This window comes from Hevea brasiliensis, unplaced genomic scaffold (genome assembly GCF_030052815.1).
Source record: "Hevea brasiliensis isolate MT/VB/25A 57/8 unplaced genomic scaffold, ASM3005281v1 Scaf87, whole genome shotgun sequence".
In the NCBI taxonomy this organism is placed as follows: domain Eukaryota; kingdom Viridiplantae; phylum Streptophyta; class Magnoliopsida; order Malpighiales; family Euphorbiaceae; genus Hevea; species Hevea brasiliensis.
The window spans coordinates 125,391-197,479 of record NW_026615307.1 but is presented as its reverse complement, the minus strand read 5'-3'; the positions used below and the strand labels follow the sequence as shown (position 1 = coordinate 197,479).

The 72,089-nt window shown below is 32.4% G+C and overlaps 3 protein-coding genes and 1 long non-coding RNA gene across 4 annotated transcripts; 1 reads left to right on the top strand and 3 right to left on the bottom strand.

Annotated features, from left to right (window-relative positions):
- Positions 1 to 26,292: 26,292 nt before the first annotated feature.
- On the bottom strand, positions 26,293 to 28,940 carry LOC110671534 (MYB-like transcription factor ETC3). Its single transcript, XM_058142873.1, has 3 exons — positions 28,617 to 28,940; positions 28,313 to 28,400; positions 26,293 to 26,568 (listed from the first exon to the last, which is right to left on the bottom strand). The coding sequence occupies exons 1-3, from the start codon at positions 28,666 to 28,668 to the stop codon at positions 26,439 to 26,441; spliced, it is 270 nt and encodes an 89-aa protein (XP_057998856.1). The 5' UTR covers positions 28,669 to 28,940; the 3' UTR covers positions 26,293 to 26,438.
- Positions 28,941 to 39,870: 10,930 nt separating this feature from the next.
- LOC131177780 (uncharacterized) lies at positions 39,871 to 40,674 on the top strand. The gene is made up of 2 exons (XM_058142874.1): positions 39,871 to 40,338; positions 40,489 to 40,674. Exons 1-2 carry the CDS (start codon positions 39,931 to 39,933, stop codon positions 40,492 to 40,494), a joined length of 414 nt encoding a protein of 137 aa, XP_057998857.1. The 5' UTR covers positions 39,871 to 39,930; the 3' UTR covers positions 40,495 to 40,674.
- A 2,476-nt stretch (positions 40,675 to 43,150) lies between these two features.
- LOC131177779 (uncharacterized) lies at positions 43,151 to 43,617 on the bottom strand. The gene is made up of 2 exons (XR_009147078.1): positions 43,391 to 43,617; positions 43,151 to 43,267 (listed from the first exon to the last, which is right to left on the bottom strand). It is a non-coding gene; the product is annotated as an uncharacterized LOC131177779 (long non-coding RNA).
- A 750-nt stretch (positions 43,618 to 44,367) lies between these two features.
- LOC131177778 (uncharacterized) lies at positions 44,368 to 46,749 on the bottom strand. Its single transcript, XM_058142872.1, has 6 exons — positions 46,455 to 46,749; positions 46,270 to 46,331; positions 46,000 to 46,135; positions 45,560 to 45,632; positions 45,125 to 45,190; positions 44,368 to 44,790 (listed from the first exon to the last, which is right to left on the bottom strand). The coding sequence occupies exons 1-6, from the start codon at positions 46,592 to 46,594 to the stop codon at positions 44,575 to 44,577; spliced, it is 693 nt and encodes a 230-aa protein (XP_057998855.1). The 5' UTR covers positions 46,595 to 46,749; the 3' UTR covers positions 44,368 to 44,574.
- Positions 46,750 to 72,089: the final 25,340 nt, after the last annotated feature.

Genomic DNA, 72,089 nt, shown 5'->3' with positions numbered 1-72,089 from the left:
CTTGAGGCAGAGGAGATGGTTAGAACTGATTAAACACTATGATTGTTTAATAAACTATCAGCCAGGGAAAGCAAATGTGGTGGCTAATGCCTTAAGTCGCAAGACTATGGCAAGTCTCAGAGTTTCTCCTTTATCCATAGTATATGAGTTGAAAGCACAGCATGCTAGTTTGGAGATTGATGATGAGGGACAGACAGTAGTTGCATGGCATGTACAGCCAGTGTTGATTGATCAGATGATGGTTTATTGCTACATCAGGGCAGAATGTGCATTCCTAGTGATGTGGAATTGAGACAGATCATTATGAAGGAAGCACATGAGTCTCCTTTTGTTATGTATCCTGGTGGAACTAAAATGAATGAGAGAAATTTGAAGAGCATTACTGGTAGATGGGTATGAAAAAGGATGTAGCTGATTTTATCTCCAAATGCCTAACTTATCAGAAAGTAAAGACAGAACATCAAGTTTTAGCTGGCTTGTTACATCCATTACTTATACCAGAGTGGAAGTGGGAACGGATAACTATGGATTTTGTGATGGGACTTCCAAGGACACAGAATAGTCATGATGTAGTATGGGTTATAGTTGTGATCGACTAAGTGCGCTCACTTTGCCGATTCGGATGGACTATAGCCTAGAAAGATTGGCTAGATTGTACATAAATGAGATTGTAAGGCGCATGGAGTGCGATCGATTGTATCGGCGAGAGATCCTAGGTTCACTTTTAAATTAGGATAGTCTTGAGAGAGCCCTAGGAACTAGATTGAACTTCACCTGACATTCCACCCAGACGGATGGCGATGCGAGAGGGTAATTCAGATATTGGAGGATATGCTAAGGGCTTGTGTGATTGAGTTTAAAGGTAGTTGGGATATACACTTGCCTTTGATTGAGTTTGCTTATAACAACAGCTACCAATCAAGCATTGGGATGCCTCCATATGAAGCTTTATATGGCAGAAAGTGCAGAACTCCCCTATGTTGGGATGAAGTTGGTGAAAGAAAGATAATTGGGCCAGAAATTGTTCAGTAAACAGAGGAAAAGATCAGATTGATCAGAGATCGACTCAAGGCTACATCAAACCGTCAGAAGTCCTATGTTGATTTGAAGAGAAGAGACATTGAATATGCAGTGGGTGATAAGGTATTCCTCAAAGTTTTTCCTTGGAAGAGGATTATGAGATTTGATAGAAAGGGGAAACTGAGTCCTCGTTTCATCGGACCATATGAGATTCTGGAGAAAGTGGGTCCTTTGGCATGTCGGTTGGCATTACCTCCAAAGCTAGAAAGGATACACAGTGTCTTTCATGTGTCCATGTTAAGGAGGTACAGATCTGACCTATCTCATGTACTATCAGTTAAAGAGATTGAGGTAAATCCAGACCTCTCATATGAAGAAGAACCCATAAAAATTCTGACATATGAGGTGAAGCAGCTGAGGAATAAATAGATACACCTGGTTAAAGTGCTGTGGAACCATCATTCAGGCTAGGAAGCTACTTGGGAACGTGAAGAAGATATGAGGAGACAGCACCCATAGCTGTTCAGAAACTGATGCCAGGTAAAATTTCGAGATGAAATTTATTTTAAGGGGGGGGAGAATTGTAACACCCCTATGTTCGGTAGTGCGTTCTACTGTTCCGGTGATCAGTGTCTGCCCGGACAACTAGAATGCCTATAACTACATTTAAAAGTTAGTGAGGAGACATAGAATAATAAAATACAAGAAAAGAAAATACAAGAAGAACAAAGGAAAAATAATAGCAATGAAATGTAACCAAGTTAAACGAGCCGAGAACCATAGCGATGGGTAACCGCACCGAGAAGTTGCGGTGTGAACCGTTGACTAGCCCTGGACCGCGGGGAACCCTGAAAATATTTTTAAGACTTAAATAAACATATATTAAAGTATAAATTTCATTAGAAATGTCAAAGAAAAATTAATTAATTAGTACAAAGAAAAACGAGAAATCGAGAAAACGATAAAACTCGGTGTTACCGAAAAATTGGGAATGCAACCCGAATAGGGGCATTGTGGTCATTTGACATCCCGAGTTGCCTTTTGACCTAAATTTCCATTAAAAATACATGATATTACACTAGGAAAATTTCATGAAAAATTAAAATGGTGGTACATAATCTAAAAAGCAAATGATAGGTGAAAAATATGGGAAATTGGAAACTTTGGAATAAACAAACCTTATAATTGATTTTAGTGCTCCACTAACATCTTCAAAGTGGACCATTAAGCAGATTTGAGCAAGAATATTCCTTCATCTTCTCCATTTATCAAACCAGCCGAAACCTTTAGGAGAGAAACCTCCATGGCCATTGAGTGAAGCTCCATATAACACACTTGGAGCCCTCCTTTCCACTAAGTCTCTTCTTTAAAGTTAATCCTTACCTTGCAAGGAAGAGTTTGATATCAATTTTAAGAATTTTAGTGAGGTTTTGATCAAGCTTCAAAAGTGGCAAGTGAGTGTTTTCAATTCTTGTTTCATTAAAAGTGTAACTAAGGTTATGGGTAGTTGATTTATGGAAGAATTTTTGAAGTTTGATGTTTTAATGGAGATGTACATTTTGGCAGCCATGGAAATTCGATATATGTAGCTTGTTTTTACTTGTTTATAGTTGTTTAAGATGTTGTTATTGATGGCAGCATGGATATGTGTATAATGGCTTGGAATTGGGTATGTAAATGGCGTATGTTCATGTGGTTAAATGGTGTAAATGGACTTTGAAAAATTCTATTTTATAGTGTGCTTATTGAGAATGGTTGTAAGCTTTCCTAAATGACCAAAATGTGTTGTTAAATGTGTTAATGGTAAGGTACAAACCAGAATTGGCATGAATGAAATAGTTTGGTAAGTGTTGAATATGTAATTGGTAAGTGATGAGAAGTGTGTAGTAGGGCAGTGTGTGTTTTGGCTTAGAACCTTAAGTGTGTGACTCCAATTGATATGAAATCAATCGAAGGTGAAACTAGGCACAAAATGTGCCAACTTTCATGAAGGAAGATTACCAAAATTTTGCCTAGAAGGTGACTTGAAAAATGACCAAATCCGGATTAGTGACTTGAAAGCCTGAAAATTGACCATTTGAGCAGCAGTTAGTGTTTTGACCATAACTTACTCAAAACAGGTCCAATTGACCTGAAATTTTTCCCATGAATATTTTAGAGATATATCTACAATTCTTATGAAGACACCAAAGCCCAAAAATGACCAGAACCAAGCCAAATAGCTTGCACAAGTTTAGGTACCAAAACTGGCCAAACCAAAAGTGACCTAAAAATGACCTAAGCCTATCATTTTAGTGCATTCTGTCCAGCATTGGTAAATTGACCATAACTTGGTCTACACAACTCAGAATGACCTGAAATTTTGCCCCACGTGCAATAAGAAATAGACCTACAAGTTTGTAGTTTGGACTAAAACCCAAAAACCGAGGAAACTAGGTCATCTGACTAGGTCAAATTAGTATACCGAAATCCGGTAAATTGCAATAAAATACAATATACTTGAAAATGAATTTGGCAACATATACCAACACTAAAAGGCTATAAAATGTAACATATTGGTAACATTAAACCTAATTTACCTAGAGTGCATCGAGGGTCAGCATTTTAGGTTGACAAAGGAAAATAATAGAATTCAATAAATTAATTATTGAACCTTATTGTTAGAGACAGTTTAAATGAGTACTGAAATACTTCAAATTGTGTGTTTTAGTTAGCAAAGACCCAAGGAAGGGGAAGAAAACACTGAGTCAGGACCAAGAGACATTTATCAGAGGTTTGTGCACAACAGTTATTTCTTTTGACTTTCAATTGAAATAAATTATGAGAATTTTTTATGTTATTATTTTGAATTATGAAAAATTGTTTGAATGGAAATTTGATGGATACTTATGGTTTGAAAATATTGTAAATAGTTTGAAATCACAACTATCATGTATATTGATTGAATTCCTCGCTAGCTTGTCTAGTGGGACGAATTGACTTTGAATTCCCTCTCTAGCTGAAGTGTTGAGGTGTGTGCCTGTTGAAAACGAATAGAATGAGTACTCATATTATTGCTAGCTAGCTATGTTATTCCTCACTAGCCATCGGCTTTTGGGACGAATTGGACTTTGGAACATGATTAAGCTGTGTGTATGATTTATTGATATTCATTGTGATATTGTGAAATGGAGTTTAAATTCTTTATGGCATTCACTGTCTTTTGAATTTAACTATGGTTTTAAGTATCCACTATTTATATGACTTATGATTTATGATTTAAAGTTGCATTTTGTTAATATTGTGCACCACTGAGACATTGGCTCGATAGCTTTCATTCTTAGCGGTAGACAATTGTAGCGAGCGGACTAGTTGCTAGTGCTACATTGAGAGTTCATCGGGTATATTGAGTATACCATATTTTGCATTTTATATTGTAATATATGTTCACTGTATGTATATATTGTTCATGGTTTTGAGCAGTTGTAAATTAAAATTATACATTAAAATTGTACATTAAAGTTGTAAACTAAATTTGTAAATTATTTTGGCTTGTAAATATTGTGATATATTTCTTTTATCTCAGCTTTTGAAAATACTGAAAAATTATTGTGGATTTGAGTTGGCAAATGTTGAGAAACTTATTGAGTTGATTGGATATTGGAGTTTGGGGATTGAATAAAATATTGGAAGTGTTTTTTATAGGTTTTTGAAGAGCTGTTTTATTCAAAATATAGATGGCACTTTGTTAAAATTTTTACAGAAATTGTTAATACTTCAAATGTGTTATTTAGTTTCATTTCAGTTAAAAAAATTTTTTTTAACACCTGTAAATAATGCTCACCACTGTAAAAAGAAGTAAGAAAAGGTTTAAAATCCCTTGTAGTGTATTTAATGGGTTATCAGTAGAGGAAGTTTGGTAATTCATTAGGTATACTACGGGATCGTGTTATGCCTTTGACAATTCTAACTTGGTTTGTAGGAGTGTAGGGCTCAGTAATACACTGGTGAGTGTTAGTTATAACTACACCATTATTTAGATCCCTAAATGCTTGGCTAAAATCGCAGGAGTGAGGGAGACACTAGTTTGGTTAACAAAGTTGACTACATGATTGGGTTTATTTGACCATTGGACAATGTACAGGTTAGCATAAAAGTCCCTAAGTAGGTTCTCTCTGGTGGGACTAGGAGTAGTAATCAGTGAATCCCACCCTTGGGCAATAAAGGGAGAAAGAAACCCATGGGTAGTAAAATGAACAATAAAATCAGGGTTAATTGGTCCACCTGGGTGTACGAATCTCCTAGAAAAGGGATCATACTTCTTAAAGTTCCTAAAGACTATATCAAACTCAAAGACTGGAGGTGTTTGGGTAGGTAGACCTCTACTAGACTCTCCCCTAGGCCGTTTACCACACGTCCTCTTTTGATCCATAGAGAAAGCAAAAAGGATAGAGAGATAGTAACACTACAAAAACCAAACATAAAGGACCATATTTTAAAGTTAAAAATAGCATAACACAAGTCAACCACAAAAGAGATATACTTAATCCCAACTTTAATAAGCATTTAGTATCTTAACTCTATATCTCATGGCTCATAAAAGTATAAATTGCAAGTACAAACACAAACAGCAAAACATTTGCAAAAGTAAGTTCATTGAACCACTAAAATCACAGAGAGCATATGAAATTTAAGCAATGTGGTTATATACCAATCTTAATATGATAAGCAACTCCTAATAAAAGCAATTATAGATAACATACATTAGTTCTAAGATCAAGCAAGAAGAAAGAATAGAGTAAAAAAAAAATGTGATAAGAGATACCAAATCTAGTTCAAGTATATCTTATTTGTAAAAGGAGCTTAACAAGAGTAGCTCAATATGGATATCAAATGCATAAGCTTCCCAAAGTATCCATCTCTAAAACATAATTGAAAAGGATAAGTTAGGCAAGAAGTTTCTTGTTGTGCAAGAGTTGGTTGAAAAGACTCAAGAAAAATAATGAGAATGAGTTTTGCAAAAGGAAAGCTTTGCTCATCATAAAGCTATAAAGGTATTACAATGATCCTTAAGACAAACTAGCATGTGTAGCACAAGTGTATGTATAGAATGCTAACAAGTGTAGGTCAACATAAAGAACGATGTAAGGTTTTTTTAAATTAACAGCTATTATCATTAGTGACTCATCTAACCTTAGCAATTTGTAAAAGCAATTTGAACAGTTAACAAAGCATATTAGTCATAAGAGCACTGCATATGAGTCTTGCTTTGACATATAAAGCATAGTGCACATAAGGCATACTAAGAGGAAACCACAAGAGCCAAGGCTCATTTTGGCAACCTAAGATGGAACTCTTATGGCAGCATAGATGCAGCATGTCACACCCACTGTAGGTAGTCCGTACATTCTACCGTTCCAGCGATATCTGTCCGGACAAACTGGGATATCTGAAACTACCAGTAAATTTAAGTAAGGACTCATAAATCAAATTAATAAAGATCAAGTAAGATTGAAGAATAAATAAAAGAAGTGGAGTATAATTAGTTAAATGAGCACAAGACACATCGATGGGTAACTCCACTGGGAAAAGATGAATCGAAAATCCGGTAAGAGAAAAATTTGGTCAATTAAATTTAAAGGTCTAACATTGACTAAAAGTGAGAGTTATTAAGTTAATAAATTATAATTAATTTAATTAACTAAGATTATGAAAATTAAACATAATTATATAAATAGTCAAAATCTAATGATTATAGGTTTCAAAGTATTTACAATTTTGCCATTCCCCTTAATTATAATTTTGCCATTATACAATTAAATTAATATAAATATCAATAAAAGAGATCAATATTAATTAAATGGTCTTCTTCCCCATCCAAACTAACTAGCCACTCTCTCTCTTCATCTCTTTCTCTCATTTTCCTCCATTAAAACTCCATACAAGCTTGAAACCCTAAGTTCCCTCCATAAAAATTATAGAAAATTGCGAGAAAAACCAACATCAAGCCTTAATTTGAAGAGAGTAAGCAAAAATATAAGGAAACTTGGAAGATTAGGGAAGGAAGGAATTTTGGTGTGGGGAGACTAAGAAGATAAATCAAAGTTTTGGTGAATTAAAGGTGATTAGAGCATGAAAACAATGTTAGTGCTATAATTCTTCCTTAAATTTAAAAGTTATTACAACTTTAGTTCAGGGTTTCTATACAATTTAGGACTTTCTTTATATGAAGTCTATGTGATGTTATTATGTATGTTTTATGATTATTTGATGAGTATTTACTGAGGAACATTAGTGATTTGATGAGAATATTGAGCAGTTAGATGTTGTACATTTATTACTGAATCTAGACAACTTGAGTCCAATGAGCTTAGATTCTTATAACTTGAGTTATATAACTCCAATTGATGTGAAACCAAATGAAAATTAAATCTAAGACAATATACTACAACTTTCATGAAGACTAGTTACCCAAATTCTGTGTGTAGATACTTGAAACAATTGCAAGAATTTGAGTCACTAAACTTGAAACCTAGATGTAGGGCACCCTAAGTAGTCTAGATTAAATGGGTATAACTTACCCTAGAAAACTCCAAATGATATGATTCTTGATTTGTTAAAAAGGTAAGACATAAAGGAATAACTTTCTTGAAGAACAAAATGGCAAATTCAAAGTGTAACTTATTCAAATTTGGGCATCAAAAACTGCCCAGAACCTGTCCTACAACTAGTTTAGTAATGCCCCTGAACCTGTCCTGTTTATTTCAACATAACTCACTGCATATAAGTCCAAATGAGGTAAATTTTACCTTGTTGGAAAGCTAAGATATAGAAAAACAATTTTTATGGAGAACACTTAACCTGAAACTGACTAGAAGATAGTTGAATTAGGGGTGAAATCCGAAAATGCAAATTCTGGAACCTTGAAATTTGACCAAATGAACAGTACACACTTAATTGAGTATAACTCACTCTACAAAACTCCAAATTGAGTGATTCTTGAACCTGTGTAATCCTGAGACATAGGGGAACAATTCATATGAAGACCATGATGCTAAACTATGACTACAATCTATCCAAATTGACTTGAAAAAGTGAATCGAGAAATCTACACTGATTCTGGAAGTAACCTGAAAATTTAAGACTTGGTCACCTAAATAGTTTTGGCAAAATGGCCATAACTCAACCTACACAAATCCAAATTTAATGATTCCAAAGCCAAAATAAACATAAGACATGGATCTATAATTCTCATGAAGGAGGTATAGCCTAATTCCTGTTGTAACTTAGTCAAATTAATTAAGGAAATTAAGGTACCAAATTTAGAATGTATGAAAGATAAACTGAATGAGCTTAGACAATGGTATAGGATTGGATAAGTGGGCAAGCTACCAACTACAGCCACCGAGTGGTTAGTGCCGATAATAAAAATCAATGTTACACTAACCAGAGCCACCGAGTGATCAGTGCCAAGAATGAAAATTAGTGTTACGCCAGTCAGAGCCACCGAGTGGTCAGTACCAAGAATGTAAGCTTATGCTTACCTGACCAGAGCCATCAAGTGGCCAGTGTCATGGGGCCCATTATCCAACCTGTATACCATCTGTCATCAATTACTATGAGTACTAAAAGAAAATTTTCAATTGTGATCATAATGAAAATGGTTTCAATTAAGATATGATGAGGTGAAATTAACCTCATTCGGTGGTAGGATTAGCAAGTATGAGGTTATTAATTTATTTTCATGTCATGATGTTATAAAGTCTATATTCCTTTAAAATGATTAATGAATAGTTAAAGTACAATTTTTCCTCATTATTTACAAGCATGAAATTACTTTTATTTGTATATGGTACTTTTATTATATAGTGCAACACTAAGCAGAAATGCTTAGCACGATGGTTTCCTCTAGCACAGGTTCAGAAGATAAGAATCAGTAGGCTTGGACAAAAATTTTTGTACAGATCTGTGATAAAGTTCCTTGTCACCTCAATACATAATCTGGTAGATACGGTTACTCCACAAAAATGCATGCTCATGATGTATTGTAATTAAATACAAAGTTTGTAATTTTAAATATTTTGATGTACAGTGAATATGTATAAATTGTAAATGGTTGTAATGAAGGAAATTTATGTATGGAAATGGATGAGAATTTATAATATGAATTGAGATACTGAAATTATTGTGAATATGAGGTTATATGATATGAATATTGTAGTAGGTAAAATCTTTAACAGGTCAAATGTTAAAAATACAAAGAAACTCTTGCAGTTTCCGTTTAAAATTTCTCTAATTAAAATTATGATAAAATAAAATTGACCATAGATGCAAATAAGATAAGATTAGGTGTTTTGGCACCGGATGTGACATTCTCTTACCCAACTATATTATAGATCGAGTAAGGGGGTATTACATAGCAACACAGATGTACACTTTTGCAAACACATATATAGCTTAATTATTAGTTACAAACAATGAGATAGAAAAAGGTCGCTTATAACAACTCATTTAGCATATGGAGTAGCCAAAGTGATAGCAAAATAGAAAGGCAATGAGCAATGACAGTAATTTAATTCTTATGAAATCTCAATACAGTAGCAGATTTTGCACTTGAGGACTTACCAAAAGAAAAACTTACTAAAATGAAAAGAGTTATGTATAGAGCATAACACAAAGCAAGTTAAAGATATCAAGAGCAACGTAAATATATATTAAACTTAGCTAAGGTATTTGCATCAATATAGTAACATGTAAAAAAGAAAAAGCCTAAAAAATAAATTCCAAAAGGATTCAATGTTGTATATACTACTGCTCAATACCCATAGCAAGAAAGTAATAACTAGTAACAATAACTATTCCAAAAGGCATAGCAAGTCCAATTCGCAACCAAAAGAAATTAGGAAATCAACCAATTATAGTTAACTAATGGAAACACAAAAAAAAAGGTATATATACTTACCTGAAAGGAAGAAATTGGAGAAAGGCTTAAAAAGTGAGCAATCCACTCCCAAAAAGGCGAAACACTAACAATTAACAAAATGAAACACAAGCAATAACCATAAAAACAAGCATTAAAGCAGTAATTTCAAATGAAATCAACAAAACTTGTGAAAATACCTAAAAATTTTGAAAAAAAGAATATGGTAGAAAGCCTAAGACTATAGTAGAAAGCTTTGAGAGTCGATGAAACGACTGAGATTGAGGAAGGGAAAAAAGAAATTAGATGGTTTTTAAGAGATTTTAGGTCGGATAGGGAAAAGTGGAAGAGAGATGTGAAAAAAGGGAAAATGCGCAAGAAAAAAGGTTGAAATGTTGAAGAGAGAGGGAGTTTGGGGTTTTCAATCCCGAGTTTGGCTATCGGAACCTAAAGTTTTGTTTGCAATTTGGTTCTACTTGATTTTCAAAAAATAGGATATTTAAGGTTTCAGCTACCGAAGCTTTGCTTATTGTCCATTTAAAAAAAAAAAGGTTTCGGCTGTCGCTTTTAGTTTTGCCTGAAAGTGAAAAATGCCAGAAAAGCTTTGGCTACTGAAATTGCTACTGCTAGAAAATTTTAGAGGCACCTTTTCAAGACCAAAGTAACTTCAAAAACCTTTTCTTTTTGAATAATTAAAACATATTACACATAAAAATTTTAAAAGCCATTAAAATAAAACTTAAATCCCAAAAAAAAATTCAACATTCTAAAGAATAAGATATTTAACACATATAACAATAAAAGCACTAAGCATTCAAGTATCATGACCATCAACCATTCCCAACTCTCTTTTAATGAAATTAAATGTCTCCTCACACAGAGGTTTTGTAAAGATATCAGCAAGTTGGTTGCTTGTATCAACAAACTCAAGAACTACATCACCATTCAACATATGATCACGAATGAAATGATGTCTAATCTCTATGTGCTTGGTTCTAGAATGTTGTATGGGGTTTTTCATCAAGTTGATTGTACTTGTATCATCACATTTAATAGGAATGTGATCAAGAAACACTTTGAAGTCTCTTAATTATTACTTAATCTAAAGAATTTGGCTACAACAAAGACTTGCAGCCACATATTCTACTTTGGTGGTAGAAAGTGCAACCAAGTTTTATTTCTTACTACACCAAATAAACTAAAGAATGTCCTAGAAGTTGACAAGTACCTAAGATACTCTTCCTATCAAGGATACTTTTAGCAAAGTCAGCATTCAAGTAGGAACACAAATTAAAAGATGCATTTCTAGGATACTATAAACCTAAATGCAATGTACTATTCAAGTATTTAAGAATGAGTTTAATAACGTACAAATGAGACTCTTTAGGACAAGATTTAAAACGTGCACATAAATATATGAAAAATATAATGTCCATTCTACTAGTCATAAGGTATAAGAGAGTACCGATCATACCTCTATACAGCTTTTCATCAATTGATTTTCCTTTTTCATCCTTGTCAAGCTTAGTGTTTGTGCTCATTAGAATTCTACTTAGCTTGCTGCTCTCCATCCCAAACCTCTTGATTAATTCTTTGGTGTACTTTGCTTAGTTGATAAAGATACTATCCTTAGCTTACTTGATTTAAAGCCCAAGGAAGAACTTGAGTTCACCCATCATGCTCATCTCAAACTCGCTCTTCATGGTATTAGCAAACTCTTCACACAAAAACTTATTAGTAGCACTAAATATAATATCATCAACATATATTTACACTATAAGGATGTCATTTTCATAATTTTTAACAAAAAGTGTTTTATCAACTATTGTATCAACTTTTCCTTTTGAAAAACCATTTTGTACAAGAAAGTTACCAAGCCTTTTATACCAAGCTCTAGGAGCTTGTTTTAGACATAGAAGACTTTAGTTAATTTAAAAACATAATTTGGAAACTCATGATTTTCAAAACCAAGAGGTTGCTCAACATACACCTCCTTATCAATAAAACCATTTAGAAAAGGATTTTTAACATCCATTTAAAAAAAGTAAAAAATTCATATATGATGCATATGTAAGCAAAATTCTTATGGCTTCTAATCTAGCTACAGGGGGCAAAGGTTTCATAATAGTCAATGCCCTCCTCTTGGTTATAGTCTTTGGCTACTAACCTAGCCTTATTCCTAGTTATGTTCCCATCTTCATCTAACTTGTTTCTAAACACCCATTAGGTGTCTATGGATGGATGGTTCTTAGAACTAGGGACTAAGGTCCAAACCTTATTCTTTTCAAATTAGTTGAGTTCTTCTTGCATGGTAAGTACCCAACCTTCATCATTAATGGCCTCATCTATGGTCTTAGGCTCTATTTGAGATATGAATGCAAGTTTATCAAAAAATATTTCTAAAAGAGGGTCTAGTTGTTACCCCTTTTGATGTATCACTAATGATTTTATCTTTGGGACGATCCTTCTTTAAGGTTCAATCTTTAGGTAGGTCTTGTTGAACTTGTTGATATGGAACTAATTGACCTTCTTGCCCTTGAAGCTCAACTTCATCATCTCCTAAATCCTTTAAGGGATCATTCTTGAGTTGATCTTGATTTCCACTAGATTGAGGACTTTCAAGGGTCAACTGATCAAGGTTACCTATAATATCATCATCACAAGAAAGGGGTTAGCTTCATCAAATACAATATGCATTGACTCCTCAACAACTAAGGTTCTCTTATTGAAGACTTTATATGCTTTACTAAATGTAGAGTACCCCAAGAAGATACCTTCAGTGGTTTTGGAGCCAAATTTATCTAAATTATGCTCGATATTCAAAATGAAGCACTTGTAATAAAAAAAAACTCTAAAATAACCTACTTTAGGTTTCTTGCCATTCCATAGCTCATAAAGGGTTTTCTTCAAAATAGGTCTAATCAAAACTCTATTTAAAACATAATAAGTTGTACTAATAGCTTTCACCCAAAAATAAGTAGACAAGTTATATTCATTTAACATAATCCTCCCCATATCTAAAAGAGTTTTGTTTTTTCTTTCAACAATACTATTTTGTTAGGGAGTCCTAGGAGAAGAAAAATTGTGAGTGATCCCTAGTGAGTCACAAAATTTTTCAGATCTTTCATTTTCAAATTCTCTATCATGATCACTCCTAGTAGAAGAAATTTGAAAACCTTTTTCATTTTGAACCTTTTTTGAAAAGCTTTCAAAAAAATCAAAACATTCATCCTCATGAGCAAGGAATGCAACCCAAGTATACCTAGAGTAGTCATCAACAATCACAAAGGCATAATATGCACCACCTAAGCTAGCTACTCTAGTAAGACTAAACAAATCCATATGTAATAATTAAAGGGGTCCAAAAGTAGATACCTTATGAATTGATTTAAAAGAACTCTTAACTTTTTTACCCATCTAGCATGCATCACAAACCTTGTCCTTTTGAAACTTGATCTTTGGAAGCCCTTCAACTAGCTCATCCTTGTTCAAGTTTGCAAGAAGATCCATGCTAGCATGTGCAAGTCTTTTATGCCAAGTCCAAGAGTCATCACTAATAGATACAAAATACTTGACATCTTTGTTAGACAAGGCATGCAAATCAATAACATCAATATTTTTAACCCTTTCACCAATAAATAACATTTTAGTATCACATATCCTAGAAACAAAGTAAAATTTTGACTTAAAAATAACTCTACAACCCTTATCACATAATTGATAAACACTTAGTAAGTTATGTTTTAAACCATCAACTAAAATTACTTTGTCAAGAATAAGGGATTTTTCCTAACTAATCTTACCTATCCCTATAATTTTACCTTTATTATTGTCACCAAAAGTCACTTGCCCACCTCTATCCTTCTTTTCAAATGAAAAGAAGAGGTTGGCATTTTTGGTCATGTGTCTTGAACATCCACTATCCAAATGCCACTTACTTTCAAGCTTTGAGAATTTTAAACAGACTTACACAAAATAATTCAATTTATTTTATGTACCCAAATGTACTTGGGTCCTTGGGGGTTAGTAGTTCCGTCATTATTAATGTCAAACATTTTACCATATCCAAGATGAACTTTCCTAATAGCACACCTATAATTGGTGTGACCAAACTTGCCACAATAGTGAAAATGACCATTAAACCTTCTTGTTCTTGGTCTATAAGCATAAGAGTGTGCATATGGCCTCATGTGACCACTTTTTTTATATCCATTATGTGCATGTGAGCATGAGGCATGGCGAGTGTGATGATGGTTGTGAGGCGTAATAGCATGTCCCCCATTAGAGTTTGGCCTAGGTGCAAATCTCCTAGATATATATATCTTATTAACATTTTGTCTGAGGACATGTTGATGATATAAAGTCTTTCTAGGTTCATTGCCACTAGGTGTCTTTGGCTCTTATCTTTTAGGATTAGACATTTTGGGCTAGACTCTTGGGGACTAGGCTCACTAAAACTAGTTGTTTTTACTAATATGGTCTTGCAAGGAGGTGCCTAGGCAAATTTGTTGTAGCCAAGTCCATACTTGATGCTAGGAGACCTTTAAGATTCTAAAATTACATCAAGTTTATCCTTTCCTTTAGCAAATTTAGAAAGAAAAGTTTTTAACTTAACAATTTTATTTCTTAACTTCTCATTTTTTAAAGAGAGCTCATCTAAGGATTTTTGCATATTATTATTTAAAGGCCTATCATTTTTAGATGAGGTCTCATTCTCCTTCCTTAAACTAACTAGTTCCTTTTTCAAAAGTTTGTTTTTCTTATGACTCAACTTGTAACACTCCTCGCCCGTCTACAGTATAGTCGAGCAAGGCGTGCTACACGACGTGCCGGAGCACCTAATCTTATCTGATTTCATTATAGCTCTTGATTTACTTGTTCAAAAACTTTATCTGAGATTTAGGCTATTTTTACTTTTATCATATAACTAATTTGGAAATTTCAAACATTTTAACAACAATCCGGCAAAGTGCCGGCTGTAATTTGGACTAACAGTTCTTCTGAACTTGCTAAAAACAATTTCAATATATGCTCAAATTTATAACTCAGATTATCTCAAAGCATTCTCATCAGTTTCTCAAACTCAGATTCAGTCTCAAAATGCCTCAAATTCAATCTCATTCAGAATCATTATGATTAGATAATCAATTCAAATATCAGAATTCTTATATTTCATTAACTTATATAATTTGCCATTTAAGTACATAAATTTATCAAGTACTAGATATACAAATGAAATTGCAGTTACTAATTCACATTACAATATAAGCAGTAATTATAATGTACAGATTAGAAAACATGCTTAAAATGAGCCCTATCTACATGCATTGCTGAGGATGTGACAATCTTGAACTCTTACGACATACGTAGATCTGGACTCCAAAAATCTCGAACGATCTCTTGGTTTTACCTTGAAGACTGCGAGGAAGCAATTCCATCGCGTTAAGCATTTCTGCTTAGTGTTGCAATAGTATAACAAGAAATAATATATACAAATAAAGAAAGGATAGAGCATAATTTAAATATTGAATAATCAATTTGATTTACTGGAATGTTTCTAATATTAACCATATTATATACAAGTTTGTTCCTTTTTGGAAGTGCTAAATTTATAACCTTTCAGTAATACTACCTAGTATAAAAATTATTCTAACTGTGTTGTCTTTTAAGTCTCTACGGTTCTGCAAATTGTATTTTTGTTATGTTTCTATTGCTAATCTCTTTTACTTATTTCATTCAATACTAAATTTTATTGCACAGAAACTTTATTATACTTAACTTAACTCAACTTAACTGCCTGAATTGAATAATGTTTTAATTGACTGCCCGTGTAGCCTATACACTGACCAGACTGGATAAACGGATATACTAGCACTGGGTACCTAGTACCTCAAGTCGTCACATCATCGGTCACAAAGTATCTCCCGATGTGCAAACAGTGTGGCTAAAAGCCATATAATCAATCAGGCATTAGGTCGAGTATAATAACACAATCTGTATAGCCATAGGCTATTAAAATCATAGTATGGCATAATAAGCCATAAAACACAATATGACGTAAAGCCATTTATAGAACGGCTGTCAGAATTCTATTGGCATGCCAACCTATCCAAACTAGTTAACAAGGTAAACTAGGGCATATTACAAGATTAAATATTTATTTCTTTATTTTTAGGGTTTACTGATCATTATACAATTCACTGATCATTATACAATTCACTGGTTAATGAAAATATTGACCTTTTCAGATATCATGGATAAGTTGATTCTAGTATCAACAGGTCACAATTTACAATTCAATATGCTGTCAATATAATGCAATTTACCCTTTTTCACAAGTTGGCATTCATTGCCAAATTACTTCAAGCATCATTTTATGTAATTACCAAATTCTCAATTTTTGTGTGCTAGATTGGTCTAGCTTAAAGTCCTATTTCTCTTGGTTTTTAGCTTCTGGTCAAAGAAGCAAAATTGTAGCTCTAAGTCTTATTGCACTCTGAGCAAAATTTCAGGTCATTCTGAGTTGGATAGACCAATATATGGTCAATTTACTAAAACTGGACAGATTGCACCTTTAGTACAAAATTTAGTCAATTTTAGGTCACTTTTAGTTCTTGCAGTTTTGATACCCAAACTTGTACAAGCTATTTGACTTGGTTCTGACCATTTCTGGGCTTTGGTTTCTTCATAAGAATTGTAGCTATATGTCTTATTGCACGTTGGGCAAAATTTCAGTTCATTCTGAGTTGTATAGACCAAGATATGGTCAATTTACTAAAACTGGACAGATTGCACCTTTAGTGCAAAATTTGGTCAATTTTAGGTCACTTTTAGTTCTGGCAGTTTTGGTACCCGAAATTTTACAAGCTATTTGACTTGGTTCTGGCCATTTATGGGCTTTGGTGTCTTCATAAGAATTGTAGCTCTATGTCTAAGCTATCCATGGTAAAAATTTCAGGTCAATTGGACCCGTTTTGAGTGAGTTATAGTCATCCCAATGACTACTGTTCATATGGTCAAAAATCTGGGTTTGAAAGGTTGTCATTCCGGATTTAGTCATTTTTAAGGTCAGTTTCTAGGCAAAATTTTGGCAACATTTCTGCATGAAAGTTGGCCTATTTGGTGTCTAGTTTTACCCCTCATTGGCCTCATACCAATTGGGATCATAATTTTGCACTTATGACCTAATTTAGGTACTGCCAACATACACAACCTGCATTTGAACATCACACTTCCAATTTTGACAATCCTCCTCCTCCCAATACTTCAACATTTAATCATGGAACTTCTATATATATTATACACAATTCCAGCAAGCATTTTGGGTAGAACACTCAAGTGCTCAATACACATATTACTACCCTAATTCTCAAAATTAAATTCAACACAATATATACATGTATTCACTTAATTTTTACTGCATACAATTCTACCACTACTTCACATATACTGCCCTTAAACCATAATTACCATAATTCATCAATTTAATTCATGATATCAAGCATCAATTCATGTACTTCAAGGCTGCCAAAAATGGTAGTTTGCTAAGGTCTCCAAATTTCTTTCCAAAATCCCTAAATTCAATACTTACTTACACATACATGGGAATTAATTGGCTAGCACTTCAATTTAACTCTATCAACACTAATTTCCATCAATTTAATGTAAGAAAAATTCAAAGAACATGAGCTCCCATGGCTGCCAAAAATTGAACACATCAATAACTCATCAAAACCTTCAAATTTCTTCACCATTCAACTCATCTCAACCTTAAAACAAACTTTAATGAAGCAAGGAATGAAAAACTAGCACTAACCTCAACTTGAGCTTCACAAATCCATGGAATTTCCTCTCCTTTTTGCTGTCTATATGTTGCCCATGGTGTGTAGGCAAACTTTAGTGAAGAAATATTGAAAGATGGAGGCTTGAATCAAGAGAGAGAGAGCTTGGTTGGGACGTCCATGGAGGTTCTTCATGGAGTTTGTTTCGGCTGCATTTTGGAGATGTTGAAGATGACTTCATTTGCTGTCCAAAGGCCTTTTATATGTCCACTTCATGTGTAGTTAGGGCTCCACTAAGTGTAGTTTATAATTAATAAATTTCCAAGTTCCATAAGTTGCCAATTTGCCACCAACTTCCACTATTTATATTATGTACTACAATTCTTATTTTTCATGATATTTTCAAAGTTTAATATCACTTATTTTTAATGGACATTGAGGTCAAAAGTCAAGTCTAAGTGTCAATTGACCAAAATGCCCCTCTTCGGGTCAAATTCGGACTTTTTCGGTAACACCGGTTTACTCCTTGTACCGTCGATTTCTTAAATTTTCATTTTTCATTTATACTAACTTATTAATTTTTCTTTGACATTTCCAATGTCAATTACACCTCAGTAGACCTTTAATTAGGTCCCGAAAATATTTTCCCGAGTTCCCTGCAGTCCAAGGCTAGTCAACGGTCCTCGCCGTAACTTTCCGGTGCGGTCACCCATCGCTACGGGTTTGGCTCATTTAACTTAGTCACATTTTATCTCTTTTATTTTTCCTTAATTTTTCTCATTACATATTTCATTATTTTATGCTTCCTCACTGTCAATTAAGTGTAGTTCCAGACATTCTGACTTTCCGGGGTAGGCATTAGTTGTCAGAACAGTGGAATATACGAACTAGGTAAAGTGAGGATGTTACACAACTCAAGTTCATCATTTATGACTTTAAGAGCATTAAAAAATTCATCATAAGAAAATTCAATAATATCATCACTTAAAGTTACCTCATTAGAGCTTTCCTCCATTTCCATGAAGCACATTTTGGCAACTTCATCATCAATCTCCTCATCTTCGGAGTCACTTGATTCATCCCATGTTGCTTTGAATGTCTTCTTCTTCAATTTCTTTGAGGGCTTCTTTAACTTGGGAAAATCCATTCTATTGTGACCTGGCTTATTGCATTCATAGCATATGGGAGGATCCCTCTTGCTACTCTCACCCTTATCCTTCTTAAAGTTCCTCTTTGGAATGAACTTCTTATTTTGGAAAAGCATCTTCCTTATTCTCCTTGTTACTAGAGCCAACTCTTTCTCATTAAACTCTTCATCTTCATTGCTTGAGTATTCAAAAGACACCTTAAAAAGCAATGTTCTTCTTAGCCTTATTAGGTTCCTCCGCTTACTCTCTTTTGAAAGTCATCTCATAGTCAATGAGATTTCCTAAAAGTTCATCAAGTTATACCTTGCTCTAAAGTCTTTGGAATATTAAGTGAGATTCTTTTAGGTAGCCACTCCTTAGGAAGACTTCTTAGAATCTTTTTTACTAGCTCTTCATTTGTGAATGTCTTCCCAAGGGATTTGATTCCTCCAATGATCTCAATAAATCTATCATACATTTGACTTATAGTCTCATTCAATTTCATCTTGAACAACTCATTAATATATCATGGAATCCATCTTATTCTCCTTTACTTGACTAGTACCCTCATGAGTAATTACCAAAGCATCCCAAATCTCCTTTGCAGTAGACTTTATACACACTTTGTTATGCTCACTTCTACTTAGAGCATAAAACAAAACATGAATAGCTTTGTCATTTAGAGCTACTCTTATTTTCTCTTGCTCTCTCCATTCACCTTTTAGTTTTGCTACATGTACACCTTTTACTATTTTGGTTGGGGTGAATGGCTCAGTCTCAATAACATCCCATAAATCTACTCCTTCTTATTGAAGGAAGGAATACATCCTATTTTTCTAATAAAGGAAGTCATTACAGTCAAAGAAGGGAGGTCTTAACACCGATTGGCCTACTTGGGCACTGAGGGTTACCATTGATTTTTGCTCTAAGATGATTAAATCTTTGTTGAATGGAGACTAGCTCTAATACCACTTGTTGTCTCTTATAGCAACCAAAGAGGGGAGGGGGCGGGGGGTGGAGGGTGAATGGGGTACTAATTAAAAATTTTAAAGGCTAAGAGGGATTTTTTAGAATAAGTACAAGGAAGAGAGAAAAGAAAATGAACACATGAAATTTATAGAGATTCGACTATCTCAAGCCTAGGTCCTCTTCTCAGGGCCCTCCTTGAGAGTTAATTTCACTATAATTCTTCTTTGGGTGAAGAATGAACCCTTTTATAACCACAGCAGCAAACCCTTGCTCTTTTACAATTCTCTTTTCTCACAAGAGCAATTTAATGCTCTATCACACTCAAGTTATAATGAATACAACAACTTTAAAATCACTTTTTGAACTAAAAAATTACAGCTCAACAAATAAGCTTTCAAGAATTAATTATAGATGATCAAGTTCTAGAGAGAGAAAGAAGGAAATGCTTTACAAACACAATAAATTCTTAAAAAGTCAATTATTGTAACTTGCCTTCAATTATAAATAATATCTATTTATAGTTTTGGCAAGAAAATGATTGTTAGGGGTGCATTACATGCAAATATAGCCATTCAACTACCAAAAATCCCATTTTATAGAGTTGCAGAAACCCAGGTTCAGTAGCTGAAGTCCCTTACTTCGGCTGTCGAAGGTAGAGGCACCAAAAATTTACTTTTGAAAACTTGACTTCGGCTACCAAAGTTCCCTACTTTGGTTGTCGAAGTACCTACTAGACAGAAAAACACAAAAGCTTAGAAAATGCATAACTCTATCTCAAAATCAGATTTTCAATCCGTTTGAACCGTCAGAAAGCTAATTCAATAAATTTTCACTAAAAGCATTTTCAAAAACTAATTTTACATTTCTCAAAAGTAAAAATTTCATTTTACTCCCCCTTGGTCAAGAAATAGGTAAAAACATGAACACTAAGAATTTTGGAAATACCTAGACTTGAGCCAACACAATTAATTAATTGAAATTAACAAAATTAAAAAAAAAATGTGTTATAGTGTTTCCTTAATCTTTGCTTCAATTTTTTACTCTCTTTCAATCTTGATTTGAAGTAATTTAACAATTTTTAACTTGAGACCTATAATCTTAACACAAACACTAGATTAGTAGCACACTAATTGTTTATTATCATCAAAATATGGATTAGGACCCCTAGGTCCAACAACAGGAATAACTGATGCAATTGATTTGATAAGCATTTCCTTACCACCTTGGGGCAGAAATTTTTCTTTCCAACCAGCAATCCTATTATGAATCTTTAATTTGATAGCTTCGAAAGTTTGAGATTTGGAACAAGATACAATGGCAGAAGACTTAAAAATTTATCTTGACCACATTGTCGACCCGAAGCAATGAAGAGATTTGATTCCTTAACACCTTGGGGGTATTGGAGTTGGAAAAGGGAGTTGATTTCTCAAAGTTCACACATTGCACACTTACTGTTGAATACTCATGAAGAATCATCTGAATTTTACGATCTTCTACTATTGTAGCCTTAGAGAAGATTATGGAATCATCTATAAATTAAAGGTGTTTAACAAATGGATCTCTTCTAGAAATGGAGATGCTAGTCAAAGAAAAAGTCTTCAATTGAAAAGATAACCCTTCTACAAAAAAAAGAAAAAGATAGGGAAAGAGAGGATTTCCCTATCTTAAACCCCTCAAAGGTTGGATCATTCCTAGGCAATGTCTATTAATTTGGAGGGAGTAAGAAACTGAGGTCACACATTCCATGGTCCAACTGATCTATGTTTCATGAAAACTAAAACTACAAAGCATGTGTTTAAGAATAGCCCATTCCACACATTCATGATCTTTACTAACATCAAGCTTGAGGGCTAAACCATAATTCTTTCCTCTCTTCTTGTTTTTAATATGATGTATAATCTAATGGTTAATCAAAATGTTGTCAGAAATAAATTTGCCCTTACTGAAAGCATTATGTTTGTCACTAAATGAGAGAGTTCATGAAAGTTTGCAATTTATGAGTTATCACCTTAGAAATAATTTTATAGAAAACATTACAAAGCCTAATTGGTTTAAGATCTCTTATGGTGCATACTTGCTTGACTTTGGGAATAAGAGAAATAACCGTATGGTTGAAGCTTTTTAACATCCTCCCTCCATTAAAGAAGCTAAGAATAACAACACTCACTTCTTCACTGATAATGCTCTAGTATTTATAGAAGAAGTGCCTAGTCAGACCTTCATCTCTAGGAGCTTTATCAAGGTGAATGGAGAACGCACCTTTTTAATCTCATTTCTTGTGCCTATTTAATAAGTTGCTTATTAATGTTGTCAATCACCCAAGGAGCAAAAGCATTAGTAAACTAGTTAAAATTTAATGGATTGTAAGAGGAAGAAATCTGTTGAAAGTAAGAGATGGCTATGTCTGAAATAACTTTGTGAGAATAACGCTAATGATTGAGAATCCTGCAATCTGAGGATACAATTTCAACATCTGCATTGTAGCACCTTGGCATGAAAGAATGTTGTGTTTTTGTCTCCATGTTGGAGCTAAGATTAATGAGATTTCTGAGCCCAAAATCATTCCTCTCTAACCAACTCATACTTAAGATTTGCTTCAGTTCATTTAACCTCTATATCATCCCAAACTGGTCGATTTTTAATCGATTACATTTAATGTTGAAGGATTTTAATACAGCTGCCTGAATTTAGGTTCAAGGGTGGTTTCCTCCAATTCACTAGATTGTTGCGGCAAGGAATCAATTTGGAGAAAACCTAAAGCATGTTAGAACCTGAAAACTGTTATTTCTAGCCAGAAAAGATTATTCTGGCCACCTCTTGATTTCCCATCCAACGAGCATAAAAAATAAACCTAGTTTTAGGCTTAGGACATTGACTATTTTCAGATAAGAGCAAAGGCTTATGATCAGATCCAACATCATCTAGATGAGAAATAATAGAATTCAGATACAAGTAAGCCAAGTTGGATTACTCAAACCTGGTCAAAACCTGGTCCTAGCCATAATTATTCCATGTGAACTTTGGTCCCTATAAACCTAAATTTAGCACACCCTTATTGTTGATAAAATCATGGAAGCTTTGAATTTTGGCATCGAAGTTCTTATCACCACACTTCTTTTCATCCAAGTTCAAAAAGGAATTGAAATCTCCCATCATCAAAATTTGAAAGCCCATTGATTACTTATAATTAAGAAGAAAATCAAATTGTCCCTATCTCAAGGGGTCATACGAATTTAAATGCAGCATAAAGAAATCCTAATGAACATCTAATTGTAAATCATGAAAGGAGCAATGAATATAAAAGGAATCATAACTGATTATATTGATATCACAAGTATCTTTCCACGCTAAGCACATTCCTCCAGGAAGACCTAGGGTCTACAAAAAAGAAATTAGAAAAGCCACATCCCTAACAAACTTCTATACTACATTTTTATTGTTCTTAATTTCAAGAAGAAAAACTAATTAAGTCAAGGGAATGGAATCTATCGATTCCTTTTAGATGATGGATTGTTAAGGGATTCCCTATACCCTGACAATTTCATAGCAAAAGCCTCATTGGGAGATTGAGGCCATTTGTGGCTAGCTTACTCTACCATTTCAGCATAAGTATGATTGAAATGTGTCTTCTTGTTGCTTTGTTCCTCTTGAGTTTCACTCTTTCTTTTTGCTTTCCTTGGTTTCCTTCATTTGATTGACCTATCTCCTGTATGACTACACCTTTAGATGGTTTGAACTTCCTCCTAGCTAATCACTTCCAGCTATGTTTAATGTTGCTTTCATTTAGGATTTTCATAACATTAATATTCTGCACTAGTATATTTTCTTGTCCCTCGACCGTGACATTTTAAATAGTGGAATTAGTCTCAATAGTGGCATTTGTCTATTGAACCTTAGCTTTGGGCTTATATATTGCTTAGCCATATGGACTAGGTCATCGAAGGGTATAAGATTAATAGGATCCAAAGAATTGATGGGATTTTAATTGGTTTGCATTTGGGTCTTTGTGCTTCATTTTTTTTTTCTTTAGGCCTAGGAATTAAAGAAGCTTAATTGGGCTTTCTGTTTGAGCTTGATAGAGGTTAGGTTAGTGTGATGGGCCTAATGGGTTATAAGAAAGGCATTTTTAAAAGAGTAGGGGGATGAATCTTCAAATAGGATAAAAAGGTCTACAAGCTGCTGGGAATCAGTATTGTTTTTGTCTAGAATATGTGTGATTAGGATGAGAGAAGCTAGTTTCTCTATTATAGCCGAATGAAGGAAAAAGATGAGATAACAAAAGTTTTTGAAAAGGTTTTTTGTGTCAACACCCTCTTTACTTATAGAAGGAAGATATGTTACAAAAGGTGATTGTGCTAAAAAAGCTGCACGAGCTTGACTTTCTCTAGGCTTGATGTAACACACTCTTCAAAGTTTCCTCAAAAGGTTTAGTTTTGCAAGAACCCATATCTATAAGTTTTGTTGATCCAAAAGATGTAAGTGGTTTTTTATGAGTGGTAACTAGATTTGGAGGAATGGTAAGTGGGTTTTGTGGAGAGATTAAGAGTGGTGAAGTATGGCAGTGTGAAAGGAAAAGGTAATCGGTGGCGTTGGAGCATGGGTGTGATACAGTATAGGTAAGGTTAGGTTTTTGGGTAAGATGGAGCAATTTTCAATAACTATGGCCGAATCAGTTATAACATCAGTTCTAATTTCTCTAGAAAGGGACAACTGCCTTAGATCTAGAAGGCTCTGGATGCTTTAGGATAGAAAACATAAATTATTTAGGTTGATGTAGATTTGTTTATGGAATGGTTTTTGAGATTGCTAGTAACAAGGGAAAAGAAAGAGAAAAATCAGAAGTGGCTAATGTTGCTGACCTCATAGAATTGTTGGTTAGATTAGTTTTTAGCTAAGGACCAAAGGATGGCTTTAAGTTGACTTTTCCTCGCTCAACACTTTCTATCTCTGTAGTACGTTCTTTGTTCATATGGCCTATGATTCCACACCAATAGCAAAAGTTTAGGAGTTTTTCATATTTGAGAGCAATCCAGTGTATAGAGCCATCCAGTTTCCTACTCTGAAATCACAAAGCGATGGGTTTGTCAATAGGTATTAAGGCTCTCACCCGAAGATAGGTTGGACATCCAATGATTCATTCTCATTCTAGGGCGAGATCTGATTCCAGAAATGTTCCAACCAAATTTTCGTTCATTTTACTATTTCCTGATTGAGCTGTTTAGGAGATAAACCATGTGTTTGAAGCCAAATTGGTGTGAACTTGAAATCCAAATCATCAAATGGAACATTAGGAGGCCATTCCCGAATTAGGAGAAGCTAATTGTGAATGCACCATGGTGTGTTGCATTAAAGATATTGACTATCAATTTCATGTTGAAAGATAAAGAAGAAGGTGTTTTTCTTTTTACGCATAATTTGGAATTCTCTTTTGGTACAACCAAAATTCGTAAGAGCAGTCTTAGTGGTTCCCATACCAAAATTCATGTGTGTACTCAATTTAATAGCCACATTCTCCCATGCAGGTCTGAGTTATGGTCATTCATGGGGGTTAATTGGAGAAGTTTGTCTGAATAGTTGAGGTCGATAGCTTTTGCTATGAGGTCAGCTACATTTGCTTCAACGTAAGACATGATTAATGGGTAGGTGTTTGAGTAAATGCCCAAGGAAAAAAGGAGTTGCAGTAGTTAAAAAGGAAAGGTGGTAAGTAAGGCTATTTAAAGGTAGGTGGGAATGAAGAAGGAAAAAGAGCAAGCAGTAATGTTGAGCAGCTCAAGTGATCGAGCAAGGAAAATGAGGGGAGAGGCTATATAGAGCAATGAAAAAGATTTTCTTTTGATCAGTTCTCATATTTGCAGTGAAATAATTTAATTCCTTTTAATTTAAAAAAATTATTTAAAAAAATAAAAATCAAGTATAATTACTTAAGAATTTAATTGAAATTTTTTTATTACAAATGAAAGCCTTTATAAATCTTAGTATTACCAATTTCTTTTTTTCCTACATCGTGAATAGAATATTTTTAGATTAATATCAAAATTAAGTTTTTTTTGGAGTGATTTTAAAAATGCGCTCACATTAAATCTATTGAGTGCAATTTCATTCTCTTTAAATTAATAACTAAATGCTAAATGTAATAATTCATAAATAAATGGAAAAAACAAAAAATCGTATCAATTCCAAAATTTATACTATCTCAATTATTTTTGCTTCACATATCATCATCTTGTTCATCAAAATTCATTTTGGACTTTGAATTTTTAATATATATATATATATATATATATATATATATATATATATATATATATATATATATATATATATATATATATATATATATATATATATTATCAACGTTAGGAAAAGCGAAATGATATATATATATATTATCAACGTTAGGAAAAGCGAAATGACTACGAAATATAGATGAAACGTTTATCATTCTAATTAAACAATAATTGCAGCCTAATTCCATGAGGAATTGAGGATGCGTCCATTATTAAAGAGGCCATCATGTCCATTTACGAGGGATTAAGTGAAAATTAACAGACGAATTCCATACAAGAATTTCAAGCAAAGCAAGAAGAAAGAGAAGGAATAAAATTAAACTGAAGATGTCAAAACGACAATGAACAAAACCGTTTAGGAAGTTTCAGCTAGTTTGATGCTGATTTCTTCTCTTTGCAAATTCTTGATTATGTCTCGCATTGTCCAAAACCTCTCTATTTCTTCTGCTTTACGCCCTGGAATCCTCCCTGCTATCAAATCCCACCTGTTCAAAATTTTAATTAGCTGCCTTTTGGATTAAAAATAAATAATTAATTGAAAAGTATTTGTGGGAGTTTATCTATATATAGCTTGGATTTAATATAATATTAATTATTTAATTAAAAGATTATTTGTAGAAAGTGCAGACGTTAACTTTCCTATATGCTTAATTAAGTCTAATAATTAATTTTGAAGACCTTTGAATTCAAAAATTAAATTATCAACATTGCAAAAACGTGATATCAATATGAAAACAATAAGTGTTATTTATTTATTATTTTCTCAAAGTATTAGTTTAATTAATTTAAAGAAGATGCATCCACGCACCCAACGACAAAAAGCATCTTCTTACTATAATCTAAAATATTCTACATGCATGATCCATCACTGGCTAGCCAACGCATTCATTGATTTATTTGCTGGACACGTCTGACTCTAGCTTAAGAAATAAAAAACTACCCCAAGTTTACTTGCAGCTATATAAATTTGCATTAAGCATTCGATGTCTTCGCCATAATTATTCAATCTGAACTCATAAAACTGTAATTATTAAATTTTATAAAATTTAATTAAAAAAAAAAAGTTAAAGTCCGTTCACGTTACGTTTATGTGTTTACTAGTTGCAGATTAAATAATAATATTTTTATAATATTCAGTATCAAATGAGATAAAACTAAAGCTGAGCGTCCTAGGAATGATTTTTTCATATAAAATTCAAAAGCTAATAATTTAAGGAAGTGAGATATGAATGAATTCAAGCCACCCAAATATTACTAATCAAATTATAATATAAAACCAATATTTGTGTCAGTCCCTTCAGGAATTGATGAGACAGATAGATGCATAAGTATAAGAGAGTTGGTGGTTATGCTTATTAATGACCTGAGTAGCTAGATGCGGTAATGGCAATACTCAGTGTGAACCCTGATGTGTCGTTTTAAAATAAATAAATGTGTGGGTACATCGGACAACTGCTACATACACATTCAAGAAAAAAGAGAGAGAGAAATTTATATGGGTTAGGTAAGAACACTTGGTTGGTATGCATTTAAGCTTTATATATATCCACAATAATTATAATAAATTGAATTAAAAAATAAAAATTATGAATGCTTGAGTTGTTTTCAAAACGGTGAGGTTTTGAATTTAAATTTTATTTAAAGTTAATTATAAATGAAAAAAATTAGCAAGAGTATGGTAAGTCATGTTAATTTCTACCTATCAGAAGAATTTTCACCTACATCAAAGAATCCAAATTGGGCATATATGTATGTATGACACTGCCTGAATTGTGTCCTAAGATGCTAAGACCTTAACTACTTGCTTTCCTTTTGGAGGTGATGTTTCCCATTGAGAATTGTCTTTCACATTTTAGGTTATATAAAGTTGTGTTATAGACATCCATAGACAGGATCCATGCTATGTTTATCTATGCGTATAAGAATGTAGCTAGCTAGCAAATTACTCCTCATTCTCCTCTCTCAGATTTGTGTAGGACTCAGTTTTCACCAACAAAGTACAACGTATTTACTCCAGCTAGCTCCTTGATTGATTTGTAATAAGAATCACTTCTAATAGAGCTGAACAGCAAAAAAGCATTCATTTAACCGACTCCAATTAGTTTGAGATGAATGGTTAGTTAATGTTGTACTACTTGGCTTATTTTTGTTTTTATAAGGCAGGTGAATTCTGAAATCGGTAAAAAATAAAACGAGGTAAATTAATCTTGCAAGATTTGAAGTCTTCACCTGTTCCCAACCAGCCTATACATTCTGTGGATGAGATCTTCTTCTTGTTCAGTCATCTTGATTGATTCCCACTCGATACTGCTCACCTCTGCAGAGCATGCACAAGCGCAAGAAAGAAATTTATAAGAAAACATGTACATGAATGTGGATGTACGCCATCTATCCATGAGAAGGAAAAAGTTTTATCCACTTAATTATTTTCTGGGCAGCCAAACACATTGACAAAGAACCTAGAAGATATATAGGTTACAAAAATTTGGGAGAAGTGAAGTCGATAACTAAGGAAGATAAAAAGAACAAAAACCTTCAGAACTGCAACTCGCAGTCTTGTTTTGCATCTGACTACAATCATCCATCTTTAATCTCTATGACCACCCACACAGACAGACGAGAAAGAAGATTGATTAAACAGTTGCTTCAAAAAAAATAAAGGGACTGTTTGGAATGATAGAAAAGTAAGGGACTCGGTGGAAATGAGAGAAAGAAAAAGGGAGGAAATGGCTAAATGCCTATATCCAAAATATTCTTATGGATAAGCAGCAGCTGTTTTGTTTGATCAGAATAAGAATATAATGTAAATCTTAAATTTTCTTTTTGTATAGCTGGAGACATGTAGAGAAGTTTTGAAGCCCTCTCTATGTATATGGAATGTCAGGTGCAACAAATTAGGTTGGACAATAATAACATATGTTGACTTATGGCTAGGGTACCCGCTGCCCCTTTCTATTACAATTTATTTCATCGACTTCCGTACTCTTTAACCTTGGAGCTCTAGATAAGATCTACCCTTCAGTGAGCTATGGACTTTTACCCATCATAATTTAGTAAGATTTTCAATGAAATATTTATACGGCAATACCATGTGTCAAAAAATAAAATTAAAAAAGAAAAATACTTATACGTAGAAATTGGCCAGTGAAAGGTATTATAGCTGGACGAAGATAAGTAAGAATAAATGAAAGAAAGTCTGATTTATAAGAAAAAATTGTGGTGCAGGAGTTATGATGGTATTTCTTTTTTTTTTTTCTTTTTTTTTTTTGATAGTGTAAAACTACCACATAAGCTTCTTGTTGGAAAATTGACCGAATTCTAGCATGACAGACTTTAATATAGCGTTTTCAAAATTTAGAGATTTTGTGATAATAAAATAAAAATAAGAAAGAAAAGTGAAACACTTTCAAAGTTAAAGGATGATTGACAAAAATTACCTTTACATGACCGGTAGTTGCTGGTCTGTTTACTTATTATATTAAATTTTTATTTTTTATTTTTGATTTCATGTTTACACAATGTTATTGTCTTTATTCAAGAAAAATAAAATTGAAATAGATAAACAGATATCAATAGCGAATTATAGATATTTCCAAATGTAAAAATGCATTCAAACTTTTATCATCATCCTTGCCAATTTCACAATAAAAATTAAATAAATCAATTTCAAAAATAAATAAAATTAATTATATGAATATATCATACGTATAAATAATCCTACGATTTTATTTAATTAAAATTTATTATATATACAAAAGCTAAAGTTTTAATTCTATAAATATTAATTATATTCATATTTATTAACCCAATAATGCCTAAATTCATATAGTTTTATATTTTTTTAATTATTTTATATTTTAAAATTTTATAATTCTATAAAATATTTAAATTTATTTATGTAAAATATAATATATAAAAAATTTATAAATCTTATAATAAAATATATATTTTATATTTAATTAATTATTTATATAAAAGGATACGAATATTAATACATAAAACTCAAATCGATCCAACACAAATATTATTTACTAAATTTAAATTTAATAATATATTTTATTTAAATTCTTTTCTGTAAAATTCGATTAAATGAAATACCCAAATATCCAATAAGTAAAAATTCACTATATATGGAATTGGGAGATGAAATATCATACTACCGTAAATGATAGAAGGGAAAAGCCAAAACAAAAGGTATAAAACTTGAGCCGGTGGGCTTAAAATATGTGTAGTCTATTATATAATGTAACACCCCAAAATTTTAAATTTTATTATTTTATTAGTATTATTAATATTTTAATTTTAATTAAATTTTAAGAAATTATTTGAGATTTTTCGGATTTTAAAAATCGGGTTCGATTTTCCGAAAATATAAACTTTAATGATTTTTAAAAATTAATTTAAAGACCACGTGGCAAAACTAAAAATATATTTGGAGTCTACGAATTTTTCTGAGTTTTCTTAAATTTTTTTCGGAATTTTTGGACCTCGTTTTCGGTCCCGAGGCAGAGTAAAAATTCAAAATTTTCTATCCTGAATCGGACCGACCGAATCGAACCGGACCGGATCGGACCGATCGAATCGGACCGACCTTTTCTTTTTCTTCCTTCTTCCTCCCGCGCGCGTCTGACCTCCTCCCCTTCTCTCTCTCTTTTCTCTCTCCTCCCTCCTCCCCTTGCCGCGCCGCCACCTCCCCTGCCTCCCCACCTCGCCGGCGCCCCACCTCAGCCCTCCCCCACGGCCGGCCGCCGCCTGGAACGCCGGAAAATGGCTCCAGAAACGACGCGCAGCGCGCGCGCAACTCCTCGACTTCCTGCCCAAAATCCAGCCGATCCGGCTACCAATCGGATCGGGTCTTGTGTCTAAACTCATCTACTCGTCGAGAGCTTTCCATAGACACCAAGAACACTGAAATCCATCGAGCGGTTTGTCCAATTTTTGCCCGGGAAGTCTTAGCCCATTTCGATTTTTGGGCTAGATTTCTCACAAACCGTAAACCCCACGAGAAAACCAAGAGTACCAGAGGGCTCCACTCGTCGAGAGCTTCGTGGCGACATAAATTTCGAATTTTTCCGACACCGTTTTTCGGTGGGTCCCACGGAACTTCGCAGTGTTTTTCCGAGCATTAAATGAGCTTAGAAAATTCTGAAAAATTTATGTACTAACCCCCGTGTTATGGGCTTCGTGTAGGTATCTTCAATTCGCGGAAATTCGATAATTGTCCGGATCTGTGAATTTCCGGCCAGACAGACCCGTTACCGGAAAAGTCTCCGAATTGGATCGAGGTTTTGGCTACCCCATCATTGTCAAACATCCCGAGCGCGTTCCCGAAGTCGGAATCGGCAAAGGTAAACCCGAACCTTGCTTTTTCGTAATTTTCTAGTGCTTAAATAGGATTAAAAATTCATAAAATATTTGTGGTAGCTCAGAAAATTTTGATTCTTTTTGCAATAGCCTAGTAATATTGCTAAAGACCGCGGGGCAAAGTTTTAGAATTTTTAGAGCTTATTTGGGCAGTTTTTGCAAAAATGATCAATTATAAGGATTAAATTGAAATTTTACATATTGTGATGGATGACTGATTTGATGGGCCCAGGAGGGGCTGTGTGATGTGATTGAGTTGTGGATATATGGATTGTGTATATAGAAGTGTGTTTTGAGCCATTTTACAGGTTGGGTAGGTCCTAGGTATAGGGGAGACTCTGCCGGATTTTCGGCACGACTTAGGACGTATTTGGTATTTTCTTGATTTGTATTGAGTCACTTGTATTAAATAAATGTAATGTAATTGTCAGGTGCGCCGGGACAGCCTTCTTCCTTCGCCCAGCCGCCACAGTGACCATTATCAAGTCTGTGAGTAAAATATTAATTTTAATTGTAATTTCGATATTATTATATGTTCAAGCATGCCCATGCATCACTTATATGCATATATTTATATAGTTAAACTCTATGCACGATTTATGTTGCATTCATAACTGTTAACGTGCCATGGATGTTGTTGTGGTAATTTGGAGCAGTGTGCGTGCGTTGGTGTGCGTGATATGGTGTGGACTATGGACAGGACGGGTAGTCACGGCTTGAGTTCTTCGCTGGGACCCGATCCTTCGGAGGGTAGTCACAGCTTGAGTTCTTCATTTGGGACCCCGATTTGGTTTATTAAGCGAAAGTCGGCTTGAGTTCTTCACGGCACCAAAGTTGGATTTAAGAGAGTCAGATAGGATCGGCTCCCATATAGTATGATTGATACTACTGGGTGTGTGAGTGCTCCAAATTACCTTTTTGATGTTATGATGTGAAAATGTTGTTGATGTTGCATTTCACTCTACAGGGTGCATTAGTTTTAGATAGCTATAGATATTATGGTTAAAATTGATATTTTACTCTCTGAGTCGAACGCTCACTCCTGTTCAATATTTTTTCAGGCTACAGGAGGATTTTATTGTGGTTAACCTGCTTTTCTCCTTCGCAGGTTGTTTATCCATATTTGTGTAATTTTATTTACTCATAGAATTTCCGCATGTGTTAGAAGTATTTAATTAATTTGGGTCTGTAATATAAATTGTTATGTGGACCTGTAAAATTTTTATATGCATGTTTGATGGATTGGATGAGGGAGCTGAGCTCCCATTTATCTTTATGTTGATATGAGTATGTGGAGGGTGAGCTGAGCTCCCCAATTGATGATATATTTTGTTTACAGGTCGGGTGAGTCAAAAACTCCCCGTTGAAAGGTCCACTTTATGGCCGGACTCCGTCCGGTTGATTTCTTGATATTGGGCCCAAATGGGCCTTAGAGTTGGATTAATGAATAGTTAGGCTTACTACAGGCCTCGGGGGCTTTAGGCTAGCCCAGGTCCTAATGTCGGTCCGGCCCATAGGTTGGGTCGTGACATATAATGCTTGGTTCATGACATGCAAATTTTATATTTAAGCTGGTCCAAGATAGTCCATTAAATATAACCATGCATGCTGGGGTCGAGGAATAATCAGTGTAAGAGAAATAGTAAAGTAGGCATAAAATGCCAAAAGCAAAGTCAATTAATTGGGTTTGTTTTTAACGAAAGCAACACAAACAAAACTCTACTCTTAAAGGATTTTTAACAAGTTTTAAAGTTTTTCCTTTCTATATTAGTTGGCTGAAGACAGTAACGAATATATTCTTAAGGGATAAATATAATATTTAGGAGTGTTTAGTTCGATTGTTAAACATAATTGATAGCTGATAGAATATAATCGATGAGTATTCAAACAGTTGAAACTATGTATTTGTTAAACTCATTAAGAAGTAGCTGATAATTGATAGAGTATCTATACCTATCAACTGTATTTTTTGTTAACTCTATAATAAAACAAGCTGTTCATGAACTGTTGTACAATTTTTTTTATTACTTAACAAGAATACTCTTAATCTTAATTATTATTTTTTACATCTTTAATATTGGCACGAATTTTTTTTTTCTTTTTTCAATTTACAATATATCATTCATCACTTTATATTAATATATTCTAATTTTATTAAAATATTTTTCATTTTTATTAATAAATATTTATATATTTTTTTATTATTTTTATCCATAAAATGTATGTCGTAACACCACAATTTTCAAAGAAATACTAAATATAGTTATTATTTAAATGAAAATATAATTTATAAAGTTTTGGGGAGAAAAGTTTAATTTAATTTTGAACCTAAAAGTAAAGTTTTAAAAGTTTTGAATGAAAAATATGATTTTTGTAGAATTCAAGGACCAAAATAAAATTTGTTTAAAAACAGGCATAGCTGGCAGCCACTTTCTCCAGAAAAAAAAAAAAAAAAAAAAAAAAAAAAAAAAGCGGGGGGGGGGGAAGAATAGGAAGAAGAATTGGGAAAGAGAAAGAAAAGGGAAAGGAAAGTAAAAGAGAGAGAGAAAGGAGAAAGGGAAGGAAAAGAGAGAAAGAAAGAAGAAGAAGAAGAAGAAGAAGAAGAAGAAGGGAAGGAGGGAGATGGTGTTAGATATTTTTTTTTTAGTTTCTCTGGTAAGAAAGAACATCAACAAGGAGAAAATAAGGATTTTGGTCTAGGATACAAGAAATTAAAAAAAAAAAGGAGGAAGATAATGAATAAAAGCAGAAACAAGGGTTGTGCAAGGCAGCAATTTTGTCTTTCGTTCAAGTGAGTTTGGTACATCTTTCACAGTTGATTTTTGGATATGTTTGAGGTCTATATGTGTAGAAGTTATGATTAAAATTTGATAATTTTTCAATTGTTGGATTTAGATAAATAAATTATTGAACACAGGCTGTTTGCATTTAGAATTTTAAATTTTGGCTACTGAAATTTGAGGAAACTAAATAGTTAAAATACTTAGAAAATTATAAAATTTGGTAGAGATGATCTTTAGGATGTTGGGGCTATTGTGCTAAAATTTGGTGAATTTTGGACTTGTGGTTTATGAGATATAGATTATTTTGTACGAGTTGTCTGAGTAGGATTTATTTCTAAAAAATTTAGAATTTGAAGTGTTGGATAAATATGTTGATATCTCATGATGTAAAGGTGATTTGATACTAAACTTTTTACTAATATTGTATATGGATGTCTTGAACATATGATTAAAATTTAGAATTTATCTGAAGGTTGGAATATTATATATAAATTTTAATGTACAAAGTGCTAAATTGGGTATTAAGGATTGAGTTAAGTTGAATAAGCCATTTTGTTATAACTAAAATTATTTTGAAATAGGATATAGTGTTTATTAAATTTTTAAGTGATTATGGAATATTTTTTTTCCGAAATAATTATATGTATTTAGTTAGATTTTAGTGATATGAACATTTTTTGAATATTTGAGTTGAGATTTGGGTATAAAATAGTGATATGTATGATTCCTATGGGTTCTTTAAATTTTATATACTTGGTTGAGAATGGAAATTTTATATTTGTGAATGGTTAAATTTGGGGTGAATGTGAGCATTGGTAGTTGGAAAAAAAAATGATTTGATGTTGTTGGAACCAATTTGAATTGAAGGAAGTAAATAGCATTAAAATGGAAATTTGAGTTTATGGAGGAATTGGTGGTGAGATTGTGATTTTAGTTATGCAAGTTAATATGTTGATATAATTTTGAATTATGGATTTGAGTTTTGTGAAAGGGAGTTTAGTACAATTTAAGAGGGAATTTTGTTGAATTTTTATTAGAAATTTAATATAGAATTGAAATTTTATTGATGAATTTGATTATAATTATATCACAATATTTTAGTAAGAGCTTTTGAGATTGTGGTTTTAATTGGATTGTAGAAGAGTTAAGGATTCAAGCTGGAGATTAAAGATCTACACTTAGATTAGGTTCCTGGATGGACATGTAATGTAGTTGTTGTGGGCCTGAGGAGGCCCTATATGTTGCTTTTTGTTAAATTTTCTTACAGGGGGTTAGGTCCAGTTATAGGAGAGACTTTGCCGAAATTTTGGTAAAACCTTAAGACTTATTCTTGCTTCTGTAAATTAAATGAATTGGTTAATCCTATTAGTAAATTGATAGAGATCAGTGTATCTGTATAGGTGATCAATGACAACCAGTCTTTCTCCCTTTCAGTCAAACTAGCTGTAGTCGGATCAACCAATCTATGAGTTGATATTGATTTTATTTGTAATTTCAATATTATTAATTTATATTTAAGGCATGCTCATGCATTCACTTATAAATATGTATAATTAGTTAAATGTTAGGCACATTCTTTTGCTGCATATGTTATTGAACTTATTTGTGGATGTCACCTTAAAGTAATTTAAAGTTCTGTGTGTGTATTAGCGTATGTATGGTGTGGATATAGATATGGGTAGGACGGGTAGTCGCGACTGAAGCTTGACTTGCTGGGACCCACTCCTTATATGATCCTTATATATAGATAAGTCAGGATGAGCACGGATTTTAGTTGATCTCACTAACCCCCGCAATTAGATTATTAAGCGAAAGTCCAGCTTGAGTTGACCTCGCTAGCAAGTATTGGATCAAGAGAGATGTATAGGAGATCAACTCCCATACATGTATTGACGTGACATACGGGTGTGTGCGTGCTCTAAATTATCTTTTGTATGAATATTTAGGACTTATTCTTGCTTCTGTAAATTAAATTAATTGGTTAATTCTATTGGTAAATTGATAAAGATCAGTGTATCTGTATAGGTGATCGATGACAACCAGTCTTCTCCCTTTCAATCGAACCAGCTGTAGTCGGATCGACCAATCTGTGAGTTGATATTGATTTTATTTGTAATTTCAATATTATTAATTTATATTCAAGGCATGCTCATGCATTCACTTATAAATATGTATATAATTAGTTAAATATTGGGCATATTCTTTTGCTGCATATGTGATTGAACTTGTTTATGGATGTCACATTAAGGTAATTTGGAGCTTTGTGTGTGTATTAGCGTAAATATGGTGTGGATATGGATATGGGTAGGATGGGTAGTCGCGGCTGGAGCTTTACTTGCTGGGACCCGATCCTTATATGATCCTTATATATGGATAAATCAGGATGAGCACGACTTTGAATTGATCTCACTGGCCCCCGCAATTGGATTATTAAGCGAAAGTCCAGATTGAGTTGACCTCGCTAGCAAGTATTGGATCAAAAGAGATGTATAGGAGATCAACTCTTATACATGTATTGACATGACACACAGATGTGTGCGTACTTCAAATTATCTTTTGTATGATTATTCGTTGAATTGTTTGAAACTATGTGAATGTGTTGTATTTTATACATAGGAATGCATTAGATTTAGATAGTTATAGAAATTATATTTAAAATCAATATCTTACTCTCTAAGTCAAATGCTCATCTTTATTCAACTATTTTTCCTCAAGTGATAGGTGACTTTATTTGAGATTAACTTGCTTTCTTTTCTCGCAAGTTTAACCAGAAATATTTAGATTTACTTTTATTGCCTTTTATTTAACTTTAAAACTCCGCATGGATCAATAGTTATTTTTTTCTATTTGGGGTTACAACAACTTAATTTTCTGGAGTTGTAAAAATTAATTATATGAAATTTCATGAATGTATGTAATATTTATTATTATTGATGGAGAGCTCTCAAATGTTGATTTATGTGTTTTGAGGTCTGTGAGGTTGAGCTGAGCTCCCCAGATTATTAAAATTATGTGTTACAGGTCGGGTAAATTAATGCTCCTGGTTAGATAATCCAATTTATGGTCAAACTCTGTCCGTTTGTTTTATTAAAATTGAACTACCTATATGGGTTTTATGTTTGGGTTAGAAATAGTGAGACTTACTAGAGGTTTCGGGGGACTTATGCTGACCCAAATCCTAGTACCAATCCGGCTCAGAAATTGGATCGTGACATATGCAATATATTAAATATTAAAATAAACAATATTAACATATTAATGTTAATTTATATGTAATTATATAAAAAGATTTAAAAAAATGAAAATTACAATATTCAATATTTTTTTAAATGCACGAATCTTTGGAGAATATTATTTTAAACCTGAAATTAAAATTTAATATTTCATAAATCACCCATCATAACATCAAATAATTTATAGACACTCATTTATTTTACAATTTTGCTTCAAATAGGATAACATTTACCATAGTTTTCAAACATTAAATAAAAAAAAAAAAAAACAAAATGCTAACTAATGTCTAAGAATAAAGTAAAAATGGTTTCACAACTTAGAATTTTTTTTTTCACTTTAAAATTTCTATATTATGTATAGAGAAGGATGTTAATTTAGGTAGCAATTCAATAAAAGTCATAGAATTATTTTAAAATTTAGGTAGTAAAATTAAAAGAAGAACTCACCAAAAATGAAAACTTAGATTTGGAAAGCCAAATTTCTATTTTTTTTTATAAAGATAATCATAATACTCTTTTAAATGAATTATTTCAAAAATTTTACAAACAAAACTTTTTATTTAGACCACTAAATAGCTTAATAAAATATAAAAATTTTTAAATTTAAGGGGGCAATTTAATATTTCGATCAATAGGATCATACTAAAAAAAAATTTCATAATTTATTCCAGCCCCACCCTTGCTCTGTATTGGTTGAAGAACTTATGTGTATATATAGGCATTACATTGTAAGACAATAACCTATCTAGGAAGAACGATAATAATTAGGATTTGTAATAACCATTGGATTTAAAGTGACCTATAATTTATATAAAAATTAAATTGATTTTAATTCAAATAATTTATAAAATTGAGAATTCATATGATTTGATTTGAAATCATTCATTTAAATTAATTTAAATTATAATTTAAAAATTATTTTTAATTAAAAAAAAAACTTAATATTGTGACTTAGAATGACCAGCAACTTTTAAATTAAATCGAAATCCTTTCTAATAGTATAGATATCCTTTTATATATATATAAAAAAAATTAAATTTAATATTGTGATTTAGACAGAATATAAATAGACAAACAGAAAATATAAATGATAGTACTTGAAAAAGTAGATTATTACTGAAAATATAAAATTATGTTTGGTATGACATAACTATCACCACCATCCCCACCATTTACTCGACCACTTGATCACTGATCATTATAGCTATTGCCACTATTATTAACACTATAAATAAAATAAAAAAAATATATCATTATATTATATTATTTATATTTTTTATTTTAGAACTAAACATAGTAATATAATGATAATGACATTACATCATTACTTTATTACATACTTGATTATATTACATTATACCAAACATAATTAAATGCCTTTGCTTGGAAAAATAAATCACTTGAGCAGGAAAAGTAAATTGATAATTGAAAATATAAAGGGCAGTACTTGAAAATGTAAATCCTTTCGGCAATAAAGTAAATTGAGATTTGATTGAATTGAATTAAAAAAAAAAAAGTATTTATTGATAAAAATGTAAAAATGCAATGAGAAAGAAATATTAATAGAATAAAAGCTAAATTAAACTACTACGAGCTTTCAATTGAACTTAAAAAATTAACATTGAAAAGTAGTGTTGTCTATTGATATTTTTGAATTGAAGGAGTTTGATGTTGCAAATACAGCATTCTTGAATTTTAGCCATTAAATGCTTGTTTGGTATTTAAGGTTTTAAGGCCAAATTGCTTGTCACGGAAACATAATATTTAAAATGCGGTTAAAAAAGGTAATTTTAAAAAATTATTTTATTATTTTAATAAGTAAAATTTATTAAATTTAATTTTAAATTATTTTCTATTTTAAAAAAATTTTAATAACAGTTTCGACTACAACACTAAATATACCCTAACCCCATTGCCCCTGTTGAACAGCTTAAAGCAATCACATAAATTTGAATCTCAAATTATGAGTTTTGGGCCATGAATTTGGATTATAGAGCAAACTCTCCATATAACTTTTTATGAATCTTAATTAAATTTAACACTTAAAGAAATTATTAAAGTCTAAGCCCAAATTCAATTATGGTACAAATAATTATAAAAATCAGGTATTTGGTCACTTATCACCTCTTCGAAAAGACTAGGCCTCGATTGTTCTATCAAACACCTGATTCCAATTCTAAGGTCTCAATTCGCCAAAAACAAAAAGTATCAATCGGAAAGTGTAATGGTTGCCAATTGGACGTACCATAAACCATAAAATATAAAATGGAATTTATTCCTGAGATTGAAAGATCATAAAATATAAAATAAGTGCTAGCTGTTTCACTCCATTATGAAAAAGGAGGTTCAAAGTCTAAAGTTAAGAAGGATTCCTACTTGCTCCAAGCCTATATATATGCTTCAAATTTTGCCTTATAGCACCAAGCAAACGCATAGAGAAACTTACATAGTAAGCGAAACCTCCAAAATGGCCTCAGCCCAGTGCTGCAAACCAGCTGAGCAAACATGCAACGAAGGCCAGCAAAACCACTCGCTCGGACAGAAAGTGTCTGACTTGGTTACCTCCGTCTTCAAGAAAGATCAAACCCACCAGGGACATGCAACCAGCCACTGCCAGACCCAATGCTCTAGCTACACCACGGAGCACAAGACCCAGACCGTGTGTGTAGGCCAAACTAATGGGCACGAAGCCCATGACCAAGGCCTGGGCCATGCAAATTCTAATAGTGCAAAATGCAACAGCAAGAGCCGGAGAGGTGAGCGCAAGAAAAGGGGTCTGCTCCAGAAGATCAAGGATGGCATTTCCGGCCACAGTGACAGCGGCAGCAGCAGCAGCGAAAGCGACAGTGATGATGACAAGTGCGGGAAGAACAAGGCAAGTGTTGTTTTATTTATAAGTTAAAACGATAGATAACACAATATTTTTAAGTAAAATAAAAGAAACTCTCAGAAATATAAATGGTGACGCTCTTAATTTATTGACTTGTTGCTTGTTTTTTTTTTTTTTTTTTTTTTTTTTTTGCAGAATTAAGAGATGGACTGGCTATGGTGACAGAATCAAGTCAGATGAAGAAGGGGTTGTCTATCATTTTATGTAGTATAAATAAATAATGAAAAAAATAAGAAGAAATGCCCATATGAGGTGCATGTGAGGCTATTATCATGGTGTATCATATTTATGAATAAATAAAAGTTCTAAGTCTTCAATAAATATGTCCTTCTTTATTTCTTCTTTTTTTTTTTTTGTTCACAAAGGGGGAAGGGAAAATTAAAGCTAGGGCTTGAAGTTAATTTTGGTCCCATGCAATGCAAAGCAGACTTACGTGTTTAGCTCATGATATACGAATAATTAAAATGAACAAAGGTTAAATGATTAAAAAAATATCTGAAATTATCAGTCATAGCTATGAATTTTAAAATTGGTGGCTGATTTAGTAAAAATGAGTTATTAATTTTTAATGTATAATTGGAGTTTATATTGCAAAGAAAAAAATTTATATTAAGCAAAAATTTTATTTTCACTTTCGAAAAAATATTAATATTATTTTATGCAATGATTGTTAATGGGGCATCCAATGAATTTAGGCAACTTAGACATTGTGATATGAATATGGGAAAAGGAATGGCAATGGGTCAAATTTATATAATATTTGATTTAATTTAATTTTAAAATAATAAATTTTGATAGTATATAATTAAATTTGAAATAGATTTAGATTTAAAAAATAATATTTATGATGAGATTGATTTGGTTTGAATTTTATATATTAGGTATTATTTATTCGAATATGTTTATATAAATATTTAATTAAATATAAAATATATATTTTTTATAATATTTATAAATTTTTATATATTTTATTTTAAATAAATAAAATTTAAATATTTTATAAAATATTTAATATTTAAAATATAAATTATTTATAAAATAATTTTTATGTAAATTATTGATTAAAATATATAAAATTAAATAAATTCAGATATATTTTAAATAATAATAATAATTAAATTTAAAATATATTTAATTGATTGAAAATAAATTTTAATTAAATTTAAAATAAATTTAAATTTAAAAAAAATATTAATTAAATTTAAATTTAAATAAAATAATTTTTACGAATACCTTCATTTATTATTAAAATAATAATAATCGAAAAAAAAAAAAAGCGCTTCAACTCGGCGAGTAATTAATTAACGATATCTATGTGCAACCACGGGCTAATAATTATTGGAACACCACAGGACATGGGCTGACTAAACCTATTTTGCTATAGTTGGGCTAGGCCCATTAACCATTGAGTTTGCGTGTGAAGCAAAAGAATGTAAGAAATTCAAATTGCCTAGCATATCCATATTCCTAAAATATTTGAAATTAACTTATTGAATATTTAAATTAAGCTAATTGTATATAAAAAAAAAATTACAAGTCATTTTGCAACTTTATTCCAGCGTCTTATATTGGATTTAATTATAGCCAAAATTTAAAAATCAATTCCTGAAATTTGAATTTTTTTAATGTAGTCTAATATGCTAGCTTTCAAAAATAATGCCTTAAATTCTTGTTCTTAACGCAATTTCTTTTGATTTTAAATTTTGGATATAATTACATCGAATGTGAAATATTAGGATATCTAATCCAAAATTAAAATCTTAGAATAAAATTGCAAAATCAAGTAAAAATTTGGTGTTTTTTTTTTGTTCAATTAGCCTTTAAATTATTTTATTAATCACTTAAACTCTCTATAATTATAATAATTAAATATAAATTTATCTCAATAATCATAATAATTAAATACAAATTTATCATATCAACTATGGTCTATAAAAAAAAAAATTGACACCGTCTGTGCTCTAAATCTTACTAAGCATATGCAACATTCCTATCTGTTCACTTCATCCAAGCATAAGCCGATAACAAAACTACATCCCATCTCTCTATGTATCATTTACCGAGCAATATTTTTCCTTATCCCCTCCCCAACCCACCCTCTCTTCGGCTTTGAAGGCTAAAAAGTTATTAGATGAGCAGTTTTTACGATCACTATATGGCAAAGCACGTAAAGTCTGTTTAGCATCGTAGTTTGGGAGCTAAAACTATTTTTCAAGAAAAAAAAAACCAATTTAAATATTAAAAAAACTGTTTAGAAAAAATTATTTTATTATTTTAATATCATTATAATTAAAATTTATTAAATTTAATTTTAAATTATTTTTTTTGACAAGTTTCAACGAGATAAATCCCAAGAGTCCATCCAAAGGAAGCTATCCTTTCACATTTCTGAAAAAGAATATGTAACATCTCTTTACAGTCAGATTCCCAAAACTTCTCAAAAGAGCAGAGTTTACACGGCACACAATTGGATACCCAACAACAGTTCTGGCATTTATTCTCTGCTCAATAATTCGGATAAGAAAGCTGTTATGATGTGACTGTATATTCCAAATATATTTTTATTAAATTCCACATTTGATTTGATTTGAAAAGTCTGCAATATAGTTTAAATGGAATACTTAATGAAATTTATAGCAGTAATGAATGGACCAAGAAATATTATAAATTTTAGGTATTTGAATGGATTGTGAGAATTAAGTGTCTATTCTGTGACTAGGATTTAAAGAATTATGAGCTATTATAACTTATTCTTTCTTCACAATGAATTTTATCATATCTTATTCGTAGAAGTAGATTTTACAATCGAATTGCTCAATTATTATTATTTTTTTACTATGAATTACATGTCATGTCTTAACTTTGTGTACCTGTCGTAACAAAAGCAATCCAGCAAAGATGCTATTGACCCATCCTGAAAAAGCAGATTCAAAGGATGATATATAATTGAAGGAATCCCACTTACTATCTATAAATTTATGTTTCCATGTTAATTTCTAGTAAGAGGCAACAACTAAGAGTGCTCTAGAAAACTCACTAGAAATAACCTTTTGCCTCAACCATCATGGCATCAGTGCAAATCCAGAAACCCGCTGAGGAGACCAGCCTCCAAGAACACCACCCGGCCAGCCTTTTCCAAACCCACACCAATGATGAGCACAGCAAGAGCCAAGGACAAGACATGGGTCACCAGATGGCCAAATCTCATGCTCAACCGTGTCAAAACTAGACCCACGGCAACCTAGCCCATCACCATGAATCCAACGCTATAGCTTGCCCTGCAAGGAGTGAAAGAAAATGAAAGAAGGAGAAAAAAGGAGAAGAAAGAAAAGAAGGATAAGAAGGAAAAGAAGGAAAAGAAATGCGAGTGTAATAAGGAGAAGCGTGGACATAAGAAGGATGACAGTATCAGCAACAGCGACTGAAGAGTTGCTGACACATAAAAAGGCGAGCATTGTCGGCTCATTTCACTGGATTTTGAAAAGTATAACTAATATATGATCAAATATTTTCCGTGATCTAATTAAACTTTTTTCCCTCCGTTCAGCATTTACAGAATTGAGAAATCAAGTCAAGCAGAATGCCCGCTAACATAATCTTCAAATAAAGAAAGAAACAAACAAAATAAATTATAGCATGACACATAAATAAGAGACTTAATGTTGGCCGGTGAAGACATGTAGCTACACCAGTTGGCTGATTAGCACGTTTGGTTTGACGTTGTATCATGTATTCTATGAATAGCATATCTCCACTTTCTAATCAGCTCAGATCAATGCTATCACACAACTTCTTAATCTTAAATTTCATTGAATCCTAACGCCAATAGTTTGAACCCATGATGTCTGGATATCGAAGAGGGCTCAAAGTCCATGGAGGGGCCTCGACTCGAGTAAGTTTTGATACTAAATGAAAAGATTTCACTTCATTAGCGAACTATGTCTCATAAAATCTTGAATACCACGACAACAACTATTTGTGACCTTAGACGAAGCAATATTTGTTAAGTAATCATATCAAAAACAGCCCTACCCACTACTAATTTCACTTCCTAGGCATAAGAATAAAGAGCAACTTTACAAGGCAGAAGTCGGCAGACAATCCAACAATAATGTCAATGCTGAAGTGAATGCCACACCTGTGCTAAACCTAATGAAATTACAAACCATACAAAATAGTTTGTCCATCCTGATATGAGAGAACTGGAACTAAATTAAATTATCATTTTCCCCTGAGACACCTGGAGACAAATGATACAACAGCCTGAACGGCAAGATCTTCAGCTTCATCTTGGCTTAACCCATTCGTTTGAAGATGCTTTTTAGCAATTTTGAAAGAATGATCACCACCATCAATCACAAGCAACTCATTGATCGATTTCATCTTCTTGCAAACAGCCTCCAACTTGTCAAGAGGACAAAGCCCATCTTTGCTACCCTTCACACGTACAGAATGAAACAGATGCAGGGGCACAGAGGGGGGAAAGAGAATTAACACAAACTAAAGAAAAAATAGCTTAGGAGTGCAATAAATTTGCATGGATATAGACAAGATGGAACTTTCAAAAACCAGCATTTGGTATAAAACTCTCTTTTTTGTTAGATAACTAAAATAATATTTTTAAGGAAAATTAAACAAAATAAAAAATGAGAAATAAGGTATATCAATTGCAGTGATTATTTCAAATTTATTTTCTTATTATCGAAGGCACAAAAATTGTCTATCATCTGATTTATTTCAGAAGATCCTTAGTTGAAATTAAAAGGTGTACATGTACAAACAATATAGGTACTTCAAGTTGCAACAATGTCTCATCCCTCACAGCTCCATTCATGGCCTGAAACAGTAAGCAACTGGAATTTATCTCATTTGTTTGATAAATTTCCATTTTAATAATAAAACATATGATTCAGTGGAACAAACAACCAGTGCGAACTCAAAAAACCTACAAAGTGTGCCTTTCATAACTGAAAAAGATATGCTTTACCACAAGAAATTGGTAGCATTGAAAGTAAAATGCACACGAACATACCAACCTACATCCGACTTCAAAATACACATATAGCGAACAAGAAACACATAAACGATTGATTTATCACACAGCATCAAACCAACATCCTTCAAATCGTGTGTATTTGAGATAAAAACCAAATAACCATGTTAGACTGTTTATGTTAATGAAAAAGCAAGTATGTGTATTGCAAACCTTAAGTGGGTATCCCAAGCAAATTACTGCTGATGCTGCAATGTCAACCTCAGCAGCTACCATGCAGCTAACTCTACAACAAGCCAAAATTAAAATCAAGAAGAGAAACAACCAATATAAAATGCATTGTGCAATTAATATGCTCATTTTTTTTTTCCATTGGCCAAAATGGCAGAGCAAAAAAGCACAACAAATTATCACAATTAAGCCCCATTAAGTAAAATTTAAATGATGGCACATTTGATTTCTTTTATGTATCAAAGTTAATATGTTGGGGAGCAAAAGTATACCCAGGAACGTTACACCAAATTGAGTCACCCGTATGAGCATAAGCTGCTAAATTACTCAGATTAGTGCAAAAATTTCAAAATTCTCAGGTATGGATGTAGGAAATATTAAGAGAATAACAAAAAAAGGTTCCAAAAAGTCCAGAGGTTGACCTAGAGCCCATGGATTTCCCAACCAAAATCAGTGGATGTTCAGGGTACTTAGCAGCAGCCTTTTTCACAATATCTTTGTGAAAATCCACCAATTTCTCTGCTTTAGGGGGGGCCCTCTTTTTTCCTCCAGAAATATCTAACAAATCAAATCCACTGATTTAGAATCGCACTGACCATAATTCATATTTTTCATGAATTCAGATATATTAAAACAATCTCTAACACTTAATTTACTTCAACAAAATAAAATAAATAACGAGATTGACGCACAAGGATAGTCAAATGTGACGACTTCAATAGCCTGCAAAGCATTTTTCAACATATCCTTCCATCTGCAATTTCAAAGAAAATAACAATAACACTATAATTACTCAACTTAATTTCGGCAACAACAAAGAAACTAGTTAGATATCCATATCAACAAAAAAAAATTAAGTAAATAAAAAAACAAAAACCTAATCATCCAATCGGAAGAAGAAGGGGCACCGGCGCCGTGAGCAAAGACAACCACCGGCGGCTGCGATGATGACTCTTCATTTGTATCTTCGCCGTGATTCTTTCGCCTTCGCTTTGACGGAGGTGAACAAGCAGCCATTTTGTATACCAGTAACTCGTAAACCACCAGAAAATTGAACCTCTAAAAGAAAAATAATCTGCTTTTGAAACCCCAAAATGGAGAAACTGCACTAAACAGACATGGAATTTCGCGCCATCCAGTCATGCCATGCGTCGGTATTTCGGGCCTCTGTTGGGCTGATCCGACGCAACTTCTACCAATTCATGGGCTGGTGTTACAAAATAAGCTCATAGGCCCTTTTTTTTTTGGGTAATTGGTTATGCGTAGCCTTTTTATACAGCACTTGAATAATTAGTCATAAACATTGTTTTAATAAATTATTTAATTAATATTTTAATAAAAAAATAATTTTATCTTATATTTTATTGAATACCTATTATTAAATATGAATATAAAGTCAAATTAGATATAAATAATATATATACATTCATTAAATTAAAAATATAATCTTTTATTAGATATTTTATTATCTTTTTCTTGACTTTGAAATATTCACAAAGCACTTGTTTCCTTTTTTTTTTTTACATATATTTTAAGTTTTATTTTTTTATTAAAGCACCTGATTTAATATAAATAAAAATATGCATATTCTCTTTCTACATATTATATCACAATTCATTCCTCATGCTAAAATTTGATATTTTCCACATATTTTAAGATTTATCTTTTATTTTATTATTTTTATATTTTTATTAATATATACTGCATTGCGATTCATTCCTTACACTAAGTTTTGATATACATTGGTAAACTTATATTGTGATCAAACAAATTTTAATAGAAATTATTCACATTAATAGTTGAATAATATTTTTCATAAAAATTTAATTTAAATAATAAATAAATAATTTTACATTAAATTCGATATTAAAAATAATTTTAGATTTACTTTGACTTTAATATAATTCTAATAAAAATCATTGTGTAGTATTTATGAATCAAATATCAATTTTATTGTATAAAAATTCAAGATAAAAAATGAAAAATAATTTTTTAAAAATTCAATATAAATGAAAAATTCAATATAATTTTTTTCAAAATAATTTTTTACCCTAAATTTTTAAATAATTATTTTATGTTGATGCTGATGAATTCATTAATATAATTGTTTAGGTGATTAGAATCAGACATTTTACTGCACTCAACCGCCACAATAGTTCCTGATTGATTAGTGAATATATATTGATTTTATTTATAATTTCAATAACATTATATATACAAAGCATGCTCATGCATTCACTTATATATATATATATATATATATATATATATATATATATATATATATATATATATATATATATATATATATATATATATATATAGCTATTATAGGCACGCTTTGTGTTGCATTATTATTTGATGAAATTGATGTGGGTGTCACCTTAGGGTAATTTGGAGCTGTGTGCGTTTGTCAGCATGTGTGAGGTGTGGTACTAGATATGGATATGATGGGCAGATCGACTTGAGCTAGTCTTACTTGAGGCTTAGTCATTTTTGTGATAAGTTGGGGTGAGTATCGCTTTGAGTTGATTTCACTGACCCCTGTATTTGGATTATTAAGAGAAAGTCTGACTCGAGTTAATCTCGCTGGCAGAGGTTAGAATTAAGAGACCTGTGTAGGGGATCAGCTCTCATATATATATAGTTGATTAATGTGACACACAGGTGTGTGAATACTCTAAATTATTCTTTGTGTGAATATTTTTTGAAACTTAGTTGAATATATTGATATATGTTGTATTTCATTCTTAGGGATGCATTAGCCCTAGATAGTTATAGAAATTGTATTTAAAATCAATATATTACTCTATGAGTTGAACGCTCACTCTTGTTCACCTTATTTTTTTTCAGGTTACAGGTGGTTCTCTTTCTTTGTGATTAACTTGTAACACCCCTATTTGCATGGCCTAGTATATTTTACTGTTCCGGTGACCGATATTAGTCCGGAAACTGAGGGGATTAGAATCACACTTAAGATAACTAGATAAGCCCTGAGCACAAATAATTAGTAATTGCCAATTAGTTAAGTATAAATAAGAAAAATAGAACATAAGAAGTTAAACGTGCCGAGAGTCACAATGATGGGTGACCTTCTCGGGAAGGACTGCGAAGTCGATTTAAACTCAAATTTTGAACTGTAAAATGTGACGATGCAGTCCTTAGGACTATTGCGAACACAGTAGAAAAGAGAAAATCACGAAAAAGAACTGTTAAGCCAGTCAAATAATTAGGTCAGGGATTCGGAAGAAATATTGAATTATTTACAAACCTGGTCGAACCGGCGAGGGGCAATTTGGTCAATTGACCCCGAGAGCTGACTCTTGACCTAACTGTCAAATAAAATCAGAGAAAAGAAAATTTCGGAATCGGGAATTAAATTAAAAAACTAATGAAAAAATAAATAGAAAAAGGAAAAGTGGAAATTGGTGACATCATGCATGACATCATGCATGATGCAATAAACACTAATTAAAAAAAATAAAATTTGGATAATTTTGATCTTCCATAAAGGATAAATTAATAAAAGAAAAAGAAAAAAAAAAAAGAGGTCTTCATCTTCATTGCCGCCTCTCTCTCTCTCAAAGCTCTCTCACCCTTAAAACTCCATGGAAGCTCATTTTGAGCTTGATCAAACCCTAAATCCCACCATAGAAATTTAAACTTCCATCATTAAATCTTGAATTCAAGCTTTGATAGAGAACTTGACAACAAAAAGAAGAAAAAAGGAAGAAGTTTTGAAGAGGTGAAAATTCAAAGTGAGGTTAGTAAGCTAAACTTTTAAATTCTAGTTGAATTATTATGTTTAAATGCATGAAGAACTTGGAAATATGCTTAAAATGAAAAGAAAATTATTGTGGAGGGACCATATGTGAATTCGGCCAGTAGTAAATTTAGGTTGAAATGAGTGAATTTGATTTATTTAAATGGTTGTTTAAATTGAATATTGAAGATAAACTATGGATTGGTGTTTGGAATGCATTAAAGTTGAATTGCATGAAAGTTAGGGTTTGCACCTAGGGTTTGGAAGACAAAAGTGTGAAAATTTGTTAAATGATGTGTTTGACTTTGTTGGTGATGAAAAATGGTCATTTGTGACCAATTGATGTGTGTTGGAAGTGTTAGAATTAGGTTTAGATTCGGACTGGTTATGGGCAATATGCAGGCAGCATGACCAAGGTCAATTTCAGGGACCAAAACTGAAAATTTACAAGCCCAATTGGTGTGAGGCCAATTGAGAATGAAACTAGACACAAAATGACACATTTTTCATTTAGGAATTATGCCCAAAAAGTGACCAAAACTTAGTGAACAAATTGACTAAATTCGGACTTAGGCAATCTAACCGGTACAATTCATTTGGCCATAACTTGGGCTAGGCAGGTCTAAATGACCTGAAATTTTATCAGTAGTGAGATATAGACCTAAAACTTTCATGAAGAACACAAACCCAAATTATGCCCTTAACCAAGTCATTTAGCCACCCAAAATTGATGACTTAAAACTGCCAGAACCAGTTTTGGTGCCCAGAAATCTGGGTTAGGCCAATCCGGCAGCCATGATTCAAATGGCTATAACTTGAGCTACAAAACTCCAAATGGAGTGATTCAAAAAGGAGAATAAAGTTAAGACAATAAGGAACAATTTCTATGAAGAAAACTTAGCCCAATTCTAACAGCAAAATAACCAATGAAACAGTACATTATAAGACAGTAAAACTGAAAATTTGCAATTTTGCCTAAAAGACCTAAGCTTTGAGAAAACAACCAAAACCAACAAAATTGGTGACCAAAATGTGGTATGTGAGGATAGTTGGAGTTCCCATACCTTTTAAGTATAAGAAAGTCAATATTTTGACTTGAATAGTATCATGAATAGTAACCTCAACATGAAAATTTGCAAGAATGTAAGTTTAAACATATTGGAATTAGTTATTGGAATTGTTATGAAGTAAAGATACTGAGACACTATAAATTTTGTATTTCAGCTGAAAAATACTTGGAAGGTCTGAGAGACTGAGTCAAGGCCTAGAGGCGACTCACGTCAGGTTTGTGCACAATAAACCTTATTTGAACATTTTGTCATTGAAAAATTGATTTAGTATGATTTATTAAAATTTGGTGTTACTCATGAATTGTGTTGCCACTTTGTGAATGAAACTATGACTTTGGAAATTTATCGGATTTCTCACGAATTATTTGAATAAAATATTTGAAATTAATTTTTGATTCACACTTAGTATGACAGTACCATATTATTCCTTCTCCTTTTATGGGGTGAGATCGATTATTTTTCCTCCCTCTCTGGTTTACCAGTTGAGGTTGTAGATCGGATGAGTACTCATTAGCTAGCTAGCCACCTCCCTCATTGATTTCGATTAGTGGGGTTGTAGATTGCTTTTTCGTGGTGTACAACACGGCATTGATCGGAAATTTTGTGTCATGGCTTAAGTTGTGTATGAACTGGCAACACTATGTTTATTAAATTGTTTAATCAAAATTGTGCTATAATGAGTTTTAATGATTTGTCTAATATTTAAATTGTGATTTATCAATGAATATTTTATGTACTATATTTCAAATTTTTATTGTGCATCACTGAGTATTATTTTACTGTCACAGATAGGAAAAAGGAAAAAATAGCAGAGTGAGCTGCTGAATTGCAAAAGCTTTCGCTGATTTTGTACAGGTATTATTTTATACCCAATGTAATTTAGTTTGATGTTAATAAATATTGTTCATATGTATTAATGTAAAGTTGAGCAGTTGTATTTATAAATTGTAATAATATTATTTTTGAATTTTATATCTGTAAATTAAACTTGTGAATGTAAATTACTTTATTGAATGCAATGTGATGGAATTATTTTGAAATTGTTTGATTTGAGAATTTTGAGTTGATTTGGGTTGGGAGTTGTGAAAAAATTTATTGGAAGTATTTTTCTCAGGTATTTGAAGAACTGTTTTCTCAAAATACAGATGACACTCTGTTGAAATTTTTATAAAATTTGCGAAAAAATAAAATGGGACAAAAATTTTAAGTAGTTTTAAAATTTCGAATAAATGATTTTAATTCCTACTAAAATGCTTATCACTTCCAAAATGTAAGAAAATAGTTTTAAAATCCCTTGTAGGATATTTAATGAGTTATCGATAGGTGGAGTTCGGTAGTTCATTAGGTATTCTATGGGATCATGTCATGCCTTACAGAGGGGTGAGGTGTGACATAACTTGCTTCATTCTTCGCAGGTTTACTAGCAGCAAATATCAGTATTTCATAGTATTGATTAAAAATCTAGACTCTGTATGTGCTAGGATTATTATATTTAGTGTAGGACTATAAAAGATTATTTGTTTTGAAATTGTAAACCTATATTTATGCATGTGTGGTTGAATGGGATAAATAAATATACATTGGATGTGTAACACCCTCACTGTAGCAATTCCGTATATTCTACTATTCAGGTGACCGATGTCGGTCTGGACAGTTAGAATGTCTAAAAAAACATTTAAATTAAAGTGAGGAGCCATAATTAACTCAAATAATAATAAGAAAAATATAGAAAAAATTTTAGAAATAAAATACAACTAAGTTAAATGAGTCGGCGCCCCAGCGATGGGTAACCTAGTGGGAAGTTGCGGTCTTCATAGCTAGGAGCCCTAAACCCAGGAGAAAATTCATAAGATAATTTTTGGGACTCCAGAGAAGAGTAATTGAGGTTTCTATGGCATTAGAATGCCAAGAAAAGGCTTAAAAAAATTTGAGATCGGTACAGACGATTTTGTCTTAATAAGCCAAACGGAGGGCATTTTGGTCATTTCGTCTTTAGAGATGATTTTTAGCCGACTTGTCGAGTTAACTAAATAATTATTATGACATAAATTATGAATTAATATTTGTGAGAAAATAATTACAAATGAGCAAAAGAAATGAGAAAAGAAAATAAAATGTAAATTGAATTATTACATAAGCAAATATGTCATAATGCATAAAAGAAATTTCAACAAATTATAAATTCTAACCAATGGAAAATTGACAAACCAATTAAAATGAGATAAATACAACTAAAATGAAGTAAAAACAAAAACAAATCTGCTACCATCTTCTTCATTTTCAGCCAGCTCCCTTCCTCTCTCGCCTCTCACCATTGTTGATCAACATTTCTCACTAGAATTCCTTGATAAACCACTATAAGATTTTAATCTTGCTTCACAAAACCTCTTCCTCACAGCTTAAACAACATCTAGCCAGCAAAAAGAAGAAGGAAAAAGGAAGATTTGGAAACTTGGAAGAGAGATCAATTGAGGTTAGTGTCCAATTCCTTAACTCTTTCATTTAAATTCTTGTTAGAATGATAAATTTGAGCTAGGATATATGAAATTCCATTAAAAATAAATATGTTAAGGTGACACCCTATTTTTGGCAGCCATGGACTTGTTATGGTTTTGAAGATTTCTTTGGATTAAATGAGTGAATAGGCTGCCCTTGATATGATTGTATCACTTAAAACATTAGTTTATGAGTTTAGTACAAGAATTTGAAACTTTGGAATTTTAGGGCTAGGGTTTGAAACTCAAATATGGGGTTAGATGCAAGTGAACACAAAATGATGTTGTAATGGTCATTTAGTGACCATTTGGTGTAGTTTGAATTGGAAATGGAGTGATTGGTGACATTAACCAATGTAAAGAATTAGACTACCTTAAGTGTGCATTCTGGACCCTTTGAGTCTACTGTGCTCTTGGGGTCATAACTCAAACTAGGTAACTCCAATTGGTGCAAGGCCAATTGGAGGTTAGACTAGACATAAAATGCAACAATTTTTGTGAAAGAACCTGTCCTAGAGAACCAACCTAAGTGGCTCTAAAAATTGACCTAATCCGGGTGACCAATATGCAGTCCCTTGAAAATGACCAAATGAACAGTGTTCATTCATTTGGTCATAACTCAGTGTAGAAAGGTCCAATTGACCTGAATTTTTACCAGTAGAAAACTGTGACATAGCCCTACAACTTTCATGAAGAAAATAAACTCAAATTTCGACCATAACATGTCTAAAAACTAACTGCAATCGATACAAAAATCAGAGAATTGATTCTCGCGAAATTCTGGAAAAATTGTAATCCGGCTAGTTATGGTGTTTAGGCCATAACTTGAGATACAAAACTCCAAATGGAGTGATTCAAAAAAAGAAATACAACTAGACACAATAAAGAACAACTTTGACGAAGAACATTTGATCAAATTCTCACTGTAGAATAGCCTAATGGAACAGTAATCTCTAGCCTCCAAAACTGAAATTTCTGATTTATTCACCATTGGTTAGAAGAATGGGTTGGCAACTAATACCAACACTTTTGAAAACCAAAATGTGGTAAATTTATGTGATTAGAACTTATGTAGCTATTATGCATTGGAAAGTCAATAATTTGACCTAAATAGTAAAATGAATAGTAACCTTACATGTAAAGTATGAAAAATTCAATCAAAAAACTTGCAAATGTGCCCTAGTACACCTAGTAAGATTGGTTTGGATAGGTTGGCATGCCAATAGGGTTCAGTTAGCAGTACTGCACATGGCATTATGCTATTTTGTGATTTTATGGCTTTTAGCCATTCTGATATTATGATGATACTTGGCCTTGTGCCTAATGTTATTACAGCTTATCAGTTGTTTTGTTGCACATCGGGAGACACTATGTGACCGATGGTGTGACGGCCCAAAGTACTTGGTACCCAAAGGCGGTTACCCTTTTATCCAAATTCATTCAAAGATAGGTTACTTGGGCAACCAAAAATGAAAGTTGATAAATTTAATGAAATAATGGATATAATAAGTACCAAATAAATAAGACTATAAATAATTACCAAAAATTTGTCTGCATGAGACATCAATATACACACTGCATATTTATTTTCTTTTAGTTTTTTATTTTATTTTATTATTGGCACCATTAAGCATTATTGCTTAGCGCGTTACTTTTTGCTATGCGTAGGTACTAGAGATACGGAGTGTGATCCTAGTAGACCCCAGTCAGGATGAGAGAGTCAGATCTGCTAGTGTCCTGTGTCACCTCTCAGCTACAGTGCATTGGTAGGATGCTAGGCTTCATTTTGTATTTTGTGTTTTGTATTTTTGTAAACTTTGTAATTAAACTTTTATTTTGTCATGTATATTGAAACTCATGTGATTATGTATTAATGAAAGTATCTATAAATGGTGTTCATAAATGAAAATTGAGTATTTATTTATGATTTGAGTATAAATATGATGTGAATTGAATGATTGGAAAGTTTGAGAAATTGATGAGAAATTGTTGAAAATTGTTGAGACCATGTTGATGGTTATTGGAGTTTGAGAATATGGATGAATATTTGGGAGTGTTTTTCACAGGTTATGAAGAACTGTTTTCTCCATTTTTAGCCGATACTCTGCCAGATTTTCTATAAAATTTTCAAAACCTCAAATGAATTTATAATTTCTATAAATGACTTAAATGGGTTAAATTTTATAAATTGTACTTCTTAACCATAAAGAAATAAATTAAGGAAGGATTAAAAATAATAATAATAATAATTGAGATAAAATATGATGTTCCGGTACACCGTGTGGCATATCTTGCTCGGCTATACTGTAGATGGGTAAGGGGTGTCACATTTAGTGGTATCAGAGCACGGTTTAGGCATTTCTGGGTCTAGATCGAGTCCATACCATGCATTGTATTTGTAAGAGTTGAGGTGACACTAATGCAGATCTGTTTGGTTTTTTTATTTTGATTAGGATATGGACCCCACGTCTCAAAGGGTAGTTGACGAGGAAGTGGAGAGTCATGCTCCACCAAAGAATTTGAGATTGAGGGTAGGGGAGAACTCGCTCACCACCCAGCAAAGCCTGCTCAGCCTCAACAGGCCATGTTCCAGCAAATGGCTGAGTTTTTCAGACAAATGGCAGGGGTAATGCCACCACCACCACCTCCACAGTAGAAATCCCATCTGGAAAAACTGAGAAAATTTGGAGTAATGGATTTCTTTGGCAAGAGAGAAGATGATTCTGTTGCAGCTGAGAACTGGTTGAACAGAACAGGGAGAGTTTTAAAACAACTCCACTGCATTCCAGAGCAAAACTTAAAACCTATTGTAGCTCTACTACAAGATGATGTATATCAATGGTGGGATACAGTGTCTAGTGAAGTGCAGCCAGAACAAATAACCTAGGACTTCTTTCTCTCAGAGTTCAAAAAGAAGTATGTGGGTAGTATATATCTGGAAGAGAGAAGAAGAGAATTCATTAATTTGAGGCAGAGACAATTGACAGTGGCAGAGTATGAAAAGGAATTTGTTAGATTAAGCCATTATGGAAGGGAAATAGTCCCTAATGAGGCCGAAAGGTGTAAAAGATTTGAAGATGGGCTAAATGACAACATAAAGATAATGATCACTGCCTTGGGAATCACAGACTTCACCAAGTTAGTGGAAGCTACAGTAAAAGTTGAGAAAGTCAGAATAAGTGAGCAGACTAAAAGAGAGAGACAGCAGAAGAGGGGCCCGGGTCAGTCTAGCTCATCTCCTGCACCAGGGAAGAAGTTCAAAGGTCCACCTGCACAGAATTCAGGTCAGGGTCAGTCCTAGGGGCCCAGGCCACAGTTTACACCTAGGAAAGGCCAGTCCACACCATCAGTGGGCAGCTCTCCAGGGACGGTGTTTAGGGGACCGCCCCAACATCTTCTGCTTGTCCACACTGCCTGAAGTGGCATAAGGGGGAGTGTTGGAGAGTGACGGGTGCCTGCCTAAGGTGTGGGTCGACAGAGCATCAGTTAAAGAACTGTCCACGCAGAACTGCCACAGCTGCTCCAGCACAAGCAGATAGACCTGCCCCTGCACCTCAAAGGGGTAGGAAATCTGATAAATCTGAGGCAGTTGGTCCATCACTGAGACCTGCATCTGAGCCAGCTGAGAGGCCAGAGGCTAGAGCACCTGCCAGAGCCTATGCCATGAGAGCTTAGGAGGAGCAAGATGCCCCGGATGTTATAAGGGGTACATTCTCCCTCTACAACACATCTGTGCATGCATTAGTGGATCCAGGATCCACTCATTCATACATTTGCATCAACTTACCCGTAGAAAAGGGGATACTAGTAGGGGAGAGTGACCAAGACATTCTAGTCACTAATCCATTGGGCCACAGTGTAGTGGTGAACAAGGTGTACAAAGGTTGCCCGTTAAGGATTCAGGGGTATGAATTCTTGGCAGACTTAATTGAATTGCCTTTCCATGAGTTTGACGTGATTTTGAGAATGGACTGGTTGTCACGTCATCAGGCAATGGTTGATTGTAAATTAAAGAGGATTTCCTTGAAAACTCCTGAGGGTAATGAGATTACAATTGTGGGAGAAAGGACAGATTTCTTGTCTAATGTCATCTCAGCCATAATTGCAAGAAAACTGATGAGAAAAGGCTATGAAGCCTACCTAGCACATGTGGTGGATACTAAGCAGGCTAAGCCAGATCTGTGTGACATACCCACAGTAAAAGACTTCCAGATGTGTTTCCTAAAGAATTGCCTGGCTTGCCACCTGAAAGAGAAGTCAAATTTGCTATTGAGATATTGTCGGGTACAGCACCAATCTCTATTGCTCCTTATAGGATGGCACCTACTGAGTTAAAGGAGCTGAAAATCCAGTTGTAGGAGTTACTAGATAAGGGGTTCATATGCCCCAGTGTGTCACCATGGGGAGCTCCAATGCTGTTTGTAAAGAAGAAGGATGGGACTTTGAGGTTATGCATCGATTACCGGCAGTTGAATAAAGTGACTGTGAAGAACAAGTGTCCGTTGCCTAGAATTGATGATCTGTTTGATCAGCTGAAGGGAGCAAGAGTATTTTCTAAAATTGATCTCAGATCAGGCTATCATCAGTTGAGGGTGAAGGATGCAGATGTACCAAAAACTGTATTCAGGACCCGGTATGGGCATTATGAGTTCCTGGTGATGCCCTTTGGTCTAACAAATGCACCAGCAGCATTCATGGATCTTATGAACTATATCTTTCATCCATACCTAGATCAGTTCGTAGTGGTCTTTATTGATGATATTTTGGTGTATTCCAAGACCAGGGAAGAATATGATGAACATTTGAGAATTGTCCTGCAAACCCTGAGAGAAAAGAAGCTGTATGCTAAGTTGTCCAAGTGTGACTTCTGGTTGAATGAGATTGCATTCCTTGGACACATAGTGTCAGCTGATGAGATTAGAGTGGATCCCAAGAAGATAGAAGCAGTGATGGAATGGAAGCCTCTCAGAAATACAACTGAGGTCAGAAGTTTCTTGGAGCTAGGTGGGTATTACAGAAGATTTATGAAGGGATTTTCTTTAATAGCTGCTCCAATGACCAAGTTGTTACACAAGAATATCAGATTTGACTGGAATGACAAGTGTCAGGACAGTTTTGAGAAGTTGAAGGCTATGTTGATAGAGGCACTAGTGTTAATACAGCCAGTGCCGGGAAAAGACTTTGTGGTCTAGAGTGATGCCTCACATAATGGGTTAGGATGTATATTGATGCAAGAGGAGAAGGTGGTCGCCTATGCTTCCAGGAAGCTAAGGCCACATAAACAGAACTATCCTACCCATGATCTGAAACTTGCAGCAATCATCTTCGCACTAAAGATATGGAGACACTATTTATATGGTAAAAAGTGCTACATTTACACAGACCACAAAAGTCTAAAATATTTGCCAACCTAGAACATCTAGCCAGCAAAAAAAAGAAGGAAAAAGGAAGATTTGGAAACTTGGAAGAGAGATCAATTGAGGTTAGTGTCCAATTCCTTGACTCTTTCATTTAAATTCTTGTTAGAATGATAAATTTGAGCTAGGATATATGAAATTCCATTAAAAATAAATATGTTAAGGTGACACCCTATTTTTGGTAGCCATGGACTTGTTATGGTTTTGAAGATTTCTTTGGATTAAATAAGTGAATAGGCTACCCTTGATATGATTGTATCACTTAAAACATTAGTTTATGAGTTTAATACAAGAATTTGAACTTTCGAATTTTAGGGCTAGGGTTTGAAACTCAAATATGGGAGTAGATGCAAGTGAACACAAAATGATGTTGTAATGGTCATTTAGTGACCATTTGGTGTAGTTTGAATTAGAAATAGAGTGATTGGTGGCATTAACCAATGTAAAGAATTAGACTACTTTAAGTGTTCATTCTGGACCCTTTGAGTCTAGTGTGTTCTTGGGTCATAACTCAAACTAGGTAACTCCAATTGGTGCAAGGTCAATTGGAGGTTAGACTAGACACAAAATGTAACAATTTTTATGAAAGAACCTATCCCAGAAAACTAACCTAAGTAGCTCTAAAAATTAACCTAATTAGGGTGACCAATATGCAGTCCCTGGAAAATGACCAAATGAACAGTGTTCATTCATTTGGTCATAACTCAGTGTAGAAAAGTCCAATTGACCTAAATTTTTACCAGTAGAAACTTACGAAATAGCCCTACAACTTTCATGAAGAAAAAAAACCCAAATTTTGACCATAACATGTCCAAAAATTGACCTGCAGTTAGTGTACAAAAACTGCAGAATTGATTCTACCCAGAAATTCTGAAAAAATTGCAATCCAGCTAGTTATAGTGATTAGGCCATAACTTGAGCTAAAAAACTCCAAATGGAGTGATTCAAAAAAAGAAATGTAACTAGACACAATAAAGAACAACTTTGATGAAGAACATTTGGCCAAATTCTCACTGTAGAATGGCCTAATGGAACAGTAATCTCTAGCCTCCAAAACTGAAATTTCTGATTTATTCACCATTGGTTAGAAGTATGGGTTGGCAACTAATGCCAACACTTTTGAAAACCAAAATGTGGTAAATTTATGTGATTAGAACTTATGTAGCTATTATGCATTGGAAAGTCAATAATTTGACCTAAATAGTAAAATGAATAGTAACCTTACATGTAAAACATGAAAAATTCAATAAAAAAACTTGGAAATGTGCCCTAGTACACCTAGTAAGATTGGTTTGGATAGGTTGGCATGCCAATAGGGTTCAGTTAGCAGTACTGCACATGGCATTATGCCATTCTGTGATTTTATGGCTTTTAGCCATTCTAATATTATGATGATACTTGGTCTTGTGCCAAATGTTATTACAGCTTATCAATTGTTCTGTTGCACACCGGGAGACACTATGTGATTGATGGTGTGAGAGCCCGAGGTACTTGGTACCCAGTGCCAGTTTACCCGTTTATCCAGTCTAGTCATTTAGTATAGGTTACTTGGGCAACCAAAAATAAAAGTTGATAAATTTAATGAAATAATGGATATACAAAGTACCAAATAAATAAGACTATAAATAATTATCAAAAATTTGTCTGCATGAAACATCAATATACACACTGCATATTTATTTTCATTTAGTTCTTTTTATTTTATTATTGGCACCTCTAAGCATTATTGCTTAGCGTGTTACTTTTTGCTATGCGTAGGTACTGGAGATACGGAACGTGATCCCAATAGACCTCAGTCAGGGTGAGAGAGTCAGATCTGCTAGTGTCCTTTGTCACCTCTCAGCTACAGTGCATTGGTAGGATACTAAGCTTCATTTTGTATTTTGTATTTTGTAAACTTTATAATTAAACTTTTATTTTGTCATGTATATTGAAACTCATATGATTATGTATTAATGAAAGTATCTATAAATGGTGTTCATAAATGAAAATTGAGTATTTATTTATGATTTGAGTATAAATATGATGTGAATTGAATGATTGGAAAGTTTGAGAAATTGATGAGAAATTGTTGAAAATTGTTGAGACCATGTTGATGGTTATTGGAGTTTGAGAATATGGATGAATATTTGGGAGTGTTTTTCACAAGTTACGAAGAACTGTTTTCTCCATTTTTAGCCGGTACTCTACCGGATTTTCTATAAAATTTTCGAAACCTCAAATGAATTTATAATTTCTATAAATGACTTAAATGAGTTAAATTTTATAAATTGCACTTCGTAACCATGAAGAAATAAATTAAGGAAGGATAAAAAATAATAATAATTGAGATAAAATATGGTGTTCTGGAACACTGTGTGGCATATCTTTCTCGGCTACACTGTAGACGGGTAAGGGTTGTCACAGGATGAGGGAGCTGAGCTCCCATTTGATATAATTGTTATATTGAGGATTGTGAGGGTGAGTAGGGCTCCCCAAATTTATATATTTTGTGATCACAGGTCAAGTAAGCTAAAACTCCCTATTGGATAGTATAGTTTATGGCCAGACTGTGTCCAATTGATTTTTTAAAAATTGTCTCTAGATATGGGCTTTATGGTTGGGCTAAAATCAGTTAGGCTTACTATAGGCTTTGGGGGCCTTATGCTAACCCAAGTTCTAGTGCCGGTTCTGCCATAGTTTGGGTTGTGACAAAGTTGGTATTAGAGCTTAGGCTCTAGATTCATGGGAAATATTGTCTTGGGTTTGTCACATACGGAGTATAGGATCCTATTTGGTCTTTTCTGTAATTTCTTGCTTCTAGTTTTAGCATTTCCCTCAATAGTATTTCTTTGTGTGGGTCCAATGTATCAGTTCTCATGGGACTACAAGTGATATAATTGAAGTTAGTAGATGTGCAGATATTTGCCATAGTGGTAAGTATCCCAAGAGATGATGTGATTAGTCAGTATAGGGCCATGTGGCATGTCTAATTAATGTAAGGCACGAGTACATAGAATGAGTCATGATAGTGTAGTTGCCTTAAGTGAGGGTGTGGGTACCACTGTGAACTGCCTAGTTAGGGCAAGTTTATGGTATTAATTGAGTGTTCTATTAGGATAGTTTTCAATATGGTTTTTATAGAGGTGCAAGGGTATAAAGATGATAGTTTGTTAGGATGTATCACAGTAACCTATGCAGTGCTTTCATTGTTTGTGTTATAAGCTATGGATCACAATATGAACATGAGATTATTGTGTAGAGCTGTGTACATCCCCATGGTGTTTTATGATAAGGTTTTGTAAACAGCTTCTTTTTTATATAATTGCGCCATAATGGAATTCTATTCTTGTAAAGAAGTTAGGAAACTCCTAATCTTGGTTTAAAACCCTTTGGATAGAGTATCAACTATTGCTTTTAGGTGATAACTAGAGTCAGTGACTTGGTTATCCTAACATGAGCACAACGTTATAGCTTGAGTTACCACGAGATTAAAAGTTTTAGTATGGTTGCAGTATAATAGACCATCTAGTTTCTTGTATGGGATCTTGGATAGTTTTGGCATTATGATGGATGTTTTGCTTAGAGTTTATTGAGGTAACATCTCCTTGGTGTGGCAGCGAGGTGTAGAGTATAGCTTTACACCTTAAAGGGGACCCAAGGTTATGAATAATGTTTATAATCTATGAAATGACTTTTTAGAAAAGTTTAGAGTATGATAAGAGAGTAGATGGCCTTACATAATTATGGCAATATGATAAATATAGTACCTCTCTTGCAGTCAATTGTGCTACAAAATATGATAGTGTCTTTTCAAGAGAGACAAAAGGTTACTAAGTGTAGTGACCTATGGAATGACATCCCGAATGGGACTGTAGTGTGATAAAAAGTTGTTAGCTTAGGTATCCTGGAGAGGGTTCAAGTTTCATTATAGAAATCATAAGTGATAAGATCATGATGGATGTAAAGCCTTTAAATTGATGTACCTAATATCTTAAGTTTTGGCTAATTGAGTGGATATGGGAAAATAGAATCCCTGCAGATCCGCTCCTTAAGGTAAAAGGGGGGGTAGTATGTAGTCTAAAGGATAGGGACAAAGATCACATAGTAAATGCATTGCTGCAATTCTCTGAGTTCCTTTTCAACTTCTTATTACTCAAAAAAAGAGTATACTCTAAACAGAATAATGTTAAGGGTAGTAAATCAGCAAAGGCAAATTATAGAATGCCAGTAAATATAAGAAGTGTAGAAATGAAAATTTTGATAGTTGGTTGCAAATGTAGCATGACCCGAATGCCAGTAGAAGTACTAGTTAGAATAGTCAAAAGACTAACTCTGAGTAACATCGATGTGTAGATAACTTGGTAGAGACAGTGGAAAGGTAAAAGTTTTTGACATGATAGCTGGGTCAAGAAAGAGAATAGAGCTAAAGAATAAAATAGTCAAATATCGATTTTGGGTAAGGTAAAGGAGTTAGCTAAAAAACAAATTGAAAGGCCCAAATCAGGATAATATTAGGAAGAGTAGTGTCAAGATACAGAGGAGGCAAATGCGATTCTAGGAAAGGTAAATGAGATAAACAAAACAGTAAGGATAGAGAGCTTAGAAAAGGATGACACTAGGGAGAACGTTTGTCAGGGTATGAAACCCAGAAGTGAGCAACTCTGAGTAGGTTATAATTGATACAGTGTTAGGAGCCTGAACCTAGATTAGGATCTGGATTAGACTTTGTCTATTTTCTATCTCCAAGGTAGAATAAGGGGGCAATGGGATAAAAACCTTTTAGGTTGTTGACAGTATGAGGAAAGTTAGGTGAGGTATGCGACCAAAGTAGGTAGTAACTAGGGGGTGTGCAGTGGTAACTCGAACTGTCTTATCAGACAAAGAAGCAAAGTCATTAGATAGTAGGTTGAATAAAACTCAACCTAATGGATTTAAATATGCCTGATGAGAGAAAAGAATGAGGGATAATAGCACAGAGATTTGATGTTAGAATTCAGAATGGTGAGACCTAGAGTCTATAATCGGGAATTAGGCAAGTATTTTCAGTGTGACCAACTGGGTAACTTTGTGAGGAAACATGAGTGACTGTTTGATAATAGGTAACAAAATAATAGTAAAGGACAGGATAAGTATAAATGTTACTCACAAGTTACAAAGAAATACAAAGATCAAAGTAATGAATGTAAGACTAGAGATAGTTCTTGCAGGATTTAATAGTGAGAGGTATCTTCCAGAATACCACAGAAGGCAGGGACACAGGATAATAATGCTAGGTATGAAATACAAATGGAGTGTAAACAGATATAGTAAATTATGAGATTATATGCTAGGCAGAGCAGTGATACAATAAGGAGTTGGTGCACTGAAATCCTGTAGGTAGAGCACAATAATTACGAAGAGATGATAAAAATTAAAGAGGAGGATCAAGAGATATGAGTAAATTTGATACTGAAGTCTGAAAAGCTGTAGGCAATAGATGTGGCTATATCAAGAAGAATGAATGTGAAAAGTATCTTGTTTGGGATTATGGTACAACACCCAGTTCTTACTACCATGATAGTTCATGTAGAAATTATAGGTTCAAGGATACCTATTTAACCATAAAGAGCAATTCCCTACAAAGGATAGTAGGGAACAATAATGTTTTGATAGTCATGTTAAGAAGGAGATACAGGAAGAATCAACCATGGTGAATGGCCTGTGTTCCATAAAATGAGTAGTAGGTTAGTACTATAGTATGATATTATATGGTGGATGTGCTGGTGGAAACCAATCGCAGGGTTAGAATTTTGGAAGTAATGGAGTTGGCAATTAAGTGGAACAGTTCAGCTTTGATGATGATAACAATGTAGCTCCATACAATCTAGTGTCAACCATAAGTGCCAGAAAGATATTAAGGCATGGTTGTCAAGGTTATGTGGCACTAGCGAGGGACATATCTGTTGAACTTGTGTGGAAAATGTACCTATTGTTAGGTAATTTATGAATGTTTTTCCTGAGGAGCTTCCTAGGAAGCCACCTGATAGGGAGATTGAATTTTATATAGATACTGTGTCGGGTACAAACCCCATTTCTATGCTACCCTACAGGATGGCACCAGCAGACTTAAAGGAATTGAAGGAGCATTTGTAAGAGCTTCTAAACAAGGGTTTCATCTGGCCAAGTACTTCACTTTGGGGTGCTCCTGTTCTGTTTGTGAGAAAGAAGGATGGATCTTTGAGGTTGTGTATTGATTATAGATAGCTGAATAAAGTGACTGTTAAGAATAAATATCCACTTCCTCAAATTGATGACATGTTTGATCAGCTGCAAGGGGCTAGATTTTTCTTAGAAATATACCTAAGGTTGGGTTATCACTAGTTGAGGATCCAAAATGAGGATGTATCAAAAACAACATTCAGGACAAGGTATGGTCATTATGAGTTTCTAGTGATGTCTTTTGGACTCACTAATGCAGCAATGACCTTTATGGATTTGATAAACAAGGTATTTAGACTGTTCTTGAATTGCTTTGTCATTGTATTCATAGATAATATTTTGGTATATTCCTACACCAAGGAAGAGCATGTTTGGCATATAAGGATGGTATTGCAGATCTTAAAGGAGCACTAACTGTATGTGAAATTTTCAAAATGTGAGTTCGGGCTGGAGTGTATCTCATTTTTAGGACATGTGGTCTCTAGTGAAGGTATTCAGGTAGATCCTAAGAAAATTAAAGCAGTAACTGATTGGCTTAGGCCTACAATAGTCATTGAAATGCCAAGTTTTCTAGGCCTAGCAGGCTACTACAGGCACTTTGTGTAGAATTTATCCAGAATAGCAGCTCCTCTGGCCAGGTTGACTCGAAAGAATGTCTCGTTCTTCTGGTCAAAAGAGTGTGAGGAAAGCTTCCAAAAGCTTAAGGAATGCTTAACTACAGCCCTTGTGTTGACATTGCCTAGTAAGTGGAGAAGGATATATGGTGTACTGTGATGCTTCCAGAGTTGGGTTGGGGTGTATCTTAATGCAGCATGATAAAGTAGTGGCTTATGCTTCAAGGTAGTTAAAGAGGCAAGAACATAACTACTCCACTCATGATCTAGAGATGGCGGCTGTAGTCTTTGCATTAAAGATCTAGAGGCACTAACTATATGGTGAGGTGTGCAAGATATACACTGATCATAAAAAGTTTAAAGTACATCTTTCAATAGAGAGATTTAAACCTAAGACATAGGAGATGGATGGAACTTCTAAAAGATTATGACTGCACCATTCAATACCACTCAGGTAAGGTGAATGTGGTGGCAGATGCCTTGAGCAGGAAATCTTCTGGCAGCTTGGCACATATATTAGCGGAAAGGAGACTGTTAGTTCAGGAGATACATGAGTTGATCGATTAGGGTCTAATCTTGGATATATCAAATGAGGATGCACTGTTGGCGCATTTTAGAGTAAGGCGAGACCTGCAGGATAGGATTTGAGTTGTTCAACACAAAGACCCACAATTAATGAGAATTGTAAAAAGGGTGCAGTAGGGGAAAAAGTGTGAATTTGGGTTTGATATAGATGGTGCTCTTATGCAAGGCTCCAGGATATGTGTGCCAGATGTGGACAACCTCAGACACGAGATTATACAAGAGGCACACCATGCACCCTACAATGTCCACCCAGGCTCTACCAAGATGTACCATGATGTGAAAGATAAGTACTAGTAAAATGGCATGAAGAGAGACATAGCAGATTTTGTGTCCAAGTGCTTAACTTGTCAGAAGGTGAAGTTTGAACATCAGAGGCCATTAAGGAAGTTGTAGGAGATTCCCATTCTAGAGTGGAAGTGGGAAATGATTACTATAGACTTCGTGACTGGATTGCTTCATACCATACGGGGATATGATTCTATTTAGGTGATAGTGGATTGTCTAACCAAGTTGGCTCATTTCTTATTGGTACAGACCACTTATTTAGTAGCTCAGTATGCAAGGGTGTACATTCATGAAATAGTCAGATTGCCTAGAGTTCCTGCTTCCATAATATCTAACAGAGGGCCTTAGTTCACTTTTCAGTTTTGGAAGAAACTCCAGGAGGCACTTGGCACATAGTTGAACTTTAGTACAGCCTTCCACCCTCAGATAGATGGGCCATATGAGAGAACAATTTAGAGATTAGAGGATATGTTTCACATATGTGTCATGGATTTTGGAGGTCAATGGAATGATCAGCTACCATTAATGGAGTTTGCTTATTATAATAGCTATCATTCTACTATTAAAATGATACCCTATGAGGCATTATATGGCAGGTATTGTAAGTCTCTTTTGTGTTGGATAAAAGTTGGAAAGATGAGAATACATGATTTGGATCTAGTGCAGTACACTTCAAAGATGGTTCTTTTGATCAAGGAACGTTTAAAGACAGCTTCAAGCAGGCAGAAGAGTTATGCATATCTAAGAAAGAAAGGTGTAGAATTTACAGTGGGTGATTATGTGATCTTAAAGGTCTCTCCTATGAAAGGGGTTATAAGATCTGAAAAGAAAGACAAATTGACACCCTATTACATAGGACCTTTTGAGATCACGGACAGAGTGGGAGAGGTTGCTTATTGGTTGGAGTTGCCACTAAACTTTTCTCATGTCCACCCAGTATTCCATATTTTTATATTTAGGAAGTATGTCCTCGATCCTTCTCAATACTGCAACTAGACACAGTGGAGTTAAATGAGAAGTTGACCTTTGAGGAGCAACTAGTAGCCATAGTAGACTATCAAATGAGATAGTTTCGGTCAAGGCAGATCCCTATAGTTAAAGTCCTGTAGAGGAGTTAATCTATGAAGGAATGCACTTGAGAGTCAAAGCGTAATATGCACAATAAGTACCCATATTTATTTGATATGTGACTCTGTGTCATTGTTTTGCCTTATATAAAATTCGAGGACAAATTTTTTATTAGGGGAGAAGAATGTAATACCCTAAATTTTTTAATAATTATTTTGTGTTGATACTAATGAATTCATTAATATAATTGTTTAAGTGATCAGGGTCAGCCATCTTCCTCCACCCAACTGCCACAGTAGTCCTTGGTTGATCAGTGAGTAGATATTGATTTTATTTATAATTTCAGTATTATTATACATACAATGCATGCTCATGCATTCACTTATAATTATATGCATATAGCTATTATAAACACGCTTTGTGTTGCATTATTATTTAATGAAATTGACGTGGGTGTCGCTTTAGGGTAATTTGGAGTTGTCTGTGTATGTCGGCGTGTGTGAAGTATGGTACTGGATATGGGTAGGACGAGCAGATAGGCTTGAGCTAGTCTCACTTGGGGCTCGATTTTTTTTGTGATAAATCGAGGTGAGTACGACTTTGAATTGACCTAACTGACCCCCCGCATTTGGATTGTTAAGAGAAAGTCCGGCTCGAGTTAATCTCGCTGGCAGAAGTTGGAATTAAGAGAGCTGTGTAGGGGATTAGCTCTCGTATATATATATTTGATTGATGTGACACATGGGTGTACGAGTGCTCCAAATTATTTTTTGTGAAAATATTATTTGAACTTAGTTGAATGTGTTGATATATGCTGCATTTCAACCTTAGAAATGCATTAGCCCTAGATAGTTATAGAAATTGTATTTAAAATTAATATCTTACTTTATGAGTCGAATACTCACTCCTATTCATCCTATTTTTTTTCCATGTTAGAGGAGGTTCTCTTTCTTTGCGATTAACCTGCTTGCTTCTTCGCGGGTCTATTAGCAATAAATATCAATATTTCATAGTATTGATTAAAAATCTAGACTCCGCATGTGTTAGGAATATTATATTTGGCGTGGGACTATAAAAGATTATTTGTTTTGAAATTGTAAACTTATATTTATGCATGTGTGATTGAATGAAATGAATATATATACCTTGGATGAGGGAATTGAGCCCCTATTTGATATAATTATTATGCTGAGGATTGTGAGGGTGAGCAGAGCTCCCCAAATTTATATATTTTGTGATCACAAGTCGAGTGACCTAAAACTTCTCGTTGGGTAGTCCAGTTTATAGCCAGACTTTGTCCGATTGATTCCTTGAAAATGGGCTCCAGATATGGGCTTTAAGGTTGGACTAAAATCAGTTAGGCTTACTGCGAGCTTTGGGAGCCTTATCTTGACCCAAGTCCTAGTGCCGGTCTGACCCATAGTTTGGACTATGGGTCGTCACAATATATATATATATATATATATATATATATATATATATATATATATATATAAAGCAAAGAGCTATTCCCAAGGAAATGACACATGACACTTTCATTGAAAAGTTTGCCACGTGTCACATTCCATAAATACTCTTCTTTATACTAACTATTATTTAATTTTTTTATTTTCCTTTTAATTATCATTATTATTTATAATAATATCTTAAAATTTATATTTAAATTATTATTTCTTTTAAAATTTAATTTTTAAAAATTAAGACCTTTTGTAGTTAAATTCAATATTTAATAATTATTTATATTATTTTATAAATGCTAATTATTATTTAATTTTTTTATTTCTCTTTTCATTATTATTATTATTATTTATAATACTACCTTAACATTTATAATTTAAATTATTATTTTTTTAAATTTAATTTTTAAAAATTAAGGCCTTTTATGATTAAATACATTATTTTAAAATTATTTATATTATTTTTTTAAATATTTATTTATGCAAAAATATTATTTGCTATATATTACCTTTAATAATAATAATAATAATAATAATAATAATAATAATAATAATAAAAGGTCATTGATGGCTATTATTTTAAAGAAAATTGATCATTAATTTGCGATCTCATAATCAACTATCATATAATTTAATCAACCTTAAATTATTTCATATCTTTAATAAATATTTTTATTATATTGTTATGTTTTCTATTATTTTTATTATGAAATCTTCGTTAAAAAATTTGAAAGACAAAAAGTGTAATCTACATAAAAAGTTATAAAAATAAAATATAGACATTTGACTTATTTATAATTAGTATGTATTATTTTTTATGTTAATAATTTAATATTCTTTTTATTTCACTTTCCTATGATTAATTAATGCTTATTATTATTATTATTATTATTATGGCCAATTTATGGCCATTTAATTGAAATAGTCAAATAAATAGAAAATATTTTACTATTATAAAAATTAACTTTGAATGATTTTATTTTTTTTAATTAAATAATATTTAATTAAAAAGTAATTTTTTATCTATATAGTTTTCATTTGTTTGTCTATATATAGTATGTCACATGGGATATTTAATATATATCAAGCACTCTCCTCTCATCAAGAATTTTATTTTACCTAAATACTCTTAAATCATTTTAGATTTGTGCTATTTTTTTATTATTTCTTTTAAAAATTATTAGTTATCATTCTCAAAATTTATTTATTTAAATATATTTAATTAATATGAATTTAATTATTAATTTTTTTAAAATTTTTTTATTTAATATTTCTTAAACCTTTGAATATTTTATTCCATTATAATTATATATCAAATGTAATTATAACTGCTATTTTAATTATCTATATTTTATTATCATTAATTTTTAACATAATTATTTTTAAATTTTAATTAAATACCTATATTTTTATACATAAATTATCTCTCAATTATATTTTTATATAGAAGTTGAATTTGAAATATAAATTACAAATATAATTATATAAAAAATTTAGTTATAAATAAAGATGATTAACAAAATTAAAGTTATAATATTAGAATTATGAAATCTATGTTTTGAAAAGTACTACGTATTTTTAATATTTATTATATTAATAGAAAACAGTGATATTTTAAAATTTTAAGTTTTATGAAATATATTTATTTTATATTATAAATTTATATAAAGTGATAACTATTTTTATTAAAGAATTATTTTATAAAAAAATATCATATTAATAAAAAATTTACACTTAGATATAGTATTTTTCAAAAAAATAATATAATGGAATGTTATTTTTAATTAATAATAATGTTATATATTTTCATTATTATTAAAATTAAATAATTTAATTTATTATTAGAAATTTAATATTTTTTTATTATATTAATAATAAAAAATATTATATTTATATATTTTTAAAATAATATTATTTTTTCGTTAATCTAATGTATTTTCTATAATTTACCAATAATAAATATCAATTTATATAAATTATCGGATAAAATATAGAAATTTTATGAAATTTAAATTATTTTTTGAATAAAGTACTTTTATTACATTTTAAAAGAAATAATTATAAAAATTACTATTAATATATATATATATATATATATATATATATATATATATATAAAGAATTAAATAGGTATTTTAATTAATTACACCATAAATTAATTAAAAATTTATTATTATAATAGATAAAAATTTATTCAAATTAAATTAAATAAGAGAGAAATTTTAATTTAAAATTAATTTAATAATAATAATTTATCTTATTTAAAATATAATTAAAAATTAAATTAAAAAATAAAAATTATAAATTACCCATATATAGCTTTGATTATTTTGAAATTTTAAAAGATTTCTTCTTATTTTAATTTAGTGTAATTAGTGCAAGTATGAAAATAATAATTTAATATAATTTTAAATAAAATAAAATTTTGAAATTTAAAATTAAATATTAAAAACCACAAAATAAAATACTAATAAAATGTAGAAACATAGAGAAATATACAAATATACTTATATTTCCGACTTCATAATTAATAATTATATAAAAATATTAATCTTAAATTAAAAAAAAAATCAGTTGGTTCAATTAAAATGTAAAAAAAATAGAGAAAAAAATTTCTAAAAAAAATAAATAGGAATAATAAAAAAAATAGCCACCTTCAATTTGCTTTAGCTTTAATATAAATATATAAATATAAGTATAAATATAGATAGATAGATATTTTATTTTTTTAATAAAAAACTTTTAATTTTGTTTTAAATGCATCTTTTTAATATTTAATTAGATTATAAAAAGGTAAAATAAAGTTAATTTTTATATAGAACAAAGTTAAATGAAGATTTAATTTAATTTACTAAAATTTAAAATAAAATAAAATTTTGAAATTTAAATTTAAATATTAAAAACCAAAAAATAAAATACTAACAAAATATAGAAAAATAGAGAGATATATAATTAATATAATTAATATACTTATATTTCCAAAGTCATAATTAATAATTAGAGAAAAGAATTAATTTTAAATTTAAAAATATATTAATTGGTTCAAATAAAATGTAAAAAAAATAGAGAAAGTAACTTTCTTAAAAAAGATATATAGAAATACGAAAAAAAGGGAGAGTCACCTTCTCTTTGCTTTATAGTTTTAATATAGATAGATATTTTAATTTTTCTTAATAAAAAACTTTTAATTTTTTTAATGCATCATTTTTTATGTTTAATTTGATTATGAAAAGGTAAAATAAAGTTAATTTTTATATGGAAAAAGGTTAATTGAAGATTTATAATAATTTAAAAATACTATTTAGATGTATTTTTTTCATTTACTACGTTGATGAATGAAAAAGTAACTTTTTTATTAAATATTTTCTTAAAATAATGTTTACAATAATTAAAATTTTATATATTAAAATTATAAAATAAAAAAAGCAATATATACAATGTTAGATTTTAAAAAAATATAATTATAATTGTCATCGAAACCTCAATAACCTTTCTCTTGAGTCCTAAAAATTATTTCACAGGATTTACCATGGGTTTATGGTTGCTAATTACTTCTCGTTAGGGTCACCCATCGCTGT

Excerpts from the sequence above, each read along its gene's own strand:
- LOC131177778 (XM_058142872.1), bottom strand. The coding sequence starts at position 46,594 with ATGGCTGCTTGTTCACCTCCGTCAAAGCGAAGGCGAAAGAATCACGGC. Across the intron at positions 45,633-45,999 it reads GGGAAATCCATGGGCTCTAG|AGTTAGCTGCATGGTAGCTG; the intron begins GTCAACCTCTGG and ends GGCTTGTTGTAG. Across the intron at positions 44,791-45,124 it reads TACCTATATTGTTTGTACAT|GGTAGCAAAGATGGGCTTTG; the intron begins GTACACCTTTTA and ends GTACGTGTGAAG.
- LOC110671534 (XM_058142873.1), bottom strand. The coding sequence starts at position 28,668 with ATGGATGATTGTAGTCAGATGCAAAACAAGACTGCGAGTTGCAGTTCT. Across the intron at positions 28,401-28,616 it reads TGCGAGTTGCAGTTCTGAAG|AGGTGAGCAGTATCGAGTGG; the intron begins GTTTTTGTTCTT and ends CATGCTCTGCAG. Across the intron at positions 26,569-28,312 it reads TATAGGCTGGTTGGGAACAG|GTGGGATTTGATAGCAGGGA; the intron begins GTGAAGACTTCA and ends AATTTTGAACAG.
- LOC131177780 (XM_058142874.1), top strand. The coding sequence starts at position 39,931 with ATGGCCTCAGCCCAGTGCTGCAAACCAGCTGAGCAAACATGCAACGAA.